At 40.3% G+C, this 72,089-nt stretch overlaps 1 protein-coding gene across 1 annotated transcript; it reads right to left on the reverse strand.

Annotated features, from left to right (window-relative positions):
• Positions 1-32,630: 32,630 nt before the first annotated feature.
• LOC107820287 (NADP-dependent malic enzyme) lies at positions 32,631-37,549 on the reverse strand. Its single transcript, XM_016646548.2, has 19 exons — positions 37,110-37,549; positions 36,331-36,451; positions 36,160-36,234; positions 35,889-36,040; positions 35,700-35,805; positions 35,516-35,581; positions 35,342-35,437; positions 35,154-35,225; positions 34,972-35,055; positions 34,799-34,897; positions 34,342-34,389; positions 34,194-34,247; positions 33,859-33,957; positions 33,682-33,771; positions 33,513-33,590; positions 33,337-33,411; positions 33,172-33,262; positions 32,897-33,025; positions 32,631-32,809 (listed from the first exon to the last, which is right to left on the reverse strand). Exons 1-19 carry the CDS (start codon positions 37,259-37,261, stop codon positions 32,721-32,723), a joined length of 1,776 nt encoding a protein of 591 aa, XP_016502034.1. The 5' UTR covers positions 37,262-37,549; the 3' UTR covers positions 32,631-32,720.
• Positions 37,550-72,089: the final 34,540 nt, after the last annotated feature.

Below are 72,089 nucleotides of genomic sequence, written 5' to 3' on the forward strand. Positions count from 1 at the left end.
CGGGGTCTTATGGCCTCGGGTTTTTAAGTGTCTGGCGACTAGAGACAGTCTCCGAGTACTCAAGGTACCCTTGATATTGGTGACGCTGGGCGATTTCCGCATTGTCTTACCTGAAGGTTTTGTGATTTCGAAGTTCCGACCTGAAGATCGTCTGAGCATTGAATTGCTGGTGTCAATCCCTGGATGTTCGGGACGTTTCCGACGAAAGAATTGTTACCTTACTTTGCGAAGGTGTATTTGACAAAAGGTATCCTTTGATTTCTTGGTACAATAGTACACGTATTTACCGATGGGAGCCTAACTATATGGACACAATTCGTTCGACCGTTTGGCCCGGTACATTGCTTTCCTATAGGAACCCCATTTGGCATTCCAAGACCTTTTCAAGCGGGTAGCTTTCTGGGGGAATGCCCCTCACTGTTCAAAAGTTGTCTGCAAGAGAAGTTTTGAGCATTTGCGGAGTTTTCCTTAGGCAGCTCGTAGATGTTTCCTCGTTAAAAACCTTGCCGGTAAAACTCTTCTTTTGGGAAAAAAACTCAGTCGAAGGAAAGAGTGCAACGGATGCGTTTTTAGAGCCTCATGGTCTTCAGGTAGTGTTAGCTTTATGACAATTCCGGTCGAGTGCCTGCATAAGGGTTAGTTCTAAATTTGAAACAAAAAGGGAGGTGGTCGTACCTTGAAGTGGGATATGCTGGCAATGCCTCAGGATTGATTTGTTACAACAGCCTGAGGCGAGGATGCAGTATAGATTTTTACTTCATTTTGTCAAGTTCGATCGAGGGTGAGGCCCGATTCGCCCTTTGGTTTACTCGGGGGCGGAGGTACGAACGTTGGTACCACGTCGTGCATTTCGAACATTTCCCTCACCACATGTTGTTCCCCGTAGACGGTTTTAATTCCGTCCTTTGTTGGGAATTTTATCATCTGGTGAAGGGTGGATGGCACTGCTCTCATGTAGTGTATCCACGGCCGCCCGAATAAGGCGTTATACCTCATGTCTCCTTCGATGACATGGAATTTGGTGTCTTAGGTCGTGCCGGCCACGGTAACCGGGAGGGTGATTTCTCCTTCTGTTGTTTCGCTTGCCATGTTAAATCTGTTAAGGACCCGAGTGGCGGGCACGATTTGGTTGAGCAATCCGAGCTGCTCTATTACTCTCGACCTGACAATATTGGCCGAGCTACCTGGATCCACGAGTACACGTTTTATTTGAAAAGAATTTATAAGGAAGGAGATTACCAGTACGTCGTTATGGGGTTGAGATTGGGTCTCGGGTCCTCTTCGCTGAACGTGAGGGTGTCTTCGGGGATGTATACCTAAGTCTGCTTTTCTCTGGTGATGGATATTTTTGTTCTTCTCATTACGGGCTCCTACAGGGCATCGGCGCCCCCCATGATCATGTGGATGACATGTTGCAGCTTGTTTGTCTCATTCTTCTTGGTTGCCTCCATTTCTCGGAGCTGGTTTTTGGCTCGATCTCTAAGGAATTCCTAGAGATGTCCTTTGTTAAGCAGCTGAGCTACCTCTTCTCGTAGCTGATGACAATCCTCGGTCATGTAGTCGTGCGTGTTGTGAAACTCGCATACTAAGTTGTAATTCCTTTGGGAAGGATCTGACTGTATAGGTTTGGGCCACTTGGTGTCTCTAATTTTACTGATAGCGAACATGATGTCTGAGACATCGACATTGAAGTAGCATTCTGACAGGTGGGGAGAACATGTTGGCACTACGTTTCGATCGAACTTGGTCCTGTTGATGAGCCCTCGAGGGTCCTTCCCTCGATCCATTCTCCGATCATTGCGGGGTAGGTTGCGCCTCAGAGCGGTCCTCCTATCTAGAGGTATGGCTGATACCTTTCTTTGTTTGGTTTCAGTTCCTTTGCCAGGAGCCTGCTTGGGTATACTGAGCCCGAAGGGGCTCCCAACTGGTCATCCTCGACCCTGATCTTCGACTGGTACCTGTTGTGGACGTCTGACCAAGTCACGGATGGATACTCGATCGGGTTCTATTTCAGCTGTTGTGAAGCCACCGAGCTTCATTCATTCAGGCCTTGGGTGAAGGTCTGCACTGCCTAGTCATCGGAGACCGGCGGCAGCTCCATCCGTTGCATCTGAAAGCGAGACAAATTCCTGCAGCATCTTGTTTTCTCTTTGCTTGATTTTGAAAACAGCGGACATTCTTGTCGCTACCTTGATGGCTCAGGCCTGTGCCTTTATGAAGGAGTCTGCTTACATGGTGAATGAATCTATGGAATTAGGATCCAAGTTGTGATACCACATCATGGCCCCCTTCGAGAGTGTTTCCCCAAATTTTTTCAGCAATACGGACTCGATCTCGTCATTCTTTATATCGTTGCCTTTTACCGCGCATGTGTAGGTAGTAATGCGTTCATTAGTGTCGGTGGTCCCATTGTACTTAGGGAGTTCTGGCATCCTTAACTTCTTTGGAATAGGCTTCGGGGCCACTTCCTCTAGGAATGGCCTTGGTATGAACTTCTTCGAATCCATGCCCTTGAGGACCCGGGGCGCACTCGAGATCTGGTCGACCCTAGAGTTGTAGGTGTCGACCTTCTTATCGTTGTCTGCTATAAATTTCTCACCCGATTCGATCTTTTTGGTGAGGTCCTCAAGAATCTTTACTATGGCCGGGTCGGCTACCGATCAGTTATTGCTTGATCTCTCGGTTACTTGTTCGGCGGGGGGGACTGTTTCCGGCATTGCTCTACTGGGAGTCTTCGGTTGGCTTTGTAACTGAGCGATGGCCAACTGTTGTGCTTGCAACATTTCAAAAATAACATGAAGACCAACTTTTTGTTCTTCCCGGGCTGGGGTTCTTTGGGCTTTCTATCGGTCGTTGTCGTATGCTTCTGTCGGTGTGTGAGGTTTCGTCAACCTGCTGTGCGTCACGTGAATCTGCGTCCGCTAGAATTGGTCTGGACGCGTTATTGGGATTCTATGGTGGCGCGCCGACAACCGGAACAGCCACGCCGTTTTCCCCGTGGTTTTCGAGGTTGTCGTTCTCGACTCTATTTACCGAGCCAGACATTTTGACCTGATATAAAAGATCTCGAGCAAGAAAAAACGTGAAAGATAACTTATGTTTGTTTAGTGAAACTAGCAAGAAAATAATCACAAATATTTTTAGCCCCAGGGAGGGCGCCAATCTGTTTACCGTGAAAATGGTAACAACAATTAAATTTGTAAAATGGGATTCTAAAAATAAGTTATCTATTTTTATGCTAGTTGTTAGAGTAGTTGATGCTAAGAATACGAAGTTTATCGAAGAGATACAAGCTAAAACGGGGCAGTGATCAAACCGAGGGGCTTGCTGCCCGAGCTTTGGATGGGTCGATGAAGGCCTCAGGGTCGATATCTGGCCCGAGTTCGAGCTATCAGGGATAGTTAGGAATGGGATAACAGTTTGAATATAACTAAAGAGGGCTCTTTACGGCCAATATCAAGCAATAAATGAAGCACAAGTATGAAAGCAATAAATTTTAAGGGTGGCCTCGAGCAAGTAAGAGAGAAAAGAGAGAGAGATATTATTGATCTTGTGTGAGATAGTTGGAGCTCTGCCTTACAAGGTGTTAACGACTCTCCTTTTATAAGAGGGGGGAGTCCAAACTTAGTACAAGATACGTTGAGTGATAAAGGAAACGGGATGGGACAGATAACTAGCTTTATGACGTATGCGTGGGCCAATGTTAGGCTACCCAAATAGACTTAATCGACTCCGAATGCATTCTTCGGAGGCTTCCCGTGTTCGTCGGGGTTTTGGTCGATGTTATCCTTAGCTGGGTATCGACGAGGCGACCTATTGAAGCAATTTGTCAACGAGAAATTGGTCCTCCAATTTCATCGTGCACACTCACTTAGTCAAAAATCTCTCAAAGCCACTCGGGCACAGTAAAATATGATGTTCAGCCCAAAATATCATTTAAGATGTCAAAACAGAGTAAATATGGCATGACTGAGAACAAATATGAAGTCAAAACAATGAGGAACAGTAGTAAAAATCCCCTAAGGGTCCAAAACAGTTGGCATGAAGCCCAAATATGGTATTCAGCCCAAAACATGGTAATAATTTTCAAAATACAATGATATCAGACAACTTTCAATCAAATACGCGGTTTAACAGTCATACAGGATGGACTAAGTCAATATCCCCAATGGTGCACGACTCCACACTCATCATCTAGCATGTGTGTTACCTCAAAGTAGCATAATGATGTGAAATCCGGGGTTTAATACCCTCAGGACAGACATTTACAATTATTACTTACCTCTATCCAGTTCAAACTCTAGCCCGCGATGTCTTTGCGTCTCGAATCGGCTTTCGGATGCTTCAACTCTAACCAAAAACAGATTTATACAATCAAAATAGGCTAAGGGAATAAAGCCCACTCGAAAATAACCAATTTACATCAAAAATCCCAAAATTGACCATACCCGACCTCGAGCCCACGTCTCTGAGTCCTACAAAATTTACATCAATGGAATCCTTATTCCCCCACGAGTTCATTCATATTAAAAGTACAAAAATTCGACAACAAATAACCCATCAACCCATTAATCAAAGATCTCCAATCTCAAGCCCTAGTTTCTTCAATATTTACCCATAAATTTCAATGAATTTCAAGCCTAATCAATGAAATAACACCATAAGAACGAGTTTTATGTTCATAAATCATACCTCAATGAATTGTCCTTGGATTGCCTCTTTAAAATCCCCCAACAAGCTTCAAAATTGATTTAAAAATGGTGAAGAAAGGCTGAAAATCGTGAAGGAGGGCTCATATACTTTCTGGCCCATGCTTCTTGCACCTGCAGTCCCTATACCGCCCTTGCGATACCGCATCTACGGCCAAAGCACCACATCTGTGGTTTTCTCTTAAAATCTCAATTCCGCACCTGCGTTCAAACACCCGCACCTGTGATACCGTAGATGCGCTCAAATAGTCGTTTCCGCGGTTCTATCTCCCCATGGACATTTCCGGATCTATGACCCACTAGGCACTTTTGCGAGCCCGCACTTGCGGTCCCCAAGCCACAAGTGCGGTTATGACATACTTTAGCAGCTTCAGCTGCAACTCTCCAAATCCAACTTTCCGTCAACCATCCGAAATCACCCCGAGGCCCCTGAGACCTCAACCAAAAGCACAAACAAGTCTCATTCCACTATCCAAACTTGTACCAATCTTCGAAACACCTAAAACAACATCGAGTCAACCAAATAACATCGGATTCAAGCCTAAGGTTCCAAAAACTTCCGAATTCCACTTTTGATCAAAACGTTCAACAAACCTCATCCGAATGACCTGAAATTTTGCACACACATCATAAATGACACAACAAACCTACTCCAACTTCCGGAATTCTATTCCGACCCCAGTATCGAAATCTCACCTACCAACCAGAAAATGCCAAAATTCCAATTTCGTCAATTCAAGACTAAATCTACTCTGGACCTCCAAAACACATTCCGATCACGCTCCTAAGTCCCAAATCACCTAACGGAGCTAACCAAATCATAAAAATTCCAATCCGATATCATATAATAACAAGCCAAAACTTGGTTAAACCTTTCAAATTTTAAGCTTCGAACTGAGAACTGTTCTTCCAAATTCATTTCGATTACCTTGAAAACCAAAGCCGACGATTTACATAAGTCATAATACATCACACGGGGCTAGTCATGCCCGAGAACTAGCGAGCAAAGTGCAAAAGCTCAAAATGATTGGTCAGGTCGTTACATCAAGGGAGTTGCGAAGTATTATTTATGTTGCACGAGGTGCTCCTTTAAGCTAAAAATCTTAGGACCCCTCCCCCCTCTATATGTTTGCTATACACTTAGTTATTAAATATAGACCAATTAAGTTGTACCTTATAACCTCTAAAGACTTTTATTGATTCGTTTAAATATTGTCTGATTTCTTTGCATGTGTTCATAAATAGAACCTGTATATTCCGTATTTTCCTTCACTTATACGATCATTTAGGATAGTTATGATTTATAATCTACATAAGTATAAATTTCGGTAGGGACCCATAGTTGTGGACCTCGAAGAGTACCAAATACCTTCTCTTCGAGGTAATTTGAACCCTTACCCGATTTTTGGTGATACAGACTAGTCATATTAGAGTTATTTATGAATAGATTCCCTAATGCACCTTAAAAATCGTTAGGTGCAGTGGAGAAGCCACATGGTCGCAAGGGTGGTCAACTTACCACCCTTCGTCGAAAAATTGTACTGTGTATATAGGTAAAATATTATGTTTTAGAGGTATATAACATATATTGAACTCCCTTTGTCCGAAATATTTTTCACTTCTTTTAAATTTGAATAGCCTTGGGAAAATTCCTAGCTTCACCATTGGTTAGGTGGCAACTTTTCTCTTTTAATACCCATTTAAAAAGTTGTCACATGTCGAAACTCGCTTTCACGAAAAAATGGGGTGCGACATCTACGATTTGTAGTTGAACTCAAAAGTGGGAAAGGTAGATTGTATATAAGATTGAGTAGAGTAAGTTCTTGAATCTGGGCATCGGAGAATAGATTCGCGATTAGGATAGACATATTCTAGTTGCCTTACTTAGTTATTCTTACAGGAAATATACATGTGTTCTTGTAAATTTAATTCTATAGACATATAGTCTTACGTTGGCTTGAATAGGAGAGAGAAGAGTTGAAAGAAATTTGTGAGCATAATAAACCCTTCTAATCAACATATTAGATAACTCAAGTGATTACATCAACCGAAAGAATGCAATAGGAGAGACGTTAATCCCATAACCCTGGATTATCCCCATCTCATTGAATTCTTTCTAAGTGTTTGTTTTCTCTACCTGTGATCATATTTTCTTATTTGCTTATTAGTTTCGTAGTAATATAGTTAATAAAAATTCACAATCATTTTCTTCACAACCACTTAAGCAATAAATTTATAAATAGTTTAGATTGGACAATAGTTGATCAAAAATCCTCATGGGAACGATACTTTCTCATCACTTTATTTCTTGTAGATCGCGTATACTTGCATGCACGTTTGACTGTAGCAAGTTTTGTGTGCCATTGCCGGGAATTTAGAAATTAGCTACTTGTTAGAAATAAGCTTTTATTTGTTTTTTTTCGAGATTTTGATTTGTTGTGGTGTTTATAACTTTACAGGTGTTCACACTGAATGCTAAGAAGAAGTAATAGTTTGAATGTTCTTCCGCCTTTTGATTCTGAACCCGAAAGACTCTTCCATAGGTTAAGGAGGGAGGTGGAAGCAAAAGCAAGAACTGCCGAGTTGGGCATTGTAGTCCAACCACAACCAATCGATATGGCAGAGAATGCAGATAGACCAGTGATTGAGGTTTCAATGTCTAGTCTCGTGACATGACTCAGGTTATCGTGAAGCCTGATATAACTGGGCACTTCGAGTTAAAGCAGTACATGGTACAACTCATTCAATCCACATGGCTATTTGTGGGTTTATCGAGTGAAGATCCCTAAAGGCATATACAAATTTTTTGGAGATTACAGATACATACAACTATCCGAACGTCCCTAAGGACTATGTCAGACTGATCTTGTTTCCTTTTTCTCTGTTGGGGGAAGCAAAGGAATGGTTAAACAAAGAGCTCACAAACTTGATCCACACTTGGGATGATCTAGCACGAAAATTCCTAATCAAGTTTTTTCCCACTAATAGGACAAAATCGTTTAGGAACCAAATTCTTGGGTTTCAACAATGAGATGCTGAGACTCTTCGCCAAGCTTGGGAAAGAAACAAGATATTACTCTAAGATTGTCCACAAAATGATTCTAGACTCAACTTGTTGAGGAAGTTGCATGCAAAAGCCATGTAGTAAGATTCAGACTCTGCTTGTAACGACTTGACCTGTTGTTTTGCTTTTTAGAACCCCATTGCCCTAAATAAGACTCCCCATATGTGCTTTTACTATTTTATGACTTGCGCGGATGGTTAATTCGTGATTTGGAAGAGTTCGGGTTGAAATTGGAACACTTGGTTCCTTCAGTTGGCCTTAAAAGGGCTAAATTTGACTTTGGTCAATATTTTGAGTAAACGGCCTCGGAATTGGAATTTGATGGTTCCAATAAGTTCGTATGATAATTTCGAACTTGGGTGTATGTTCAGATCGGGTTTTGGATGACCCGAGAGCATTTCGGCGCCTAATAGTGAAAGTTGGTTCTTTGAAGGTTTTGAAGTTCTTTAAGTTTGGTTTGGAGCAGGTTTTGGTGATATTGAGGTCCTAGTGGGATTCCGGCACCGGGAATAGTTCCGTAATATCATTTAAGACTTGCTTGCAAAATTTAGTATCATTCTGAGTAGTTTAAGTATGCTTCGGAACATTGGGAGTAAATTGAAGAACTTAAAGTTCATATTTTTTATTCAATTGGTTTTGGAGTGATTCTTAGTTTTGATGTTGTTTTGGGAGTTCCAAAAGTTCGAGCGAGTCCGTTTTATCATTCAAAACTTGTTGGTATGTTTGGGCGGGGCCTCGGGGGGCCCAGGTGTTAATCGGACGAGGCTCGGACAACGTTGGAACTTGTGAGCAATAGCTAAAGCCCCCAGTTGCTGGTGTAATCACACATGCGCTTCTCCAGCTGCAGGTGCAAGCCAAGAGCCAAAAAAGTATAAAAGCCAATACTTCCCAGGATCCGCAGGAGCGAGGAATTTAGCTCACCAACAAACACGCATGTGCAATGGTTTTGACCGCAGAAGTGGCAATGTCCGCAGGCACGAAAGAAATGGTCGCAGCAATGGTTGCGTAGGAGCGATCCTTGCTCTGCAAGTGTGATGGGCCAGTGGCATGGCTTTTTCCGCAGAAGCGGACTTTTGACCGCAGAAGCGGAAGTCCCTCTGTAGGTGTGGAAATTGCAGATGGCAGAACCTTCATTTAATGTGGGACTTAGTCATTTTTGGCTCATTGATTCCATTATTGGGCGATTCTTGGAGCTCTTAGAGAGGGGATTTCATCTAAAACTTTGAGGTAAGTAATTTCTACCCATTTTAAGATAAATACATAGCATATGGGTAGATTATAACATGTAAATTAATGAAAATTATAGGTTTAGGTAAAAACCTAGAGTTTTGATAAAAATAAGATTTAACAACGAAATTTATTATGGAAGTTTATCGAAAATCATATATTTGAATTCATGAGGTTATGGGTAATAACTTTCTTCAAAAATTTCCGAAATCCAGGCACGTGGGCCCGGGGTTGAATTTAGGGATTCTTCAAATAAGCTTGAGAAATCACTTTGATTGTTAGGATATGAACTTTTGAACATGTATTGATTATTTTTTATATAATATCTGACTAGTTTCAAGTCGTTTGGCATCAAATTGAGGGTTTGAGCACAATCTTGGACTGAAAAGTAGGCTTTGAGGCAAGGTAAGTCTCTTTTCTAACCTTGTAAGAGGGAATTAACATCATAGGTGAATTAATTAATATGTGCTCCTATTATTGGGGGCTACATATGCATGAGGTGACGAGAGTCCTTACGTAGCTATTAATTATGCTATTGTCCGGGTAGTCTAGGACCCATATCATTCTATACTTACAATGTTTGCACCCAACTTGTTAACTTAATTGCTTAAGTCATTTGAAATCTGATAGAAGAATTGTAAAAGGTTAAATTTCACTTACTTGAAGTTGTGAATGGGACACTTGTCTCTTATTGAGAATTTGTGTTTCTTTAAAATATTTTCTATTTGTGAAACGGGCCAAACGCCTTGGTAGCAGATAGATGCATCTATGGTCATGTCGTTCGACCCTCGACAGTGCATAGTTTAAATATTATTATGTTGGATCGGGCCGTACGACCTCAGCGTAATTTGCGTGTGATAAATTTTTTGAACCAATTATGATTGATATTTTTCATTGACTTGAAATATAAATTTTTAAATGATGGAAAGTAAACTTGAGATATACTCTTAGTGGAAGAAGTGTTTATTATCTTTGTTATTGAGTTTATAGCTATATTTATGTAATCCATGCTTATCTATTATTTTGACATTTTAGTGTTAGCTCACAGTAAGTGTCAAAGTCAACCCCTCATTATTACTTCTTCGAGGTTAGACTGGATAATTACTGGGTACATGTTGTTTATGTACGCATGCTACACTAATGCATTTAATGTGCAGAATCTGAGGCAGGTGCATATGGATATCAGTCCGGCACACATACTTATTCCCTGATACGAGACTACACGGTGAGCTGTCTTCCGAGCCATTCTACAGCAACCAAAGTCTTTCTTTTATTTATTGTTCTATTTATTTCATTTCAGATAGTAGATTAGTAATCTTTTGTATATTTTACTAGTAGTCCATACACTTGTGACAACAAGTCTTGGCACACACACTAGTAGACTTGTGGTTTTGGTTTATTTCTATGGTTATGAATGCACTCAGCTACTTTTGTCTTATATATTCTAAATCTATTATTTATTAAATCTTTTAAATTAAGGAATGTTTAATTACTTGAAAATCTATTAAAAAGGGAAATCATGTGGTTAGTTCACTGTTGGCTTGCCTAGCGGCAGCGCTAGGCGTCATCACGGCCTATAATAGAATTGGGTCGTTACAACATGGTATTAGAGAACTAGGTTCACATCAGTTTCACAAGTTATGGGTGGGCCTAATAGAGTCTTGCGGATCGGTGCAGAGACGTCTATACTTATCTTCGAGAGGCTATAGGACGTTAGGAAACTACTCCTTTTTCATATCCTACCGTGCAATTGATGGTGTACTAAGTTTCTTCTCTTATTGTCTCAGAGATGGTGAGAATGCTGTTACACTCCATATTTTCATACGTAAGAGTACATCTTAAGTCGATTGATGTAAGCTCATAAATGTGATCATCTTTGAAAGTACATAAAGTAAGTTAATCATGTTACCTTGGAGGTTACAAATATTTAAGATCATGAATACCAAGTACCAAGAGGGTTTGAAGGTTTAGAAGCTAAACAAATTAAAGAAAATAAGTTTCACCGAAAGCCGACAAGTTGGGAATGTTAAAACATGTATTTTTGGGGTGAGAATAGGGTGTTTAAAATTATAAGGAGATTATGTTATGAGTTATTTTAGTTGTATGATAGATGTGTGTTATGATTTGAAGACAAGCGAATTGGGGAACAAAAATTGAAAAAGGTTATCACAAGTTACATTCATAAATGTGTTGAAACTGAGGTCAAATGTAGCTGAGCTTTTCTCCCAATATAATTTAAAGTAGGGGATGATTTACCAACCAAATGGAAGATGTATGGGTCTAGTTTCTAACTCATTAAACCATTTGTCGATACGAAGTCGGATTAGAGTGATATTCGTATTTTTGCGAGACTGCACAGGCTGGCAGGTGACAAGTAGGTGATCACCTACTTGCCAAAAGGAGAGGCCTCAATTAAGTCGGCCAAGAGGATTTTTAAGGGATAATTAACTCATTTATTTCACTCATATTTTAGACCATTAAAACCAGAGTTAACCCCTGCAACTTCTACCCAAAAATCCCACACAAACCCTAGGTTATTTTGGATGTTACGATGTGATTCTTATGCCGAAAACCCCGGACAGCTTGCTAGTTTCTCTTTCTCCTTCATGTAGTTGTGTTGGGGGACTGATTTTTGATGGAGAAGGACTAGGTTTCGTGGTTTTACTCATTCCAAGGTAATTTTATTCTTCTCCTTCCATTAATTATGCTTGTACGAATTGTAATTCGACCGTAAAGACTAGACCTAGCGAGTTTCGAATAAGTGTTATGTTGTTTGTTGTTGCATAACTTTTGGCTGGTTGTGAAAATATTTTTAAGTTTAATTGATGGCTAGTTTATAGGATAAGAGTCTTAATTATGTACTGTTGGTTGTGTTGCTCAATTTAAAAGAAAAGACAGGTCGAAACATGTTTTAGTAAACCGAAAAATCAGTTATGAGTTGTTGAACTTGTGGGACTGTTTTGTGGGCTATTTCATGTTGCTGTTGGGTTGTCTATTTTTCTACTATTATTATGGAGTTTTGGAGGAGAAAGAGTGTGGAGAAACACCACATAATGGCAGGGTGGTTGGTTGGCCGTTCGTTGTTACATATTTTAGGTTGTTGGACACTACTTTGGTAGTCGTTTTATGTATGAAGTGATTAGGGTGTGTGAGCCATTTTGTGGTATATTGTGATGGAGATAGGATTGGAACATGATGCATACATGTTGTTATTGTTTTTTTCTTGCTGTTGTTGGTATATGGTATTGGAGGAGGGCCTTGTTATAGGGGAGATGCTGCCAAAATTTACGTAAACAAGCTACTAGCTTAAGTTGCGGACTTAGCCTTTACTCAACACTGATTTTGAATCTTCTTATACGGTGGTAGATTAAATTGAGTTGTTTGAAGAATTTCTTGGAAGGAATTAAGAACTCAACGGAGTTAAGGTATGTTAAGGCTAAACCTTTCTTTCATTTGGCATGATCCAATAATTACATGTGTTGGATAACGAGACATAAAGAGAAGTGCATATTCCTGAATTTATGTACATTTTCCTAGTCTCATAAGTTACAGCATTCTCCCTTATAGGGACTTTATATTCAGTTTAGTTTTGTCTTATGTCAGCCCAAAGAGCCGAGAGTCTATATATATATACAGTATTATAGTATTATCACTACCATAGATCTATAATCGATGGGCAAGCTCCTATTGGGCAACCTCTGATCAGATGGTGAGTTATATACCGAGCCAACTGTGGACAAGCACCTATGAGCGAGCCTAGAATGGCCGAGATACAGAGCCTAGTGTGGTCGAGTGCCTATGAGCGAGCCTACTATAGCAAAGCAGTTATACATACCGAGCCTTTTAAGGTCGGACATCTATTTTACTTACTATATTGAGAGAGTTGAGTTAGTACCAGCAGGTAAGCATATCTTCAGATTATCTTTAACTCCCAATTACTTACAGTTACTATATTATCAGTTTAGTTTCAGCTTTGAGTTATTATGTTGCCTTACATACTCGGTACATTATTTCGTACTAACGTCCCTTTTGCCGAGGACACTGCATTTCATGACTGCAGGTCCTCATTGACAGTTGGACAGACCCTCCTAGTAGATATAGTCAAACATCAGCCTGGTTAGTAAGCTCCACTTCCTCGGAGTTACAAGGTATAGACCATGGAGTCCATTTTACATATACAAATTTGATGGGTAGGTCAATGCCTTGTCCCGACCATGGTAAAGTTTAGTTATTTCTAGAGTCTTGTAAACGAGTCCTGTATAGTTTGTATATCGGTTAAGGTTCATGGCGGCCTTGTCAGCCTCTACAGTTATATATATATATATATATATATGTTTGTGTGTGTATGAGAGAGAGCCTTTGGATATGTTTACCCCTCATATAAGAGAGACGATATTTTCATATGATTCAGAATATGGCCTCATCATCCTAATTTGAGGGTTACCCCTCCAGAGTTTACAGTTACAGAGTGGTACGCTCGGGCGAAGTATGGCACCTAGTGTTGGTCACACCTCGTCTAATTCGGGGTGTGACAAATGCGCACACGCATTCATTCCAGACCCGGGAGGGGCTGCTCCCTCTATTGCTAGAGGTTGAGGCTGAGGGAGAGAACCAGCTCTAGGTAGGGGACGAGGACATCCCAGAGTTTCCTAGTTGCACCACCACCGGATCCAGTAGAGGATCCCATTATTGAGGAGTAGGGCGAAGTGCCCACAACAGAGCCAGCCCCGACGGATTTCATGTCACCACCAGGCTTTCAGGAGGTCATGGGTTGTATGGCGCGGTTCATGGATACTATGACCCATGCTGGTTTATTTCCAGCAGAACCAGCCACATGTTGTTGATGCATATCAGACCCCGTGTGCACAACCCTTGGGTAGGGCCCAGCCATTAACAGCAGTCGTACCTGAGCCCTGACTAGTTGTTGTCGGCGACCGCATAAGTTATTGGACAGATAGACTAGGCTACACCCTCCTATCTATGGGGGTGAGCGACATGAGGATCCCTTGGACTTCATTGATCGGTGCAGGGACAAACTGCACAATATGAGAATATTGAAGTCCCATAGGGTGGATTTCACTACTTTCCAGCTTGAGGGCAGGGTCCGTATGTGGTGGCAGTCTCATCTTCTTGGCAGACCAGTAGGTTCTCCTTCCATGACTTGGGATCAGTTTACACACTTTTTCTTGGATAGGTATAGTCCACCCTCCTAGGGGGAAGAGTTGCATTTCAGTTTGGGCAGCTCCAACAGGGTCAGATGTCAGTGACCGACTATGAGGTGAAGTTCTCTAAGTTGTCTCGGCATGCACTTATGATACTTCCTACAGACGTAGAGAGAGTGCAGAGGTTTTTTGCTAGGTTGCACTTAGGTATTCAGGTCACTATGGCATGGGAGGTTGAGATGGGGACATCTTATCAGCTAGTAGTAAAGATAGCTCGGAGGATTGAGGGTTACCATTACAGAGGTAGAGAGCAGATGCAGCGGGACAAGTGGATCCGTTATTATGAAGAGTTTAGAGGTGCCCCGGCTGGGGGCAGAGGTCAGATTGAGAGGGGTTAGCCTAGTAGGCCCACATATCCAGCATCGCTACCTCCTCTAGGTAATCCAATGCGACACTAATTCAGCGCCATAACAGAGAGCTCTCACCATCCACTAGCTGTTTAGGGTTCTTCTAGTGGGTACTCAGGCTATCAGGTTCTTCGATCACCTATTTCATTACCATACCAGAGAGTTCTTACCGCCCACCAGCCATTCATGGTTCTTCCAGTGGGTACTCAGGCCATTAGGATCAGACTTCAGGAGAGGAGATCACCATACTGAGAGGTTGTTTTGAGTGCGGAGATTTCAGTCATGTGCAGAGATTCTGCCCCAGGCTTCGAGGCAAGGCAGTGCAGTAGGGCCAACAGCCCATGATTATAGCACCAGTTGTCCGGCCGCCCAGAGGCGGAGGATAGGCAGGTAGGGACCATCCTAAAGGTGTAGGCCAGGCAAGTGGAGGCTAGCCAGCCATAGCCAAATCAGGTGGGGCTAGCCAGCCGATGCCCCAGCTAGGTTCTATGCTTTTCTGGCCAGACTAGATACAGTGGCCTCAAAGTCATGATCAAAGGTATTATTTTTGTTTATGGTAGGGATGTTTCAGTACTATTTGATCCAGGATATACCTATTCATATGTGTCATCTTTGTTTGCTTATTTCATGGTTATTTCTTGTGAGTTCTTGGATACTCCTATTTATGTGTCCACTCTTGTGGGCGATTCTATTGTTATGGATCAAATCTACCGGTCATGTGTGGTCACATTCTGTGGATACAAGACTAGAGCAGATCTTCTGTTGCTTGATATGACCGACTTTGACGTCATCCTATGCATGGACTAGCTATCCCCATACCACGTCATCCTTTATTTCCATGCCAAGACTGTTACCTTAGTGATGCCAGAGTTGCCTAGATTGGAGTGGAAGGGTTCATTTGTTAGTGCGTCTAGTCAGGTTATCTCTTTCCTAAAGTCTTGACATATTGTCGATAAGGGTTGTTTGGCTTATCTAGCTTATGTTCGGGATACTACCATAGAGACTCCGGCGATTGATTCAATACCAATGGTCTGGGATTTCTCCGATGTGTTTCCTTCTGACCTTATAGGCATGCCATCAGATCGTGATATCGATTTCTATATTGACTTAGCTCCAGGAACCCAGCTTATATCTATCCCACCGTACCGTATGGCTCCAAAAGAGTTGACGGAATAGCTTGAGGAGTTGCTAGCAAAGGGGTTCATCAGACCAAGTGTATCACCTTGGGGTGCACTATATTATTTGTGAAGAAAAATGATGGGACTATGCGGATGTGCATTGTTTACCGCCAGTTGAACAAAGTTACCATAAAGAACAAGTACTTGTTTCCACGTATTGATGATTTGTTTGACCAGTTGTAAGGCACTAGGTTGTTCTCTAAGATCGACTTGAGATCGGGGTACCATCAGTTGAAGATTCAAGACTCGGATGTTCTGAAGACTACTTTCCGTACTAGATATGGCCATTATGAGTTTCTGGTGATGTCCTTCGGCTTGACTAATGCCCCAGTGACGTTTATGGATTTGATGAACAAGGTGTTCAGGCCATATATTAATTTTTCATTGTCTTCATTGATGACATTTTGATCTACTCGCGCATCATATAGGAGCACGAGCAGCACTTGAGAGTGGTGCTTCAGACATTGGGGGAACATAAGCTATATGCTAAGTTCTCCAAGTGTGAGTTTTGGCTAGATTCTATAGCATTCTTAGGGCATGTTGTATCAGACGAGGGTATTAAAGTGGATCCCAAGAAGATTAAGGCATTTCTGAGTTGGCCTTGTCCCACTTCGGCGACGTAGATAAGGAGCTTCTTGGGGTTAGCGGGTTATTATCGCTAATTTGTGGAGGACTTCTCATCTATTTCAGCACTTATGACTATATTGACCTAGAAGGGTGCTCCATTTAGTTGTTCTGATGATTGTGAGGCGAGCTTTCAGAAGCTCAAGTCAGCTTTGACTACAACACCAGTTCTAGTGTTGCCTTCCGGTTTGGGGATGTTTACTGTGTATTGTGATGATTCACGTGTCGGTTTGGGATGTGTATTGATGCATGATGGGTGAGTTATTTCGTATGCTTCATGTTAATTGAAGATCCATGAGAAGAATTACCCTGTTCACAATTTAGAGTTAGTCGTGATTGTTCATGCTCTTAAGATATGGAGGCATTATCTTTATGGGGTGTCCTGTGAGCTTTACACTGATCATTGCAGATTGCAGCATTTGTTCAAGTAAAGGGATCTCAACTTGAGGCATTGCAGATGGCCTGAGTTACTGAAGGTTTATGATATCACCATTCTTTACCATTTGGGTAAGGTGAATGTAGTTGCGGATGCCTTGAGCAGAAAGGCAGAGAGTATGGGTAGCTTGGCATTCATTTTAGTAGAGGAGAGGCCACTAGCTTTGGACATTCAGTCCTTGGCTAACAGACTTGTGGGGTTGGATATTTTAGAGCCCAACTGAGTTCTTGGATGCGTCGTTGCCCGGTCTTTACTATTGGAGCAGATTAAGGCTCGACAATCTGATGATCTGTATTTGATGGTTCTCTGAGAAATAGTGCTATAGGGTGGTGCCAAGGAGGTTTCTATCAGTGAGGATGGTGTTCTGCGATTCCAGGGTCGTCTATGTGTTCCTAATGTTGATGGTTTGAGGGAAAGGATTATAGAAAAGGCACACAGTTCTCGAAATTCCATTCACCCAGGTGCTATGAAGATGTATCGTGACCTGAGACAACATTATTGGTGGTGGCAGATGAAGAAAGACATAGTTGAGTATGTATCTTGGTGCCTAAATATCTAGCAGGTTAAGTATAAGCACCAGAGGCCAAGTGGCCTACTCCAGTAGATGACTATGTTGGAGTGAAAATGGGAGCGCATACTATGGACTTCGTAGTTGGGTTGACGTGGACCTTGTAGAAGTTTGATGTAGTTTTGGTCATTGTTGACAGTTTGACTAAGTCGACACACTTCATTCCAGTGGTGACTATGTATACTTCAGAGAGGTTGGCCCAGATTAATATTCAGGAGATAGTTCGGTTGCATGGTGTGCCTGTTTCCATCATATCAAATAGAGCCCTCAGTTTACTTCGCATTTCTAGAGAGTAGTACAGAGGGAGTTGGGGACCCGTGTAGAGCTCAACACAGCATTTCACACACAGACCGACGAGCAGTCGGAGCGAACAGTTCAGATCTTGGAGGACATTCTTAGATCATATGTGATTGACTTTGGAGGACAGTGGGATCGATTCTTGCCCTTGACTGAGTTTGCTTGCAACAATAGTTATCAGTACAGCATTGAGATGACTCCATTTGAGGTCTTATATGGTCAGTGATATCATTCTCCCATCGGGTGGTTTGAGCCTGGCGAGGCTAGGTTATATGGTACTGACTTGGTGAAGGATGCCTTGGAAAAGGTAAAGTTGATTCAGGAGCGATTTTGCACAGCACAATCCAGATAGAAGAGTTACGTGGATCAAAATGCACGTGATTTATCATTTATGTTGGGCGAGAAGGTTATCTTGAAAGTCTCACTAATGAAGGGGATCATGAGGTTCGGGAAGAAGGGAAAGTTGAGCCCAAGGTTTATAGGCTCATTTGAGGTGTTGAGACGAGTTGGGGAGGTTGCTTATGAGCTTGATTTATCTCTTAGTCTATCGGACGTTCATCTGATTTTCCACGTTTCTATACTCTGGAGGTATCATGCCGACTTGTCACATGTGTTAGACTTCAGCATGATTCAATTGGATGATAGTCTGGGTTATGAGGAGGAGCCAATTACCATTGTTGATAGGCAAGTTCGCCAGTTGAGATCCAAGAGGATTTCCGCGGTAAAGGTTTAGTAGAGGGGCCAACAAGTCGAGGAGGTGACTTGGGAGTGCGAGGTGACATGCAGAGAGATATCCACACTTATTCAGCACTCCAGGTATGATTCTAAACCTGTTCAAGGACGAACGTTTGTTTAAGAGGTGGAGAATGTAACAACCCGACCGGTCGTTTTGCTTTTTAGAAACCCGCTCCCCTAAATAAGACTCCCCATATGTGCTTTTACAGTTTTATGACTTGTAGGGATGGTTAGTTCGGGATTTGGAAGAGTTCAAGTTGAAATCAGAACACTTGGTTCCTTAAGTTGGCCTTAAAAGGCTAAGTTTGACTTCGGTCAATATTTTGAGTAAACAACCTCGGATTCGGGATTTGGCAGTTCCAATAGGTTTGTATGATGATTTCGGACTTGTGCATATGTTTGGATTGGATTTTGGATGACGCGAGAGAGTTTCAGTGCATAATAGTGAAAGTTGGTTCTTTGAAGGTTTTGAAGTTCTTTAAATTTGGTTTGGAGTAGGTTTTGGTGATACAAGGTCCAAATGGGATTCTGAGACCGGGAATAGCTGTGTAATGTCATTTAAGACTTTCTCGCAAAATGTTGGTGTCATTCCAAGTAGTTTAAGTATGTTTCGGTGCATTGGGAGTAAATTGAAGAACTTAAAGTTCATATTTTTGATTCAATTGGTTTGGAGGTTGATTCTTAGTTTTGATGTTGTTTTGGGCATTCGAAGAGGTCGAGCGAGTCCTCTTTATGATTCTAAACTTGTTGGTATGTTCGGGCGTAGCCTTGGGGGCCCCAAGTGTTAATCAGATGAGGCTCCAACCAATTTGGAACTTGAGAGCAACAGTTGAAGCCCCCAGCTGCTGGTGTAATCGCATATGCGCTTGGCCAGCCGTAGGTGCGAGCTCGCAAATGCGAGCCAAGAGCCACAAAAACGGACAAGCCAAGGCTGCCCAGGATCCGCAGGAGTGAGGAATCTAGCGCACCTGCAAACACGCAGGTGCGATGACTGTGACCGTATAAGCGGCAGTGTCCGCAGGCGCGAAAGAAACAGTTGCAGCAGTGGTTGCACTGGAGCGACCCCATCTCCATAGGTGCGATGGGCTAGTGACCTGGCTTGTTCCGCAGAAGCAAACTTTTGACCACAGAAGCGGAAGTCTCTTTGTGGGTGCAGAAATCGCAGAAGGTAGAACCTTCATTTAATGCGGGACTTAGTCATTTTTGGCTCATTTATTCCATTGTTGAGAGATTCTTGGAACTCTTTGTAACGGCCCATTCTCCCCTCCGTGAGAGGTCACGACGGCACCTAGTCTCTACGACTAAGTAAGCCTAATATTTGCAGAATAACAACAAAAATTAAAATATAATCTAAACCACTAACAGTAATATTAATGAAATAATTGATAGAAATGTCGCTTGGCATATTCAATAACAACTCTCAAAAATACATACAATGTTTTCCCAAGACCCGGAACATCATAAGTCACAAGCTTCTAAGAATTTACTAATTGTTCTATACATCAGTGTTTAGAAGTAGTAGAGGAAGAACTACATAATAAGATAGATGGGGACTCCTAGGTCTGCGGACACAGTAGATGTACCTTGAAGTCTCCGTAACAGTAGTAGGTGCACAACTAATAGCGAGGCTGGAATGATATACCTGGATTTGGACACGAAAAATATGCAGAAGAGTAGCATGAGTATACCACAATATTACCCAGTAAGTGTCAAGCCTAACCTCGGTCGAGTAGTGACGAGGTCAGATCAGGCCCACTGGTAAATAATAAATAAGGTAGGAGATATATAGTATAATATTAGACTTGAATTTAACGAAAGAAACGCAACAAATAATATTACAACACACAGGTTAAACAGCGGGAAAACTCACGAGATACCATCTCGTAGTTCCAAAATAAATATGCAGGGAGAACTCCTAAGGTACCGCCTCGTAGGCTCAAAAGTAAATGTGCAGGGAGAACTCCCGAGGTACCGCCTTGTAGTCTCAAACTAAACATCTAAGGGGATCTCCCAGGGATACTGTTTTGTAGTCCCAACGTAAATATGCAGCTCAAACAAAATGAAGATAAGAGTTACAGCAAGAAAACCAACAATTTAGAGTAAGTATAAGTCGTGCAAAGAAGCAAATATTCACTAAGCATGCTGCAAAGAGTTCAGATAAGCAATTAAGACACGTAGACATACTATTCTAGGCTGACAGGATAACTACACATGTTAGTATACTCAAATAAGATAAAAACTGGTTATTATTCAATAAAAAATCAGGGTTTTTAAAAAATAGCTCGTGTATGAACTTATCACCTCGCGTACACAACACTCACATAACATAACAACACCAAATCCTCAGGGGATTTTCCCCACACAATGTTAGGCAAGCCACTTACATCGAACCAATCTTAAATCAACCAGTAACAATGCCTTTCCCACGAATATCGGACTACAATTGGCCCAAATCTAGCCAAAAGCAATTACATATCCTAAATATAACTATAAGAAACTAATCTTACTAATGAGATCAAGGCTTAAGCAAGAAATTAGAAAATCACCCCAAAAAGCCTCTCCGGGCCCACGTCTCAGAATTGGGTAAAAGTCAAAAAATATGAACACTCATTCACTCACGAGTTCACTCGTACCAAAATTATTCAAATCCGATATCAAAATCTCAAACAAAACCCAAAATCTTAGTTGAAGAACTTAATCCCATTTTTCCAAAATTTTCAACCCAAATCCGAAATTAAAATGTAGAATTAATGATAGATTAGTGGGATATAACAAAAATTAAGTGAAGAATCGTTACCCAATTGATGCCTTTAAAAATCCCTCAAAATCTCGTCCAATTCTGAGCTCCCAAACTCAAGTTTTGATAAAAATGGCTAACTCTCATTTTTGAAAGTTTATATTCTGCCCAGGTGCTCACACTACGCGATCGTGGAACATCTCATGCGATCGCGTAGAACAAAATTCCATCCATCCACAAAACATGCTACGTGAATGCAACACCTCACACGTGATCGCGAACCACTGGCTACTCACACCTACGCATTCACGTCCGTCCTCACTCAACCGCAAAGAACAACCCTTGAACTCCACTGTTGCTTCACTTCCTCTGCGCGAACGCGGCCTAGCCCATGCGTTCTCGATGCACAGCCTGACCAGCCTATGCAATCACGTCCCCTAACTCGCGAACGCATGGGGTAAAATTGTCCACAAACTAGCTTACGCGATCGCGTCTCCTCTTACGCGATCGCATAAGAGAAAACAACAATGGAACACCGTAAATTGTCCAATCTTTCAAGTCCAGAAACTAGTCCGTTAACCACCCGGAATCCACCCGAAGCCCCCAAGACTTCAACCAAACATGACAACAAGCTCTAAATCACTATATGAACTTAGTCGAGCCTTCCAATCATATCAATCAATGCTAAAAATAGGAATCACCATCCAATTCAAAATTAATGAACTTGAAACTTCAAATTTCTACAACTGGATGCCGAAACCTATCAAACCACGTCCGATTAACCTTAAATTTTGTAAACAATCCATATTCAATATTACAGACCTACTCCAACTTCCAAAATCGGAATCTAACCCCCATATCAAAAAGTCCACTACCGGTCAAAATCTCCAAAAATTCGACTTTCGCCATTTCAAGCCTAAATCAGCTACAGACCTCCAAAACACAATCTAGACATGCCACTACGTCCAAATCACCCAACGGAGCTAACGGAACTAACGAAGCTCCATTCCAGAGTCACTTTCACACAATTCTAACTACGATCAAAATCCTAAGACTTAAGCTTCCGTTTAGGGACTAAGTGTCCCAAAATACTCCGAAACCAAAAACAATACTTCTCGGCAAGTCACTTAAGCAGAAAAATACACGGGGAAAGCAGTTAGTAAGGGATCGGGGCTATAACTTTTAAAACGACTGGCTAGGTCGTTACATCCTCCCCCTTTTAAAACAATCGTTCGTCCTCGAATGAGTATAGAGACATACTTGAAGTGGTAAAAAGATGAGGATAACGGCTACACATTATCCTGCTCGGTCTCCGAAGTTGCCTCCTCGACCAGCTAACCCCTTCACTGAACCTTCACTGATGCAATGTTCTTTGACCTCAGCTTCCGAACCTGCCTATCCAAAATAGCCACCGGCTCCTCAACATAAGATAGATCCTTGTCAAACTAGACCGAGCTAAAATCAAACACATCAGACAGATCATTATGATGCTTCCGAAGCATAAAAACGTGAAATACCGGATGAACTCCTGCTAGGCTGGTGGGTAAAGCAAGCTCATAAGCAACCTCCCTAACTCGCCGCAACACCTCAAAGGGACCAATAAATCTTGGGCTCATCTTTCCCTTCTTTGCGAACCTCATAACGCCCTTCATAGGTGAAACCCCGAGCAAGACCCGCTCTCCAAACATGAATGCAACATCGCGAACCTTCTGGTCTGCATAACTCTTCTGTCTGGACTGGGCTGTAGGAAGTCTATCATGAATCACCTTAACCTTCTCCAAAGCATCCTGAACCAAGTCTGTGCCCAATAATCTAGCCTCATCCGCTCGAACCAACCCACTGGAGATCGACACCGCCTGCCATACAGAGCCTCATAAGGTGCCATCTGAATGTTGGACTAATAACTGTTGTTGTAGGCAAACTCCACAAGTGGTAAGAATTGATCCTAAAAACTTCCAAACTCTATCACATACGCACAGAACATATCCTCTAGAATCTGAATAGTGTGCTTGGACCGTCTGTCCATCTGAGGGTGAAATGTTGTGCTCAGATCCACTCGAGTACCCAACTCATGTTGTATGGCCCTTCAGCAATGTGATGTGAACTGCGTACCCCGATAAGAGATGATAGATACCGACATGCCATGAAGTCGGACAATCTCTCAGATATAGACTCGAGCCAGTTACTTGGAAAAATAAGTAGTCATCACAAGAATGAAATAAGCTAACTTGGTCATCCTATCCACAATTACCCAAACTACATCAAACTTCTTCTGAGTCCGTGGAAGCCCAGTACCGAAATCTATAGTGATCTGCTCCTATTTCCACTATGGAATCTCTAACTTCTGAAGCAACCCACTGAGTCGTTGATGCTCATACTTCACCTGCTGGAAATTTTGACACTGACCTACATATTCCACTATGTCCTTCTTCATTCTCCTCTACCAATAATGCTTTCTCAAGTCTTGATACATCTTCGTGGTGCTCGGATGAATGGAGTACCGCAAACTATGAGCCTCCTAGAGAATCAACTCACGCAATCCATCTAAATTGGGCACACATAGCCTGCCCTGTATCCTCAATGCACCATCATATCCAACAATGACCTCCTTAGCATCACCATGCTAAACCATGTCCTTAAGGACAAGTAGATGGGGGTCATCATACTGACGCTCCCTGATATGATCAAAAGAGAAGACTAAGAGACCACGCAAGTCAAAACTCGACTCCGCTCAAAAATATCCAATCTAACAAACTAGTTGGCCAAGGCCTAAACATCCAATGCCAGTGGTTGCTCTGCTGCTGGTGAATATGCTAAGCTCGCTAAACTCTCCGCCCGGTGACTCAAGGCATCGGCTTCCATATTGGCCTTGCATTGGTGGTACAAGATGGTAATATCATAGTCTTTAAGCAACTCCAACTACCTCTGTTGACGCAAGTTAAGATCCTTCTGTTGAACAGACGCTGCAAAATCTAGTGATCAGTGTAGATCTCACAAGGGACACCGTACAAATAATCCCGCCAACTCTTTAAGGCATGAAAAATAGCTACTAACTCAAGGTCGTTGATAGGATAGTTCTTTTCATGAACCTTCAATTGTCTGGATGCATAGGCAATCACTCTACGGTCCTGCATCAACACTGCACCGAGACCAACCTGCGACGCATCACAATATACAGTATAAGACCCCGAACCTGAAGGCAATACCAATACTGTGGTTGTAGTCAAATCTGTCTTGAGCTTCTAAAAGCTCTCCTCACACTCCTCTATCCATCTGAACGGAGCACCCTTCTGGGTCAGCCTGGTCCTAGGTGCTGCAATAGATGAGAAACCCTTTACAAATCGACAGTAGTACCCCGCCAACCCAACAAACTCCGGATCTCCATAGTTGAGGACGGTCTGGGGAAACTCTACACTGCTTACACTTTCTTCGGATCCACCTTGATCCCATCACTCAATACTACATGATCCAAGAATGCCACCAAGTCTGGACAAATCTCACACATCGAAAATTTTGCATATAGTTTCTTTTCTCTCAAGGTCTGGAGCACAGTACTCAAGTTCTGCTCATGATCTTCCCGAGTCCTGGAGTACACTAGAATGTCATCAATAAACACAATGACAAAAGAGTCAAGATAGTGTCGGAACACACACATCAAGTGCATAAAATCTGTTGGGGCATTGGTCAGCCCAAATGACATCATAAGGAATTCATAGTGACCATATCGAATACTGAAGGCTGTCTTCAGGATGTCTGGCTCCCAAATCTTCAACTGATGATAGCCTGATGCAAGTCAATCTTGGAGAACACCGTGGCACCCTGTAAGTGATCAAATAGGTCATCAATATGAGGCAACGGATACCAGTTCTTCACTGTAACTCTGTTCAACTAGAAATAATTAATACATATACGCATAGAACCATCCTTCTTTTTCATAAATAAGATCAGAGCACCTCAAGGTGACTCACTGGGCCAGATGAAGCCCTTATCAAGCAACTCCTGTAACTGCTCCTTCAACTCAGGAGGAGCCATACGATATGGAGGAATAGAAATGGGCTGAGTGTCCGGCAACAAATCAATGCCAAAGTCGATATCTCTGTCAAGCGGCATGCCCAAAAGATCAGCTGGAAACACATCAGGGAAATCCCTCACTTCTAAAACTAACTCAACTGTAGGGGTATCAATACTGACATCTCTCACATAAGCTAGATACGTGCCAAACCCCTTCTCAACCATTTTTTGAGCTTTAAGAATGAAATAACTCTACTGGTATTGTAATCTAAGGTACCCTTCCACTCTAGCTATAGTAAGACTTGCATAGCTAGCATCACGGTCTTGGCATGATAATCAACAATTGCATAATGGGGCGACAACCAGTCCATGCCCAAGATAACATCAAAGTCTACCATGATAAGCAATAATAAATCGGTTCGGGTCTCAAAACCACTAAGAGCAATCAAACACGACCAATACACGTGGTCCACAACAAGAGAATCTCCCATAGAAGTAGACACATAAATAGGGGAACTCAAAGAATCCCGAGATACACCCAAATACGGGGAAAAATAAGAGGACACATAGGAATAAGTGGATCTTGGAATGAATAGAACCGACGCATCTCTATGACAGACTCGAACAATACCTGTAATGACAGAATCAGAAGCAACTGCCTCTGTATGAGCAGGAAGAGCATAGTATCTAGCCTCACCTCCCCCTCTAGGGCGACCTCTACCTCCCCGACCTCCACCTCGAGCTGGCTGAGCAGGTGGAGTGGTAGTTGGTGCTGTAACCATAGCTTGAGGATCTAGTGGAGCACGTGGTGGCTGAGAGATCTATGAAGGTGCACCCCTCTTAATCTGGGGCAATCCATCACCATATAGCGAGTGTCGCCACACTCAAAACAAGATCTGGTAGGGCATGGCTGCTATGGCTAGCTCGGGCTAGGTCTGCTGGACTGACTTCCCAAAACACACTATGCAGGAGGCACACTTGATACTGGCGATGCATAATAAGGCTCCTGGGGCCTAGGATTAGCCAGAATACTATTGGTGGCTAGAAGAGCTGAATGAACGGAGCGACTGACATAGCCCCTACCATGTCGAACTGTAGCTGGGGCATGAGCACCCGAATAAGAATCGGTCTTTCGAGACCTCTTGGCCTCTCTCTCTTCCCTATCCCGAGCAATCATGCCCTTAACTCTCCTAGCAATACTCACAACCTGCTGATACGAGATATCCATCTCTAACTCCCAGGCCATGATAGTCCTGGTGCTGGGATGGAGCCCCTCGATAAGCCGACGGACCCTCTCTCGAACTGTAGAAACCAAGGTCGGTGCATGTCTAGTCAAATCACTAAAACAAACTGCATACTCTGACACATTCATATCACCCTGGTGCAACTACCTAAACACGGCGCGCCATGCATCTCTAAGGATCTAGGGAACATACTACCTCAAAAACATATTCGAGAACTAAGTCCATGTAACTGAAGCTGCCTTAGTCGGACTGTCCAACTCATAAGCACGCCACCACTGATAAGTTGTTCCTCTAAGCTGGAATATAGCAAAAGAAACTTCACTCAACTCTGTTACACCCATGGTGCGAAGGATACAGTGACACTCCTCTTGAAAACCCTGAGCATCATCTGTTGCCAATCCACTAAAGGTAGAAGGGTGGTACTTCTTGTACCTCTCCAGTCTGAGATGCTCTGCCTAAAAAGTTGTTGCACTAGCCTCGGGAGTTTGGACTATCGGCTGTATCGGTATAATCTCTAGAGCCTCGTCGACCGGAACCCGCGGCTCTAGGGTATGGGGGAGGGAGTCTGTGCTCCTCCCCCGGCCTAAGATGTGGCAAGAGCAAATGGAATCAATCCATCCTGAGCTAAGGTGCTGAACATGCTCAGAAACTGGGCTAAAGTCTCCTGGAGGGCTGGTGCAGCAATAGGTACCTCAGGTGCCTGCCCTCATGCTGGAGCTACTGGGGGCTCCTCTGTAGCAGCTCGTGCAGGTGCTCTAGTTGCACCGTGTGGATGTCCTCGACCTCTACCCCCCCCCCCCCTAGAAGCTCTAGCAGGGGGCACGGGTGTCTGGTCATCAGATTCGCCTGTATGTGTCCTCACCATCTATGAGAGAATAGAATACAGAAGTTTAGAATTTCTGAAGTCAACAAATCTTCGCACGTCAAGGAATCAAAAGAAGTGTAACTTTCCTAACAATTCCATAGCCTCCCGAATATAAGTACAGACGACTCTGTACCGATCCACGAGAATCTAAATAACCGGCTTATGAATCACGACATTTATGAACCTAGAGCTCGGATACCAACTTGTCACAAACCACTCTCCTCTCCGTGAGAGGTCGCGATGGTACCTAGTCTCTATGACTAGGTAAGCCTAATATTTGCGAAATAACAACAAAAATGAAAACATAATATAAACCATTAACAGTAACAGTAATGAAAATGATTGATAGAAATGTCGCTCGGCATATTCAATAACAACTCTCAAAAATACATACAGTATTTTCCCAAGAACCAGAACATCATAACTCACAAGTTTCTAAGAAATTACTAATTGTTCTATACATCAGTGTTTAGAAGTAGTAGAGGAAGAACTACACAAAAAGATAGAGGGGGACTCCTAAGTCTACGGACGCGGTAGATATACCTTGAAGTCTCCGTAACAGCAGCATGTGCACAACTAATAGCGAGGTTGGAATGATGTACCTGGATCTGCACATGAAAACTTGTGCAAAAAAGTAGCATGAGTACACCACAATGGTACCCAATAAGTGTCAAGCCTAACCTCGGTCGAGTAATGACAAGGTCAGGTCAGGCCCACGAGTAAAAAATAAATAAGACAGGTGATATACAATATAATATTAGACTAGAATTTAATGAAAGGAATGCAACAAATAATAGTACAACACACGGGTTAAACAGTAGTGAAACTCCCTAGATACCATCTCGTAGTTTGAAATAAATATGCAAGGAGAACTCCCGAGGTACTGCCTCGTAGTCTCAAAAGTAATTAATGTGCAGGGAGAATTCCCGAGGTACCGCCTCATAGTCTCAAAAGTAAACATGCAGGGAGATCTCTCGGGATACCGTCTCATAGTCCCAAAGTAAATACCCAGCTCAAACAAAATGATGATAACAGTTACAGCAAGAAACCTACAATTTAGACTAAGTATAAGTAGAGCAAAGAAGAAGAAATCCAATAAACATGTTGTAAATAGTTTAGATAAGCAATTAAGACACGTGAGCTATTCTAGGCTGACGGGATAACTACACATGCTAGTATACTCAAATAAGATATAAACAAGTTATTACTCAGTAAAAAAAGCAGGTTCTTTAACAAATAACATGTGTACGCACTCGTCACCTCGCATACACTGCGCTCACATATCATGACAACACCAAATCCTAAGGGGATTTCTCCTACATAAGGTTAGGCAAGACATTTAGCTCGAACCAAGCTCAAATCAACCCGTAACAATGCCTTTCCCACGAATATCTGACTTCGAATGGACCAAATATAGCCAAAAGTAATTACATATCATAAATATAACTAGAAGAAACTAATCTAACTAATAAAATCAAGGCTTAATCAAAAAATTAGAAAATCGCCCCAAAAAGCCTCCCCGGGCCCATGTCTCAGAATCGGGTAAAAGTTACAAAATATGAACACTTATTCACTCACGAGTTCACTCGTACCAAAATTATCCAAATCTGATATCAAAAATCCAAACAAAACCCAAAATCTTAGTTGAAGAACTTCTTCCCATTTTTCCCAAATTTTCAACCCAAATCTGAAATTAAAAGGCGGAACTAATGATAGATTAGTGGGATATAACCAAAATCAAGTGAAGAATCGTTACCCAATTGATGCCTCTAAAAATTTCTCAAAATCTCGTCCAATTCCGAGCTCCCAAACTCAAGTTTTGATAAAAATGGCTAACCCTCGTTTTTGAAAGTTTATATTCTGCCAGGTGCTCACACTACGCGATCACGGAACATCTCATGCGATCGCGTAGAACAAAATTCCATCCGTCCACAAAACTTGCTACACGAACGCGACACCTTACACGATCGCGAACCACTGGCTTCTCACACCTACACGATCACGTCCGTCCTCACGTGACCGCAAAGAACAACGCTTGAACTCCACTGCTTCTTCACTTCCTCTGTGCGAACGCGGCCTAGCCCACGCGTTTTCAATGCGCAGCCTGACCAACCTCTGCGATCACGTCCCTTAACTCGCAAACGCATGGGGTAAAATGCCATTGTCCACAAACTAGCTTACGCGATCGCTTCTCCTCTTACGTGATCGCGTCTCCTCTTACGCGATCGCATAAGAGAAAACCACAACTGAACATCAACAAATTCTGCAATCTTTCAAATCCAAAAACTAGTCCATTAACCACTCGGAATCCACCCGAGGCCCCCAGGACATCAACCAAACATGCCAACAAGTCCTAAAACATCATACGAACTTAGTTGAGCCTTCCAATCACATCAAACAATGCTAAAAACACAAATCACGCTCCAATTCAAAGTTAATGAACTTGAAACTTCAAATTTCGACAACCGATCCCGAAACCTATCAAACTACGTCCAATTGACCTCAAATTTTGTACACATGTCATATTCTATGATTATGATTGCACTCAGATGCTTTCGTCTTATCTATTCTAAATCTATTATTTCTTAAATCTTTTAAATTAAGGAAAGTTTAATTACTTGAAAATCTATTTAAAAGAAAAATCACGTGGTTAGTTCACTGTTGGCTTGCCTAGCGTAGGCACTGGGCGCCATCACAGACTTTAATAGAATTGGGTCGTGACACTACTGAACAATTTCACCGCAAACAATCATAACTGATAAGGTGAGGGTGAAAGAAGAAGGATGATAAAACAGAAAGCAACAAGTGCACTTGAACTGGATGAGATGTTAGTCATGCGAGCAGAAATTTCTAAACTAACCAACCAAATGGCTAAGATGGCAATGGATCAAGGGCATCAGATGCAGTAAGTTCAGAGGATGGTCGTATGTTGTAAAATTTGTGGATTAGGTCACACGACTGACCAATGTCCGGTAAATCCAGAATCAATTTATTATGTGGACCAATAGAATAGAGGTCCAATAAACCAAAATACACAATACGAGAACACCTATAATCTCAACTGGAGGAATCACCTGAATTTCTAATGGGGTGGAAATCAGGACACTCAAAACCAATACAGACCTCAAGGGAGCTACAATCAGCCTCAAAGGCCACCACAATAGAAAGTAGAAGAAAGCACCAATGATATATTGAAAAAGTTGTTAATTGACAACTAGCAACTTCGAACAGACAACCAGTGAGTTCTTCAAATTTTGTTAACTATGCACAAAGAGAAATTCACTCTAATGTTCAAACATACAAAAAATTCACATGCAAATCTCTTAAAAAAAATATATATGATGTGCATATCTTCAAAAGGTATGAATAGATTATGTTTAAATATTATTGGTATTTATAATATATTATGTGCAGATCTTTAAATAAAAAATGTATGATGCATATATCTTCAAAAAATATGAATAGATCTTTTAAATATCTTTTGGCATTTGTCCTATAAAAAATATATCATGTGTATATCTTATGAATAAAAACAAAATGATATCTATAAATAGTAAACACTGCATCCACTTGCAATAAAATGTCTTAGTTTAGTTATCTAAAGTTAACTTCACTTGTTCAATCACGCGATGATATTTTTCCATAGTGAAACTTTATTAGTTTTTTTAAGCTAACATCCATATAGGAAAAAAAGAATACTCTAGACTGTGGATTCAACATTAGGAAAGTGTTCACTGCTATCATAACAAAATGAAATATTTTTATTATAGGTTGTGCATTAGAGTCATAAAATATTTGGTTAAAATCTTTATAATTACTATTAGCGATAACCTTAGAGAATCTACATCGATGTTATAGAGGAATAATTTTACAAAGAGCGTACTGCCATAAAGATAGTTGTTGTTATTATTATAGGTGGAAAACTGTTATAGAGAGGTAAAATATAACATAAAAGATCGATTTTTAAAGAAACTAGACTTTTATAGTGAATGACTGTTATAAAAGGATATTATAGGAGTCCATTACTTAAATGGTCATTCAACTATTCAAAATTATCTTGTAAAGTCATTTTTCTTTCGTTTGTAACAGAAAGTCACTTAACTATGCCTATATCACTCAGAAGGTCACTCAACCAGATTTCTCAGACTTTTGATTGTCAAATACCTATTTTACCCTCCATATTAACAATTTCTATCTTCTTCTTTTTTACTTTTTAAATATTATGATTTTTCTCTTTTTAATCAACATTATGGACTTACCTTAGAACAAATAAATTTTATTTAAAAATAAAAAACAAAAAATTATTTTTCTAGCATATATAATATTGGAATAATAATATAATTGAGCATAATTATGAAGAATATATAATGTATATTACCAAAATACCTTCATTTCAAATAATTATTTTCTTTAGTACGTGCATGGAATATATATTTTAAAAAATTTATTTTCTTTCGTTCTCAATTGTGCAAATAAATTTCTGAGTATTTATTGTTATATCAAAATTATTATTACGAACTAATTGTTCCAATTAACTTTCTACTATGCTCAATATTTTATTATTCCAACATTATATATGCTTAAATACTATTTTTATTTTTTAATTTATAAGTAAAATTTATTTATTCTAAGGTTAGTCCATATTATAGATTAAAAAAAGAGAAAAATATAATATTAAAAGGCTAAAAAATAAAAAGAAGATTAAGGTTGATAGTTTAGAGGGTAAAATAGGTATTTTGCGATTAAAAGTCTGAGAAATCTAGCTGAATGACCTTTTGAATGTGATAAGCATAGTTAAATGATTTTGTTGTTACGGAAGAAAGAAAATGAGTTTAATAGATAATATTTAACATTTGAGGTTGTGCAAAAGCACTTTGGAATAGATCACTTTACCGCATTGTTGGATCTTGGAACCAATTTTAATAGCATGGATATGCATTTTATTTCGTGTGCAGCTAAAATAATTAATACCGAGACCAGATCTGACGGGCGGGTATATGTGATGATTTACATATATACGTTACTGGGATCTTGAGATCGTAGCCAACTTCGTGCACAATGTCAAAGCCAGGACAAGGTCGACCATACAATATCTCGCACACGGTTCACTCCAATGGATATATCCAAGGCTTAGTTAGCAGTTAGCATCATCCTCAAGGGAAAAGACCCAACGAAACTTATCTCATTTAAGCATATTAAAAAATGAAAGGTACAATCTTTTTTTCTTTTCAGAATCCTAGATACATCGATATAGTGCATTAGCATGTAATGAACTGACATTAAAACCCGTATGATTATTATAGCACTTTGGATTATTAAACAAAACTACTTCGGCAGCATGCCAAACACACCTAATTACAAATATATGACACAACAAAAGCTTACAAGAAAGGAAGGTACAAATGGACTATTAAGTCTCTGGTGCATACAAGATCACCGCCTGTGAAATGATCAATTCACCTGTAGCTTCGGTAATTAGGAGTATACATGCAACTCTCAGCATACTTCACCAAATTTGCAGGTCGAGGGAGACGTGTTGCCACACCTGGGGTACAATTGATCCAATTCATAAACCAAATTGTTTAATGTTATGTTAAACAAAACAAGAAAAAAGGAAAAGAAATATACTCACCAAGTTCATACGCTTTAGTAGCAACACTAGCAGCTATGTGAGCTGAGATCTTTCTGATATCAGCAAAAGGAGGGTATATCATCCCCTTGGCAAAATGTTCCTCAGTTACTTGAGCAGCCAAAGCTTCCGCTGTTTCATAGAAATTATGAATTAGTTCTTAAACATGCTGTTTGCCTCATAGTAGTGCTGAATGTTATGGCACCGAATTGAGAAGATATGAAGACTTCAGCTAAAGAACCCCCGACAGAAAATCATCACTTTGTTGTTGTACTTACAAGCTGCTAAAAGCATGTCATCATGCACACGGATTGTACCAGACATGACCAACCCAAAACCAAATCCAGGGAATATGTAACAGTTGTTTGCCTGTAGCGCAAGGAGAGAATAAAATCAGGAACCATTCCATTTTGAACTGACTATAACATATGCATAAACAAAACCTGGCCAGGAATGTTGAGTTTGCCATTGTATTCAAAAGAAGGGAATGGACTTCCACTGGCAAAAACAGCGCGACCCTTTCAAAAAAGAAATTGACAAGCCAGTCAGCGCCATGAATGTAGCTAAATCGAGCACAACTATAACTGGATACAAATTTCCTCTCATTGATACTTCGTACCTCACTCCAAGTATAAGCTTCTTCAGCTGTACATTCAGCTTGTGAGGTTGGGTTTGAGAGAGCCATAATAAGAGGTCTCTGGAAATTATTTATTGTTCTGTTAGCTCAAGAAATAAAAAATAAAAAAATATTGCTGGGTGAAAAGAGATGAAGCAGGTAAATGGATTACCTCATTTGTGGAGGCCATGGCCTCAATAACTTCCTTTGTAAATGTTCTTCCAACTCCAGATGTCCCAATTAAGACGGTTGGCTTAATGGTCTAAATAAGTTTTGAAGCGATGAGAGTTAATAAATCATAGAAAACGAGTTTTCAAGATGGAAATCCACAGTGGGGATGTCATCATACCTTAACAGCATCTAGCAGATTGTTAACAGGTTCGTGTTCATGAGCCCAAGGCTTCTTGAAAGATTGAAGTGTTTCCTTGCGACCACTAACAATAAGACCCTGTACATGATCACTCAGCTAGCCGGATTATGTACATAGAAGAACCGATTTCCACATCTATGACAAATAAAATATAAGATGAAAACAGAAGAGGGACCCTGTACATGATCACTCAGCTAGCCGGATTATGTACATAGAAGAACCGATTTCCACATCTATGACAAATAAAATATAAGATGAAAACAGAAGAGGGACTGGCTCTTCAGAGACTGATTGTAGATCGAATATTTTTCTACCTTTGAATCCACAAGCCAGATCTTTTTTCGTGTCTCCTCCACGGGACATTTTGTCTGCAGGCAACAATATAGAAATTTATTACGGGCAATTTATTGAACTTGAGCAAATCTTCGTTCTACAGTCTGTACAAATAACCCAATCTGGTACCTTCTTTGAAATTTCAAGTGCTATGAGTTCTGCAATACCAGTCCCAGCCTGCAATCATGAAGAGATTAAAATGACTGCAAATTAATGTAGCTGCCATTTGGCTTTGAGATCCTTTTTAATAGTTCACGATACATGCATTGCAACTTTGACAGTTAAACAAGCAGAACCAGAATCCAATTATGATGACACCCGCATCTTAATTTCCTTTGTGTAAAGTTGATAAGAAAAGGAGTTGAGAAAGATTTAAAGATTATCATCTAAAACATAAACAACTTTAATCTAAAAGGAGCCTGAAGCATTGAACAAGAGGGGTGTAGCGGAAAGCTGTTCCCCTTTAAATCATCATGGAACCTGTTAGTTGAAAACTTTTTTTACACCATTTAGTTTGTAAATCTTGTTCAGCAAAAACAACCCAAGTAGAAGGCACGACAAATTTATTAAAAAGATAGAAACTAACTTCTCCTGCTCCGAGGAACAAGAATGTATGATCAGCTAATGAGCCTCCAAGTAGCTTAAGGGATGCAATAAGCCCTGCAAGCACCACAGAAGCTGTCCCCTGCAATAGTAGGATCAATGATCAGAAATGAACATAACAACTTCATGAGAATAGCCATGCGACATATAGCATACCTGTATATCATCATTGAAGACCAAATGAGTGGTACCATATTTAGCCAACAGCTCAAAAGCGTTGTGGTTTGCAAAATCCTCAAACTGAGGATAAAATTATAAACTTCAGGTTCAGGCTTTACATGGCAAAAAGGTGATGAACCATTCATGATGCGGTGTTGGATAAGTTTCGAATTATTTACCTGTACGAGAATTTTTTCACCATAATTTTGCTTTACAGCTGACATGAACTCATGTAGGAAGTCATAGTATTCCTGAAAGGAGGGGAAAGATTGTAGCAAAAGCTGCTTCAGTAAATATTCAGAGTTCTATGTACTTGATAATCTACAAAGGCTAACGGCTGACAATCTGGAGTGGTGCTCAAGTTCACCTGCCCAGTTGCTCTCTTTTGTCTGAGACCAATGTAGAATTCATCTTTCAGTAACTGCTCATTATTTGTCCCAACGTCAATGGTTATTGGCAAGCACTGCACATTCAAGCAAATTGATTGACTGCAAATGTTCATGGATAAGATGGCACAGAATCAAGGATATGATAATATTACCGCTGAAGGTCTGACTCCTCCAAGTGCAGTATACAGAGCCAACTTCCCAACTGGTATCCCCATTCCCTGTGACGTTTTATAATGAATGTCATATGAGGATTGCATAGTGGGAAGGAAAAAGAAAAGGCAGGGGGGAGGAGGTAGTTGGGGAAACAAAAGGACTTAAATAAAATGAGGGTATCACCTGGCAGCCGAGGTCCCCAAGTCCCAAAATTCTTTCTCCATCAGTCACAACAATAACCTGTATTGATCTTTCAGGCCAGTTCTTCAATACCTCAAGGATCCTTCCCCTGCAAACAAATTATTCATATTTCAGTTGAATTTACTTTCATGTGGAAGCAGTAAAAACAACTTTAACCCGCAAATTCCATACTTTTCTTTCAAGCTGATGTATAAACCCTGAGGACGCTTAAAGATGCTTCCATACTTTTGGCACGCCTCACCAACAGTTGGAGTGTAGACAATTGGAAGTAACTCTTCTACATTATCGATAAGAAGCTTGTAAAACAACCTTTCATTTCTTTCCTGCAAATTACAACCAGAAAAATAGAGGGAACAGTAAGCAAGAAGGTATTGGCCATACAACTATGTTTCCTTTCCTGGTTTCAGATGAAAATCAGAACAACACACATTTCAAATGATACCTCTAATTCCATCATGGCAACATATTTGTGCAGAGGGACATCATACTGGCGAAGAGACTGCATAATTTTTTTCTCCTAATTGACATAACACAAGACATTATTAAAGTCCCTAGATCACACGCACACGGACACATATATCACAAAATTTGAGACTTTAGTAACTTTATCTACCTGAAGCTCCTGTGTGGAAATCACAGGAGGCAGAAGGCCTCGCAAGTAATGAGCATCTCTTTCTCTCTCAGTGAAGGCAAGCCCTTTGTTGTAACGTGGGTCCCTCAACAAGTTGTAGCCACTGGTATTACAAGTCAAACGGGTAAACACACATTCAGATTTACAGCGGCACTTTAACGATCAGTAAACACAACCCTTCACATAATTCAGAAAATAGCCTTCCTGCATATTGCAAGTCTTACTGATTCAAGAACATCTTGTCACCAGTTAATCTGGAGTAAATCTTACTTCATCCAGCTATAAATGCATCAAAATTGCGGAAAGATTCATGGATGTTAAGATGTTAATTGAATATGAAAAGGAGCTAAAGTACATATCTAAAAGATACTTTGCTTGACAGCATAATTATATCTATCTACATATTCAGAAAACCCACTAAGCACAAAAAATATAACTTAACGTCAGCAAATTTTCAAGTAAAATATAGTCTTTCTAACATTAGAATCAAACATATAAACAGGACAAGTAGCAATCCAGCACAAATGATCAACAGAGAGGACAAACTTGCATCATTATCGAAGATCAGTAGCGTCTGAAAAACTAAAACAGAAATGAATTACCATAAAATAGGAGTAATAAATTAATAGTGAGTCAAATTAAAGCCAGTGACTGAACATTCCGGAGTTGCCTCAAAAAAAAAAAGTGAAACAACAAAAGAATGATGAAACTCGAACTGGAAAGTATCAGAGAGAGTTCAGTCAAAATGTTAGAGTGAGTACCTAGAAACGGCGATAGTCCAGGGAGTGATAAGCTGGTCCTCGGTGGCGCAATCCTCACCGTAGACATCCTCGACACCACCCGCCGGTGTTGCTCTCGGTGACAGGTCAAGCACCGATTCTCCTCCCCTCTGCTCCTTCAACGCGCTCTCCATGATTTTCTGTTTTACTTTTCTTCTTTCACAATTCACACAAATAGTAATACACTCGCACCTTCTGCAACGCTTTCAGCTAGTGCCGCCTATATACGCACAACTACCGCTGTGTGAAAGTGAAACAGTATATCCTTCTAGAAGACTAATTCTTACTTTTAGCAATAGTCAAATGTCAAATTGCAATTAGCTTGACCCTACCTTCTATATTGAACCGTATATATGTGGAACTTTTGACCATTGACGACTCGAACGTATCTTTTTCAACATTCAACATAATTTGGAATAATATGTTAAATAGTTATTGTTACATACTAGTATATACTCTCTCTTCCAGACTTGCATGGTCTAATTTTCTAATTGTCTGTTTGAATTCAAATTAAATAAAATAGAATTTTATCTTTTCAAATAACTGTGTCATATAATGTGAAACAAAACATAGTAGTATATATCTATATACGGGTGTGTCTTTAATTACGGCTGCGTTGATTGCCCGCAAGGTTGACTAAGCTGGTTGGATGGCTGGTTTTCCCTTCTCACTGGCAGCCTCCCGGTCAGAGCTTGTTGCATCGGACTTATCGAGTACAATTTATATTTTTTATATGATTTGTGAATTATTATAAAGTGCGCATGTTACCTAATGCGCACCAAAGAATAGCAACTTTGGGTTTTCTAAGAATTTTCAAAATAATATTTTTGCTCATACCATTTTAACTCTTTTTTCAAATGAAATTCACGTACGAAGAAAATATTTTAGGTATTTCCTTTTCTCATGTTTTCGGGTGTGTTAGGTATGAAGGAAATATTTTTTTTAAAGATATTTTTCAAAATATTTTATGTTTGATTAGGTTAAATATTTTGGAAAATATTTTTCTGCTGCACACATTTTCCTCCAATTACTTCACCACTAAAACGAAGAAAAAATATTTTTCAAAATTCTTTTTCAACTTTCCCCATCCTACTCCCTACCACCACCCTCTAACCCCCACTACCCCAACCCCCCAAAACCCTTAACCCAACCCCAACCCCAACCCTAACCCCTTACACCCCGACGTCAATCTCTTCTGTGCAACATTGTCCGCTTCTGAGGAACAGTGCTCACCCCTTGCATGTGCACAAGTGTTGTTACGCAACGCCTTCCTGATGTTCTTTAGAAGGGCAACGTAAGGCTAAACAACCGATGTCAGTGCGGTTGCTGTCCGCCAATGAGGTCCCCTCCGCATGCTAGACTAGATTGTCAGTGTCGTACGGGAAAACCAATGTCACGAGCAATTGCGGAAGCTGAGAGAGAATTGGGTTTTGAATGATGATGATGATTTTATTGATGACTGAAATGTTGATTACAAAAGATGTGGTGTCGAGGGGGAGAGACACCAGTACAGAAAATTGCTTGGTTGAAAATGTTTGATTGTTTGGTCCCCCTTAATAATGCTTAAAAAAAATAAACCAACATTACATGACTAGTCCTAATAAAGTTGTAGAAGCACACTGAATGAAAATTATGTAAACTAGCCTATAATTACAATGAAAAGGACTTAGTTTATTACAATGTAGAACTAAGTCCGATGGCAGCAACTTTGTCTTGCGGGTCAGGGTCTGCGCGCGCGACACTTGCTGTGTTGGCATGAGGCTGGGCGCTGGTGCTTGGCATCAGGGTCTGTGCGCGAGGCGCTGCTGGAATGGGCCTGCAGCTGGGCGCTGGCAAGGCATCAGGATCTGCGCGGGCGGCATTGTCAGGGCGCGCGGCGCTGTTGTCATTGGCCAGCCCTTGGGCGCTGGCGAGAGGCATCGGTGGGGTGATAGAGGCGCATGCGCGCTTGTCACTTAGCGCAGCCAAGACCACGGGGCCGACCATGGCGCTAGGCATTATGAGGCTTGCTAGGCCGCCATGGGGCGCGGCCAAGGGGTCATGGGGCGTGTCTGGAAAGCAACCCATGACATTCTCTCCCACCTGAGTTGGCGTCGTCCTCGGAGCCTTATGATGATGATGATGATGATGATGATGATTCTGGTGGTTGTTGGATGGGAGGTCTGCGCCCCTCTGTTCTGTGAGCTTGTTGTTGTAGCGACACAATAATTTCATGCGGCTGACATGGAAGACTGGATGGATCTTCCACCAGGATGGAGTTTTCACCTGGTATGTGGACTTCCCAATGTATTTTTCAATGGGCAGGGGCCCGATGTATTTTTGTTGCAGGCGAGGGTCATGGGTCCTCTCTGTAAACAAGTACCGCTTTGGGATGCATAGCATTACTTTGTCCCCTGTTTGATGTTGGGCAAAGCAAAGATTTTGTTCGGTGAATCTTTTTGCCCGCTCTTGGGCTTTGACGAGATAGCTCCGCATTATCCCCATGTTGCGCTCCCATTCGCTCGAGAAGTTGGCATCTCGAGGAGATTTCGGCATGGTTGATGCATTCACCGTTTACGGGAGAAGCGGTTGTTGTCCGGTAACAATTTCAAAAGGGCTTTTGTTTGTATGACGGCTCTTTTGAGAATTGAAACACAGTTGAGCAGCATCCAGGAGCTTCACCCAATGCTTCTGTGATCCGGTTGCAAAGTTGCAGAGATATTTCTCCAGCATGTCATCGAACTGGTCTATCTGGCCATCCGATGGTGGATGGATGTCTGAGTTGTGACTCAATGTTGACCCAAAGCACCTGAAGAGATGGGTCCAAAAGTTGCTAGTGAAGCGTGAGTCGCACCTACTAACAATGTCTTTGGGCAGGCCCCAATGTTTGACAATGTGCGAGAAGAAAAGTCGAGCTGTATCTTCTGCTGAGATGTTCTGCGGGGCTGCTATGAAGGTTGCATAGTTTGAAAACTGATCTATGACAACCATGATGGATGCAAGATTACCGACTTGGGACAATCCCGTGATGAATCTGAGGGAAACACTTTCCCATAGTCTCTGTGGGACATGTAATGGCTGCAAGGGTCCCGTCTATGATGAGTGATCTGACTTGTCCTTGTGGCATAGCTGAAAAGTCTTCACACACTAAGGAGCGTCACTAGTCTTTTGAGGCCGATGACATGATGGCTGATTGTTGTTCGAAGGGTAGCGGGAACCAGGGGTTCATGTCTGTTGACTACCTTCTCCAACTGCATGGCCGAGATGTTTTCAGTGGCCATCTTTATGGGAAAGCATGGTATGGTGCAGGGCTTGGCCCCGTTTCCTCCCATCATCAGGAGCATGTTGGCATATGGCACCGGTATGGTGTTGGTTTGCCTCATGAACTCCAAACCCACTATGATGTCGAAGTCATCTATGATTGCGATGCGCAGGTCGATGCTTCCTTTGTATGGGCCAAGCTTCACTGGGACATTTGTAGTTGTTCCACCCAATGTCTAGGGTGGTGAGTTGATAGCCTTGACGCGGCCTTTGCTCTTTTGCACAACAAGACCCAGGCGCTCTACTTGAGTTGACGACAAGTAGTTGTGGGTGGCACCCGTGTCTATCAATGCATGAAGGGGATTGTCGTTCACTTTCAATTCGACGAACATTAGGGTCCTCGCTTGTTTAGGAGGTCTCTCGTCCATCTTTTCCTTCCCTTTATTGGTGATTGGGACTGAGATTTTCTTAGGAGGACATGCACTAGTCCTCGCTAAGGCATGCGGGATAGAGCCAACAATTGCATTGAAGGCGCCTACCTGGTCTTCTTCTGATGTGTCTGATGCGTCTGACTCATCCTCGACGATCTGATGAGCATTGACCTTTATGTTTGGGCATTCATTGTTCCAATGTGCCCCGCCGCAATGACGGCATTCTGAGGGGGGCTTTCTCCCCTGATTGTTGTTGATGGATACAGCACGGTTGCTGCTGGAGGGAGGAGTCTTAGTTTTGGATGCACTCCGATCTCCCCACTTTTGCTTGGGCCACCATTGCTGGGATGGATCGTCGCAGACTTTGTCAAATATCGTATTGTTTGTCGTTCTGAGTTCCCAAATGATAATCGCCAAGGCATTCTGCAGCTTGAATGGCCTTGGGCAGAGTGTCTACCCGTTGTCTCTGTAGTTCCATACGGGCATGAGGTTTCAAACCTTCTATGAATGCGAAGAGTTTGTCTTTGTCCCCTATGTCGCGTATGTTTAGCATGAGTGCGGAGAATTCGCACACGTACTCCTGCACTGATTTGGTGTGGTGGAGTTCCCGTAGCTTTCTCCTTGCATTGTATTCCACATTTTCGGGGAAGAACTGCAGGCGTATGGCTACCTTTAATTCATCCCATGTCTGGAGAGTATCTTCACTGGCCTTGATGGCTTCGTATTTGACCCGCCACCAAAGTTTGGCATCGCCCTGAAGATATATGGCAGCAGTCGCTACCTTTTTGGATTCTTCCAAATGGCCCACGGCATCGAAGTATTGTTCGATGTCGAAGATGAAGTTTTCCACTTTTTTAGCATCCCGGAATCCGTCGTATGGCTTTGGCTCCGGTATCTTAAGCTTTTGTGGAATGGGGGTGAGGTTTGCTGCACCCCAGATGTGGTTGTCGCCTCCTCGAAGTAGGCTCTGTAGGGCAGCATTGACAACATTGAGCTTGTCTGTCAAGTCGTCTATGGTTTGCTGCATGGCAGTTAGTCTGTCTGCCCCTTGTTGCCGATGGGCTAAATCGTCGGCATGCTCCTGTTGGAGGTCCTCAAATTTGCCATGAATATTGGCAGTTTCGATGGCTGCCGTTTGTCGGTCATCGTCAGAGTCACAATTGATGTTTGCAATGTCATTTTCTGCCTGCCGCATTCGGCGGTCCAGGTCATCCAACCTTTGCACTAGGTTGTTGTTTTGATCAGGCACCGTATCCACGATGGGTCATAATCGGTCAACCGTCTCTTCTAGGGATGCTAGACGCTCCCTATATTCACCATGGTCAGAAATGGTGATTATGGCAAATGTGTTCCCTCGTCTGATGTCGAGCCTAGGCTCTGATACCAACTGTTACGCAACACCTTCCTGATGTTCTTTGGAAGGGCAACGTAAGGCTAAGCAACCGATGTCAGTGCAGTTGTTGTACGCCAATGAGGTCCCCTCCGCACGCTAGACTAGATTGTCAGTGTCGTGCGGGAAAACCAATGTCACGAGCAATTGCGGAAGCTGAGAGAGAATTGGGATTTGAATGATGATGATGATTTTATTGATAATTGAAATGCTGATTACAAAAGATGCGGTGTCGAGGGGGGGAGACACCAGTACAAAAAATTGCTTGGTTGAAAATGTTTGATTGTTTGGTCCCCCTTAATAATGCTTAAAAAAATAAACCAACATTACATGACTAGTCCTAATAAAGCTGTAGAAGCACACTGAATGAAAATGATGTAAACTAGCCTATAATTACAACGAAAAGGACTTAGTTTATTACAAGGTAGAACTAAGTCCGATGGCAACAACTTTGTCTTGCGGGTCAGGGTCTGCGCGCGCGTTGCTGTGGGCGCGCGCGACACTTGCTGTGTTGGCCTGAGGCTGGGCGCTGGTGCTTGGCATCAGGGTCTGTGCGCGAGGCGCTGCTGGAATGGGCCTGCAGCTGGGCGCTGGCAAGGCATCAGGATCTGCACGCGCGACATTGTCAGGGCGCGCGACGCTGTTGTCATTGGCCAGCCCTTGGGCGCTGGCGAGAGGCATCGGTGGGGCGACAGAGGCGCATGCGCGCTTGTCACTTGGCGCAGCCAAGACCACGGGGCCGACCATGGCGCTAGGCATTGTGAGGCTTGCTAGGCCGCCATGGGGCGCGACCAAGGGGTCATGGGGCGTGTCTGGAAAGCAGCCCATGACAGTAAGCATGAATCAATGACTCAATTTATACAAAAGGAGGGGCTGCCACGTTCCCTCTTGGGATAATTGATTAAATTTTTGTCCGCTTATTAGTTAAATGGGTAATGTTCTATTACCCGCATAATTTAAAAATTGCCCCGAATTACTTAAAATATTACTTACTATATACAACAAAATAATCTGGGATCAATTTGAATCACATCTGAACCCCCTAGACGCCGTCCAAACTTCCAACTTAGCCGAACATGTCTGCATCATACCTGAACATTACGGATTCCAACCAAACTTCATACACAAGTTCTAAATTACTGAATGAACCTATTCCAAGTACCAAAATAACAATTCGAGTCCAATATCATCGTCAACTCCTGATCAAACCTATAAACCCTCCAAACCTTCTAATTGCCAACTTTCGACAAATAGAACCAAAACATCCTAGGAATCTCCAAATTCAAGTCCAGACATACGCCTAAGTTCAAAAGGTCCATACGAACCTATTGAAACCATCAAATTACCATTCCGATGTCGTCTATTCAAAAGTCAAATGTTGGTCAACTCTTACAACTTAAGCTTCCAACAATGGAACTAAATGTTCGAATTCACTCACAAACATTCTCGAAACCAAACTAACCATCCCCGCAAGTCACAAAATAACAAACACGCATATAGAAAGCATCAAATAGGGGAACAAGACTCAAATACACAAAACAAGCCAGCGGGTTGTTACATAGTCTTTTGACTATACTATAAATAGGGGCTGATTTGTAGTCCAAATTATGATGCACGTGAACCATGGTCTCGCCATTTACTAGAATTGATCTAATATTATCTACTAGCTCCCATCCTCTAAAAAAGTTAACTGATGCACTTGATTAAATGCTGATTTATTTATCCAAAGAAATAGGATCAATTCTCACTTGATACTTTTTTTTTCTTCTTTCGTTAGTGATGGTACATCCATATTCTAATAATCTCAGGTCTGCCTCTGACTATAACTACATAATTGTTGCATTTGCTTTTAAAAATAAAATCAATTTAGATCATATCATAGTGTATGAATTGAAGGGTCAAAGAAGGACAGAACGAATACCATGTGTTATCCAAAAACTACGCGCATGGCATAAAGGCTGAAGGACGAGAGAATAGGCATTACGAAAGAATGACGATACAAGTAGAAAACAAATGGAAAAATTTCACATAACAATAATTGGGCTCCCTACTTTTCAACTTTATAACCCATATTTCAATTTATATCTAACTAGCCCACAAATAATAGGCTAATACCCAACATTCAACTCCAATAAATTCTCGAAATTACTATTTAATTTTTAAAAAAGATTGCTCAAGCTTTTAAGTTAATTTTTGAATCAGTAACTGTGACTCAAATATTATTTCAACAAACCAAATCTATTTGAGTGGTGAAAATTAGATTTTTAACAAGCTAAAATATGTGGGTTTAAATTTTGAATTTGATTTTGTGAGAAATTTAGAGTGGGGTGTTATTTAGACTTGTTAGAAATAATATAAGGAGGTTGTATATAAATTTTGAAGTCATTTAATGGAGATTTGGACTGGTTTTGAACAAGAATTGTAACTGAAAATCATGGAAGAAGTTCGTTTATAGATGCTTGTATAAAGGTGTATAAAAGTGTATAATAGTGTAAAAGGTGTGTATATACACTATTATACAAGATTATACAAAAAAACTGACTTCGTTTTCTACCTTACGTTTTTTTCTAAAATTTAACTCAAATCTTGCTCAAATCTACTCCAAATCACTTTAAATTTAAATTTTGAACTCCTTTTGATATTTTCAATCAATTGGAACAACACCCAATCCAAACAACTAAAAAACTCAAAAATCCTATTTTCGAAAGCAAAACTTTGAATGACCTTCAATGGTGGACTTCTACTTTTTAATTTTCTACCATTGTAAACATGGGGAGAAGCAGAAAATACACGGCCCCTTGAAGCATATGTAGAAGATGTAAGAAGAAGAGAGAGTGAAAACAATGATTGTGAGATTTAACTTCATAGCTTTTAGAAGCAATGGTTATAAGAACACAGATTTTGAATTTGCTAATGATTTCAAAATATGTACAATATGGGTTAGGTAGGGTAAAACTTAAAAACATAGACCATTTTTTTGTTATGGTGTGAAGTCATGTGTATTTTCTTGTAATTCTTTCAAAACAAAAAACGCTGAAGTGCATAAAGGTTCAAAATCAAAACTGAAGTCTTGATTGTTATAAATATATTATATTATGGATGTTCATTTAGTACTCCGTTGTAAATAAGCTTCCTGAAGAAGCTTATCCATATGGGACTCCACCGTAAATATGTTTATCTATTTAGTACTCTATTAGAAATAAGCTTCCTGAAGAAGCTTATCACTTCGGTACCCGGTTATGGATAAATATTACCCCCAGTAGAAGATTATTCATACCGGGTATAATAAACTTATCCTTTCAGTACCCAGTTATGGATAAATATTACCCCCGGTAGAAGATTATCCATACCGGGTATAATAAGCTTATCCTTTTAGTACCCAGTTATGGATAAACATTATCCCCGGTAGAAGATTATCCATATCGGGTATAATAAGCTTATCCTTTTAGTACCCAGTTATGGATAAACATTACCCCCGGTAGAAGATTATCCATACCGGGTATAATAAGCTTATCCTTTCAGTACCCAGTTATGGATAAACATTGCTCTCAGTAGAAGATTATCCATAGCAGCTTCCTTTCTTCTATAAATAGAAGAGATTTCAGTTCATTATGTACATCAGTTTGAATTCGAATAATATATCAGTTTCTCTCTATAGTTGTCTTTACTTTACAGTCTTTATTTTATAATACGTTATCAGCACGAGACTCTGACATCTCGAGCAAATACCTTGAAAGTATTAGAGGTAAGAACTTTCTTTTCCTAAATAATGTCAAATCTTTCTAAACTTGAATTTGTAGCCCTGGATATATCGGGCAAAAGCTACATGACTTGGGTGCTTGATGCTGAAATTCATCTTGATGCGATGGGTCTGGCAGACACCATCAAGGATATAAATTAGGCATCAAACCAAGACCGTGCCAAAGCAATGATATTCCTACGCCATCACCTTGATGAGGGCCTGAAAATGGAATATCTCACTATTAAAGATCTAGTCATACTGTGGAATAATTTGAAAGATAGATATGACCACCTGAAGATGGTCGTTCTTCCACAGGCACGTTATGATTGGACTCATCTAAGGCTACAAGATTTTAAATCTATCAGTGAGTATAATTCTGCTATGTTCAGAATTATTTTCCAATTGAAATTATGTGGTGATAATATTACTGATCATGATATGTTGGAGAAAACTTTCACCACTTTTCATGCCTCGAATATGCTCCTGCAACAGCAATATCGAGAGATGGGATTTAAAAAGTATTCTGAACTTATCTCACATCTTCTTATAGCAGAGCAACATAATGGGTTATTAATGAAAAATCATGAAAGTCGACCTATTGATTCTTGTTCATTCCTTGAAATGAATGAGACGAACTTCCACCAAGCTAAATGTGGAAGAGGTCGTGGCCCCAGTCGTGGTCATGGCCGTGGTCGCGGAAGAAACCCCAATCATGGTAATAATAATGCACCAAAGAAGCCTCCTAACCACCAGCAGTGGAAAAGGAAGGAACAAAAGCATGAAGCAGTGCAAGCGCCAAATGCAGAAAATGCATGTTATAGATGTGGAGGAAAAGGGCACTGGTCACGTACTTGTCGTACGCCAAAGCACCTGGTTGAGCTTTATCAAGCCTCCCTGAAGAAGACAGAGAAAAATGTTCAAGCAAATTTTATTTCTGAAGATAATTTAGACTTCATGCATTTGGATGTAGCTGATTACTTTGCACTCCCAGAAGGAGAAATAAGTCATGTAATCGGTAGTGAATCTGTAGAAATGTAAATATTTTAATTTTTGTTGTTTGTAATAGATAGTATGGTTATGTAATTGTTGTACATAAATAAATGTTATGCTTTGATAATGATGTTTACTATAATATATTTTATTTATGTTATTTTGAAGAATATGGATAATCCTCAAATTATGTTTGGATCAAAGACAAATCATGAAGATATTTGTGTTATTGATAGTGGAACAACTCATGCCATATTCAACGATCAGAAATACTTTTCTTATTTGCATAAGGAAAAAGTAAATGTTTCAACAATTTTTGGTAATATAAGTTTGATTGAAGGCTCCGAAAGAGCCATAATATTTCTGTCTAAGGGAACAAAACTTATTATAGACAATGCATTGTTCTCCTCCAAGTCCCGAAGAAACTTGTTGAGTTTTATAGATATCCGCCGAAATGGGTATCATGTTGAGACAATAGATGAAATAAATAGGGAATATCTTTGTATTACAAAGAATATTTCTGGCCAGAAATGCATTGTAGAAAAGTAACCAACTTTATCTTCTGGCTTATACTATTCAAAAATTAGTACAATTGAAGCACACTCTATCGTAAACTAGAAGTTTACGGATTCAAATACTTTTGTGCTTTGGCATGACCGTTTGGGCCATCCCGGATCAATAATGATGAGACAAATTACTAAAAATTCGAGTGAGCATCCATTAAAGAACCTGAAGATTCTTACAAATGACGAATTTTCTTGTGATGCTTGTTATCAAGGAAAAATGATCACTAGACCATCACCAATGAAGGTTGGTATTGCATCCCCTACCTTTTTAGAGCGTATACATGGGGATGTATGTGGACCTATTCACCCACCAAGTGGGTTGTTTAGATATTTTATGGTCCTAATAGATGCATCTTCAAGATGGTCTCATGTGTGCCTACTATCAAACTGTAACCTGCCGTTTGCAAAGCTATTAGCCCAAATAATTCGATTAAGGGCACAATTCCCAGATTATCCTATAAAGGCCATTCACCTTGATAATGCTGGAGAATTCTCATCTCAAGCTTTTGATGATTATTGTCTATCAGTTGGGATAAAAGTTGAACATCCTGTAGCTTATGTTCATACTCAAAATGGCCTTGCAGAGTCATTTATTAAACGCCTGCAATTGATAGCAAGACCACTACTTATGAAAATAAAATTGCCCACTACTGTTTGGGGCCATGCTATCTTGCATGCAACATCACTTATCCGTCTCAGACCGACACATTATAATAAATATTCTCCATCACAATTAGTTTTTGGTCATGAACCAAATATTTCCCATCTACGAATTTTTGAATGTGCTGTATATGTGCCAGTAGCACCACCACAACGTAGTAAGATGGGACCACAGAGAAGGATAGGAATATATGTTGGGTTTGAATCACCCTCTATTATTCGCTATCTTGAACCATTGACAGGAGATTTATTTACTGCTCGATTTGCAGATTGTCGGTTTGATGAAACAAATTTCCCACAATTAGGGGGAGAGAAAAAGGAAATCAAAAGAGAAATTGTGTGGAAAGTTTCATCATTATCTCACTTTGATCCCCGTACCCCTATATGTAATCAGGAGGTCCAGAATATCATCCATTTACAGAATATAGCAAATCAAATGCCAGACGCATTTACTGATTTGAAAAGGATAACTAAGTCACATATCCCAGCAGAGAATGTGCCTATCCGAATTGATGTCCCAGTAGGACCATCTACTAGCATGAGAGCTAGTGAACCTAAAGCACGCCTGAAGCGTGGTAGGCCTTTGGGTTCTAAGGATCGAAATCCTCGAAAAAGAAAATCGACAAATGATCAAAACGATACTATGAAGGGATCTCCTGAAGAGACCCAAAATCTGATTAGTTCTGAGATTCCTGAAGAAATCAATAAACCCGAGGCTCATGTGAGTAAGGAACTTTTAATAAGTTCGATCGGTGATGGGATTAATTTAAATCGATTTGAAATAGTGGTGGATAATATTTTTGCATATAATGTTGCACTTAATATTATGCAAGATAGTAAGGTCTTGAACCTCGATCTGTCGAAGAATGTCGACAAAGATCTGATTGGCCAAAATGGCAAGAGGCAATTCAATCGGAATTGAAGTCACTTGCTAAAAGAGAGGTCTTTGGACCAGTAGTCCAAACACCTACTGGTATAAAACCAGTTGGTCATAAATGTGTTTTTGTGCGAAAAAGGAATGATAAAAATGAAGTTGAAAGATACAAAACTCGCCTTTGTTGCACAAGGATTCTCACAACGACCTGGAGTCGATTTTGATGAAACATATTCACCTGTTATGGATGCCATAACATTTCGATATCTCATCAGTTTAGCACTACATGAAAAGCTTGAAATACATCTAATGGATGTAGTTACAGCTTATCTGTACGGTTCACTTGATAATGAAATTTATATGGAAATCCCTGAAGGATTTAAAATGCCTGAAGCAAAATCTCAGGAAATGTATTCAATCAGATTACAAAGATCTTTGTACGGTTTAAAACAATCTGGGCGCATGTGGTATAATCGCCTTAGTGAATATTTGCTGAAAGAAGGTTACATAAATGATGTTATTTGTCCATGTATTTTTATAAAGAAAATGACATCAGAATTTGTTATACTTGCTGTTTATGTTGATGACATAAATCTTGTTGGAACTCCAGAAGAGCTCCAAAAGGTAATTGAATATCTTAAGAAAGAATTTGAGATGAAAGATCTTGGAAAGACAAAACTTTGTCTTGGTCTGCAAATTGAACATTTAGCAGACGGGATCTTTATCCATCAATCTGTCTATACAGAAAGGGTCTTAAAACACTTTTACATGGACAAAGCGCACCCATTGAGTACACCAATGGTTGTTCGATCACTTGAAGTGAATAAGGATTTGTTCCGACTTCCAGAAGAGGACGAGAAACTCCTTGGTCCCGAAGTACCCTATCTTAGTGCAATTGGTGCACTAATGTATCTTGCTAATGCTAGAAGGCCTGACATAGCATTTTCTGTTAATTTACTAGCAAGATATAGTTCTTCTCCTACACGGAGACATTGGAACGGAATTAAACATATATTGCGATATTTAAAGGGAACTCTTGATATGGGTTTGTTTTATGCTAACAAAGATAGTGCAGATCTTGTCGGTTATGCAGATGCAAGTTATTTATCTGATCCCCATAAAGCTCGATCTCAAACCGGCTACGTATTTACATATGGAGGTACTGTCATATAATTGCGCTCCACAAAGCAATCTATTGTTGCTACTTCTTCAAATCACACTGAGATAATAGCTATTCATGAAGCAAGTAGGGAATGCGTATGGTTGAGATCAACAATTTATTTTATTCGAGAAAAATGTGGTTTGGAATGTAAGAAAAGACCCACAATTTTATACGAAGACAATGTTGCATGCATAGCCCAATTGAAGGGAGGATTTATAAAAGGAGATAGAACGAAGCACATTTCACCAAAATTATTCTACACACACGATCTTCAGAAAAGTGGTGACATTGATGTGCAACAAATCCGTTCAAGTGATAATCCAACAGATTTATTCACTAAATCTTTGCCAACTTCAACTTTTGAGAAGATGGTATACAAGATTGGAATGCAGAGACTCAAATATTTGAAACAAGGTTTTCATCAGGGGGAGTAAAATACACGATGCACTCTTTTTCCCTTACTAAGGTTTTTTCCATGGGGTTTTCCTTATAAGGTTTTTAATGAGGCACCTAGCAATGCGTCTTACTAAATATGTGTACTCTTTTTCCTTCACTGGGATTTTTTCCCACGTGGTTTTTCCTAGTAAGGTTTTAATGAGGCACATTATCTTTTAATGAACATCCAAGGGGGAGTGTTATAAATATATTATATTATGGATGTTCATTTAGTACTCCGTTGTAAATAAGCTTCCTGAAGAAGCTTATCCATATGGGACTCCACCGTAAATGTGTTTATCTATTTAGTACTCTATTGGAAATAAGCTTCCTGAAGAAGTTTATCACTTCGGTACCCGGTAATGGATAAACATTACCTCCAGTAGAAGATTATCCATACCGGGTATAATAAGCTTATCCTTTCAATACCCAGTTATGGATAAACATTACCTCCGGTAGAAGATTATCCACACCGGGTATAATAAGCTTATCCTTTCAGTACCCAGTTATGGATAAACATTATCTCCGGTAGAAGATTATTCATACCGGGTATAATAAGCTTATCCTTTCAGTACCCAGTTATGGATAAATATTACCCCCGGTAGAAGATTATCCATACCAGGTATAATAAACTTATCCTTTCAGTATCCAGTTATGGATAAACATTGCTCTCAGTAGAAGATTATCCATATCTGGTATAGTAGCAGCTTACACAACAACTTCCTTTCTTCTATAAATAGAAGAGATTTCAGTTCATTATGTACATCAGTTTGAATTCGAATAATATATCAGTTTCTCTCTATAATTATCTTTACTTTACAGTCTTTATTTTATAACATAGATCAATTTTTTTTTTTTTGAAAAATTCTGACCGTCTAAAGAAAAATTTAACCCTATGTATTAAATTAGAGTTTATCAATAGTTTTATTGTGTACGAGACTAAATTATTACGTGGCCGTTACAATTTATATGAGACTCACACATCTTTTGCCAAGTGACCACTTCCAGTAAAAGTTGGCCTAAGTCCTGTTACTCTCTCCTCTTCGGAATTTCTCTTGCCTCAAAAGCAATCCTATGCGAGCCAAAGACCTCTCCCCCCGCTATGATTCTCTCTCTCATTCTTCAAATTATTTCTTAATTATCTTTCTCTATTGTTCTTATCATCTATCAGTGCTTCTGCTACACAAAAAGGAGAATCTTAATTTTTCTAATTATATATGCTTCTCTGCATATATATCTAAGGACGATCTAATTTTTTGATTTATTTGATTGTACTGATCCAAGATATATGTTTTTCATTATGAATTAATTGATCTAGAATGAATGTGAAATCGAAACAAATAAATGAAGGATAAAGATGTGTTTATGGCTGCTTTTGTTGCTGGGGGTTTCATGGAAATAGTATCAAGGTTAATCATTCTTTGTAAAGGTTAATAGTGTTTGTTCCTTTTTGTTTCCATAAAAGTATTTGATGAAATTGAGTGTCTTTACAAAATGAAGAAACTGCGTGGGAGAAGAGAACGAGAAAACAAATTAGTTTTAAAGTGTTTGAAGGAAGAGATAGGAGAGAAATATTGAGTTCTGGTGAATGGAAACATAGAGGCAATTGGTAAGGAAAATGAATAGGGAGATGCAATAGTAAAAAAACCGGAGTTGCAGCAGAAAGAAAAAGGAAGATATGGCAAAGTAATAGGAGGTAGGTCCCACAACCCCAAATGTCAAGCCTCATACAACTATGACATGGCATATCTCCCACCTAACAAAACTTTTCGAGAAGTTTTATTTCAGTGTCTGCTGCAACTTACACTCGTACTAGACTTCTTTTTATCTCACAAATTTATAAATCTTAATCTTACACTTTTGGGTTCACAAAAATTTATGTCTATAAAATTGTGAGACAGAAAAATTACATCATACAACTAATGTCAGTTGTAGGAGATACAAAATAAAAAATTTCAAACTTTTCATTTTGTTCTTATTATAGTAAGGGATTATTTTGTTCGCGAACAAGATTATCCTGAGATATTAATCCTAGAATTATAATACTAGGATTAATAATTTTCTGTATTATTTAGTGCTATATGCTTCGTTTGGTACATTAGATTAAAAATAGGATATGCAATGTATAGTCCAAAATATATGTTTTGTTTAAAGCTGGATAAATTTTTGTTTCCAATTTTAACCTTGAATGTTCCACTGGCATAGTAAAAATGCCATAGCAACAAGAAAATATTGTTAGTAATTTCACCATTCCGTTCTCAGCATTATCAGCAGAGCGACATAATCACTATTGTTCACCTGCTCTTATGCTAGTTTCTTCTCTATTAGTCAGTAAATGAGAGAATTAGCATGCATCTATGCTAATTTACAGAGAGTATTTTTCATTAGATTCTTTGAAATAAAGAACATTGTCCTGATTAAGGAGGCAAAGCTCCAGCCTTAAACTAAAAATAATATGTACAAGAAATTTACAGAAGCAACAATATCTGTGAAATTCAAGTAAGGAACGTAATAACCAACAAATAATTACCAGTTGCCACTAGAATCCCAACCAATGGCGTGTTGAACGTTTTGATCATTTCGCGAAAAAAGTTAGGCAAAAATCCTAATTCAGCCATGCCAAAAATAATAAAATTGCGCTACTCAATTGAGCTTCATATAGTCCAAATGACCAAAAAAACAGCACCAAGCCACCAATTTGGTCATTTCATAACTTTATCCAGGATAATTAATCATGATATTAATTATTCCACCTAGGAGATGGGTAACTACTATTTAATTATTTAAGAGATTTTTACTTGCTTATCCCTTTTTAAAGATTATTCTCATAAATAATAGTTTATTACAAACACAAAAGATTTTTTTACTTTTTTAGCATAATGAAAAGATTATGCTTCTGTTTCCATCCTTGCATGAATATATAAAAATACATGTGATGCACATAAAATATATATATTATATAATGAATATACATACATATGATGCACATAATGTATATTAATATTATACACAATATATAGTACTATATTATAAACATTTTATAATACTAATATTTTTAGAGTTTTGTAGAGTTTTTGAAAGACATGTTTATTTTTTTCCTACTATTATATATACAAGTGTATTTTTACATTGAAGGATGTAACATTTTAACTTAAATAACAAGTATGTTTAATTTATATACTTTGATTCGTAATTATATACACATTATAAATATAACTAAACTATTCTTATACAATTTATATAGACAAATATTACAGCCATATATGCAAGTGTCCATTGTGATGTACAGTGCCAAAGGCAACAAGGGGATCTAATCCCTTTTATTGGATATTTATCGATAAAATATAGAAATAGTTAATGGGGTTGATGGGCGAGATAGCGGATACGTTTCTGCTAATTTTATACATTGTTTTACTACCATCTTTGTTTATTAAGTAACCCTGCCGGGCTGGTATAATTACTTCTTAAATATTGTCCACTTGTAAAACTTTCTCATAATTTAATCCCAATTTGTGGTATAATATTATAGTGGATTTAATTAATAGCTCAAATTAAATATGGGATAAATTTAATCCCAAATTCTATACCACCTTATTTGTTTCTCTCCAATAATTTCAGAAATTCCAAATCAGTATTTTGAAATTTTAGTTGCCTATTGATTAATAATCCTATCTTGCCTGGCGGCTTAAAGCTGGGCAGACAAGACGAGGAAGACTGCCCACAAAGTCCTTTTCTCATAATGATATATTGGCTTGTAGTGCTGGGACGTGGCCCGCATTTTCTCGAATCAGCTCAGGATATTCGTCTATTATATTTACAAAATAAAAAATAAAAAAAAACAATTTAAAGGATGAGATTTGTGAAAGTGGTGTCTGGTAAGGGAATAAAAGTATGTTTATAATTGATATATAAACGCGTGGACCTTGAATTATGCGCCAAATAGCAGCCTGTCAGCTCGCCTTTGATGACTTTTCTTTCCACTTGATGACACCTTTCCTTTTTCTAATAAACAAATTACAAGTGTACCACTAGCTACTTCTTGACAAAGACATCGAAGTGGAGTTTTACTACAAGTACAAAAATATAGAAAGGAAATGAGAAGTGATAGAAATTTAGGGTCCATCAAACGGTAATTCTCTATCAGTTTTCACATCACACGTAAAGAAATTAGTAAATGACATAGTAAAATTTTACGTGGAAATCTCCCGGTTTACGGAATTAAAAACCACGATCTACATTCGTAGAATTTTAACTTCACTAACCGAGTAACTTCATATTACAACCTATTGTAATATAGGAATTAACACTCTAATCCCTCACTCGCTTATAATAACTCTATTACAAGTCTCTTAGTAATAACTCTATTACAAAGCTCACAACTCGACTAACTCTAGTCAAGACACAAACACAAGGTTTATGGTTTTACAAAAGGTTTCTTACATAATACTTCTAGCTAAGATAAGTAGGAATTACAAGTAAATCAATTTAACAAAAGTACAATATAACTAAGGACATGTAATAACTCAGTGCAGGAAACTGGTCCTTCGTTATGATGTTCTATGTTCTTGAAGCCCTGAATGTCACTTGCAAGTTGGCAACACACTTAGAGAGAAAACTTGATGAATGCTGGAATGTGCAAGTGTGTTATTTTTCCTTTGCTTAATGTTAATATCATTCAAGTGACATCACTTGGATGATACAAGCATATTTAATACAAGGGCATTCCCTATAAAGTGACTGCTGCACTAATTGCATTGTTGCATGTGTACAGAGCAATAGTTGCAGCGACTTTACAACTGTGAGGAGTTGACTGGTACAGTCAGCAAGGGAACTGATGTCCATCTATTCTATCTGTTGTTTCTTTGACTCTGAGTGTTAGAATATGTCTCAGACTTGAGACCTGTTAATCTTGAGCACTATGAGGATGTGGAACAAGTTCCCTATCTGGTTCTTATCAATAAGTTTTTTAGATCATCAAAACTTAACAGGCCACATAACCTATCAATTTCTCTCATTTTGATAATGACAAACTTGTAATTGAAATTCTCCCTAAGAACTAGAGTACCATAAATATTTCCTGTATTCCCCCTGAGCATGTTCCCCCTCAATTAATTTTTCCCCTTTTGACATCATAAAAAGATCAGTAACAAGTAATAAGCAAAAAGAAGTCTAACATGATTAACTCATGCCACACGTGTGCACACAGACATGACTAAGAACAGAGCATAAGAGCAAGGCATGCATATAAAAAGGACGGGATATTCATTAATTTGGAAATAAATAGGGAGCAGAATTAGCAGTACCATTTGTTACATAACCATCCACAAAATGAAACAACAGAAAAAGTACCAGCCACTAAACACATCAAAACAAAAGGACCAAAACAGAGGATATACAACTTGATCTGGATACTGGGAAGGGAACGATTTGAAGAAGCACTGGAAGGGGAAGGCAGAGATGAAGAGGCAAGGGTTCTAAGGAGGATATCCATTCGAGCATTTGCGGACACTTGCTCATTGAGTAACCTTTCCTTCAGGTCCTCGACCTATTTCCTGAGATCAGTATTTTTCTTGGTCAGATGGGCAACCTCTGTGCCTTGTGTGCTGCTGGAACCAGGTACCTCATGGGCCAAACTAAGTTGACCTTCAAGAATAGCATTTTATGCCTTCAACTTCCTTATCTCTTCATTGGAACTATTTTGAGCTTCAATCAGTTTAGAGATAGTGGAATTGTTGTCAACCCCTCCTTTCTTATCGATGAACTCACACTCTTCTAAGGTAGTCTTGGAGAAAGTCTGCTTGCGAGTACCCACTGTAGCTTTTCTAAAAGGAACTTTGAAGAAGTTTAATACCTTAGTGAGTAAGAACCCATAGGGCAACCCATGATTACTATCCTTAAAATCTTCCACTTTCTTTATGTGCTTAATTATAATACCCGGCAGATTTATAGTGGAGTAGGCATCCGGTGCTTCCATGAGAAACAGGTCTGCTCATGACGTAATGAAACACCTTTTTGCGCATGGGAGAAAAACCTTTTTCACCATCTCAAACAACGGTTGGTACACTAGAAGGAGGGCATTCTTGTGTACCCGTTCCCCTGCTGTACTGCATCATCCTTCAAAATGGCATTTCTGAAGTTTGGAGAACAAGTCCTCTCAATGGATGAAATGCCGCCGGTAGGCACTCCTAGAATTGTTCCCAACACAATCTCATCCATCACAAAGTCAAAATCATACACCTTCAGGCATATGTTGTCATCTTCAACTGTGAACATGTCTGCATAGGAACTGCACACCTCTGCCTCATACACTTAAGGGTTCTTATTGGTGAACAAGTGTGTCCATTGTTGAAATTCACAGATATCAACCAGTTGGCACATCCCTGTCATGTCAAGAATATCAGGAGCAAATGTTCTACCCCACAACACCTTCTGGTTTCTCGGGTTTTCTCTTCCTTCATCCTTGGCTATACCCCACCTTGGCCTTCTTAGAGGAACCTAGTTCCTCATTGACACCAACCTTCCTTTTCACAAATTTTCTCACACTTTTCCCTTTCTTTATAGATATCTCAGGCAATTTCTTACACCTTTTCACCAGACTTTTCAAACACTTGCTCACCAAACACCTCAACCACCTTCTCACCAGACTTTTCTACTTCAACATTGCTAGTTTCCATCATTATCACAGATGCCTCCTTCATAGGTCTTGGAACTATAGGTTTCTTAGAGGACTTACGAATTAAGGAACCAGGTTCCTCATTCACCTCGTCATCAACATCAACAACAAGTGCTAGAGGCAATACCTCTTCATTCAGCAACTTTCCACTCTTCACCAACCTCTTTTCTTCTTTTCTTCTTTGTTTTTCTTCAGAACTAATTCAAGAGCTTCTTTCTTTTGCAGCCTAGTAGTAGGTCATTTAGGAGTGGGCTTGTTGGGAGTTGCCATACTACGCCTAGTAGCAATAAAACTAGCAAAAAAGATATTTTCATAATCTTCCTTATTTTCTTTATTATCTTTCTGACATTCTCTTCCTCAGAAAGAGATCTCATCTCAGGAACAACAATGGTTAATGGCTCAACATCGAAATAAGAAGAGGGAGCGGGATCAGTACTCATATGGGGTTCTTTTGAAGAATAAGGGGTTTTATCCCACGTAGGAGTAGAGGGATCCTCTTGGGTTGAGAGATCAGGTCCCTCATGTGGTTCCCCAATTGTACTTTCAGGTGCCAGATTTTCAAGAGGCATCCGTTCCCTACTCTCTATCTGTAGACTATCACATTTCCCCTAAGAGCCAATGGTTTCAGTAACACCTTCATAACCACTAACTAAACTTCCCTCAATAGCTATTAACAACAAATTCTCTATGGCCTATTGTTCATTCAACCCTAAAGTAGATTCAGAAGACGCAGGAGGAATATTACCTGCAGGGTCGGCAACATTCAAATTGAGGCTTAGGGTAATTGGCGCTGATTCTTTATTACTACAAACCACACTCTATTGTGCCTCAGAGTTTTCTACAACTTGTAGACTGGAGACTTCCTAATTTTTTTCTCCCTCTACTATTTCTCCCTCAGCCATTTTTTCCAGCAAGGCAGAAGGAGAGGTCACAGCCACAAACCTCTTTGGGTTCGAAGTTTTGTGACTCCAATGAGAACCAGAACTCGATTGGGTTGGAGAAGAAGCAGTGTGTAGTTGGGAATCTTGTGTAGGGCTTGGACCGGGTGGCCTAGGGGACTTAGACTCTGTCACCTATTCTTCGCGAGATAAAGACATAGTGGGGATGACACTAGAAACATTTGAGGCTTCTAGATTCTCAAACATGGTGCAGATTTGCAGTGAGAGTTTAAGGACAAAGAAGTATTTTCTTGTTGAGAGTAAAAGGGAAATTTTGGCTTTTGATGTGATCAATGATGAAAGAGACAACGTTTGGGTTTATTTAAAGAGGGTGAGGGACCAGTTAGGAATGTGTATTGATTTTCTCGGTAGACGGGTAGTTTAGTAACGGGTACGATATTTGGGTTCTAAGGAAGGGAGAAAGAGAAACTGGTATTTTAATGATATGGCACTTTCTCAGCCATTATAAAGTTGTGCATGGGAGTACAAAGGAACTACTAACCTGTGTTAAGGGAACCAGGTTCCAAATTTTTTATAAATGTGAGCCTCATTCTTTTACCAAAATGCAATACCATTAGCTTCTCATTTACTCGGTAATTGACATGCACGTCTACCTGTAACGGTATAGAAATGAGTTAGAACTTGCCCGAAAATACTTTTTAGCTATTTTACCTGTTCATTTCTTTCATAGAGAATTGTTGAGGGACAAGGTGCTCAACATGATTTTATTAACCCCAATGCCAATCGATTCTTTTCAAAATTCTCTCTACTCAGTGCTTTTGTGAAAATATCTATATTTTGTGCTGCAAAATTTCATGTAGATAAGCTCTTTTTCAACATTATCTTTGAGAAAATGATGTCTCACATCAATGTGCTTTGTTCTCTTATGCTGAACTAGGTTCTTTGCCATGTTGAGAGCACTGGTGTTATCACACAATAATGGCACACTATTAGAAATACACCAAAGTCCTCTAACTGCTGCTTGATCCATAACAATTGAGCACAGTAAGAGGCAACTGACACATACTTAGGTTCTGTAGTTGAAAGAGCCACTGAATTTTGTTTCCTCGTGCCCCATGAAATTAGACACGATCCTTGAAAGTGTGCCATGCTAGAAGTGCTTTTTCTATCCACCAGATAATCAGCATAATCAGCGTTAGCATACCCGATCAGGTCAAAATTGTCTCCTGAGTGATAGTAGAGAATCAGGTCCTACGTTCCTTTGAGATACGTTAGGATTCTCTTGGCAGCCTTCAGATGAGATTCCTTTGGATTAGATTGAAACCTGGCACATAGTCCTGCACTAAATACGATATATAGTCTACTTGTTGTGAGATACAAGAGGGACCCAATGATACCTCTGTACATGCTCCCGTTCACAGGAGAACTAGGTTCATCCATGTCCCGACGAGTGGCAATAGCAATAGGAGTATCAATGATTTTTGAGCTTTCCATCTCAAATCTCTTTAGAAGCTCTTTGATGTACTTCTGTTGACTTATCATTGTGCCCTTAGGAGTTTGCTTAACTTGCAGAGCCAAGAAGAAATTTAATTCCCCATTCATGCTCATTTCAAACTCACCTCCAATGAGCATTGCAAACTCTTCACACAGAGAATCATTTGTTGCACCAAAGATGATGTCGTCAACATCATAATGAGAAGGTTCCTCCCCCGTTTCTTCCTAAATAGGGTGTTGTCAATTTTTCCTCTTGTAAAGCCATTTTCTAGGAGAAATTTGGACAACCTTTCATACCGTGCACGAGGAGCCTGCTTCAACACATATAAAGCCCTTGTCAAATTTAAGTACATCCTCAGGATGCTCATGATATTCGAAGCCAGGTGGTTGCTTGACAAAGACTTTTTCTTTCAGAAATCCATTTAGAAATGCACTTTTGCCATCCATTTGGAACAATTTAAATTTCATATGAGATGCAAAGGCAATGAGAATTTTAATGGCTTCCATTCAAGCAACTAGAGCAAAAATTTCATCATAGTCAATCCTTTCTTATTGATTGTAGCCTTCAACTACTAGCCTTGCCTTGATCCTTGTTGTATTTCCAAACTCATCAAGTTTGTTCTGAATACCTACCTGGTTCCTATAACTGTTCTGTCAGCAGGTTGAGGAACCAGGTGCCATACGTTGTTCCTCTCAAATTGATGGCGTTCATCTTGCATACCAGTAATCCAGTCAACATCTTTCAATGCTTCCTTGATATTTTTGGGCTCAATTTGAGAAAGAAAGGCTACGAAGGAAAGTGAGCTTCTTTACTTTGATCTGGTTTGAATCCTTGAGTCAAGAGGAGTGATCACATTTTGAAGAGGGTTTGAAATTTTGTGCTTTCATTTAGATACCTGAATCTCATTGTGAGAGGATCGAGGTTCTTCTGAATATAATCCATTTTTGACATGAGTCCCACTTCTCAGCTCAACATTTGGGGTTCCTTGCACAACATCAACAACTCTATTCTCAGTTTCAGTTGTTGTGAGTGAGGGACCAGGTTTCTCTCCATCAGTTGGAGATACAGCTGCACCATCTTCATTTGATTCCTTGACGTGACTCATTATATCAGTCTTTCCATTTGCCATATCAATGACTTCACCAAGAACCGTTGACTACTCTTCGTTTTGATCAATCTTATTATGTGAATCTTTCCCACATAGGTGGTGTGATTCATCAAATATCACATGTATGCTTTCCTCAACATATTGCATTCTTTTATTGTAGACTTTGTAGGCTTTGCTTTGTGATGAATAGCCCATAAAGATTCCTTCATCACTTTTGGCATCAAAATTTTCAAGTGCTCCCTTGCCATTGATGAGGACAAAGCATTTGTAGCCAAATGTCCTTAAATGTGTTAACTTGGGTTTCCTTCCGTTCAGTAGTTCATACGGGGTTTTGTTCTGGAAGGACTTGATCATGCACCCGTTCACCAAATAGCATGCGGTTTTAACTGCTTCTGCCCAGAAACTTTTTGCAATGCCACTGTCAATCAACTTTGTCCTTGCCATGTCTTCAAGAGTCCTATTTTTCCTCTCCACAATACCATTTTGTTGAGGTGTTCTTGGAGCTAACAAATTGTGACATTCCATTTTTAGCACAAAATTCATCGAATTTTGCATTGTCGAACTTTGTGTCGTGATTCGATCTTTTACATACAACATTATGGTTCATATACACTTGGATCTTCTTCAGAAATGCAGCAAACACTGGAAAGTTTCATTCTTGGTTCTGAGGAACAAGGTTTATGTGAATCTGGAATAGTCGTCCACTATAACAAAAATGTACTTCTTTCCTCCTCTACTTGGCACCCTCATAGGTCCACACAGATCCATATGGAGGAGATCAAGTGGCCTTGTGGTACTAACTTCCTTTTTGGGTTTGAATGAGGATCTGACTTGCTTTCCTTTTGTACAGGCATCACACACTTTGTGAACTTTGAAGCGACTTAGGTAGGCCACGAACCAGGCCCTTCTTGACCAATTTGTTCAGCAACGTAAAACTTGCATGACCCAATCTTCTGTACCTTAATTCAGCATCATCATTAACAACACTTAGACAAGTGAGATCCTATTTTGCAAGGGCTCAAAATCAGCAACAAAAATGTTTTTGTATCTTTTTGCCACTAGGACCACTTCACACGTCACAAGATTTGTGCATGTGCAGATTTTTGACACAAATTACTCTTTGTTTCCTTTGTCGTAGATTTGGAAAACACTCAGTAGGCTATATTTCAAGCCGTTCACATAATACACATTTTCAATTGAGTAAGTGAATGTCTTCACAATTCTTCCTACACCCAAAATATATCCCTTTTTGCCATTGCCAAAGGACACACTTCCTCCTTGTAGGGCTTTGAGTGAAAGAAAATCCTCGATGCTTCCAGTCATGTGCTTGGAGCAGCCACTATCCATATACCATTTTTGGCTTCTTCCTTTCACCGCTTCCTGCACAGGAAAATCAAGGATTAGACTTAAGAACCCAAACAAGTTTTTGTCTCTTATAGTGAGGAAAGGGGCGAATTAAACTTCTTTTTGTTCAGGTAGGAAAAATACGTTTTCTAATAGAGGGACCAAGTTCCTTAGCAGTAGTTACCTTTTCAACAAAAACTTTGTTTTTTTGTTGGGATTGAATTCTAGCTTTACAGTTTTCTTTAAAGTGTTCGATGTTTCCATAGTGAGTGCAAAGCCAGTTATCAGGGACAGTAACATACTTGCTATGTAGATTGTAGGGAGTCTTTTCCTTTTTGAACCCGACTCCCTTCCTGTTCCCACAATTACTTGTATACATGGCAGTAATTGCATCAAAGGACCAGGTCCACTTTAGAGATTTTTCTAGGTTATTTTTAACTCTACCTAGATCTTCTTAAAGTTGTTTCTTTCTTTCAAGTTCAGCACATAGACTAGATTTCACAGACTTGAGTTATTTTCAAGCTTAAGGTGTGCCTCACTTGCAACTTTCTTTTCCTTTTGACTATTCCCAGAGCTATTTCCCTTTTTAGTTCCTCAATTGTTTCTTTTAGATCCACGACTACCACCAACGTGTGATGCAAATCAAGAAGCTATATTGGCCTTTTGTTATTTAGCTCGCCAAAAACAAGTTCTTATATGTCCGCAGATAGGTGTGTGGACGTGTCTTCAAGTTCAAAAGGCCCAAGATTGATTTCAAGAAGCCAATGCCCTTTTCTTCTTAAAATGGGATTTAGTTTATTCCTTCTAGAATAAGGATTTTCCTTTAGTAGGATTCTAGTTTCTTTTCCTTATAGAATAGGGATTTTACTTTCCTTGTCTAGTTATTGTATTTCCTTATTAGAATAGGAATTGTAGTCATCAAAGAAGAGACTCTAGGCCTATATAAAGGGTTCTCTTGCCTTGTAGAATGCAATTTATGTTTTTAAGGTTTGCCTAGCTTTACAATAGAGTGTTTTCTCTATTTTGTCTTCTTTATCCTTGTTTTTGGTTCCAAGAAAGGTGATGATAGTCTTTATCTTGTTTTCAATTGCGTGTGGTATTTCTTTATCATGTTAATTGATTCTAAGTGGTGACTTTAGGAACTTGTTTAGTTCTTGATCTTTCAAGAACACGTTTCTTGATCTAAATTCGTTCTTTTGATATCATAGAATCCTATCTATCATTAAATTGGTGCAACATCGTAATTTTACTTGTTTTGAACGAGTAAATAGTCTTTCTTATAGTTCAGATCATCATCTTTCACCTCATTTTTGAATCATTAGATTCCAAGTCCTAAAACTTGAGATACGTTGTTACTTGAAACCATCCTACAAACTATGTTTTCGATTCAAAATCTTGATCTTGGTCGGTTGGTTCTTTGTTAACTCAAAGAATCATATCAATTTGGTATCAGAGCAGCAAGTGGTGAACCTAATATGCAAGCAAGAAAATGTCGTTGGGTTCAAGAAGGTGAAGGAAGAACATCCGATCATGACATGGAGATGGAAGAGATGAGAAGGACAATTGAACAACTACAGAGGCAACTCCAACAGTACGAAAGGCAAGAACGACGTAGAAGGCCTAAGGAAGACGATGAAGGGGACTATGATATTAACCCCTTTCATATGGCTGATGGAGATGACTCTAGTGAAAATTCGGATCCTTCTATGAGACGATGAAGGGGACTCTGATATTAACCCCTTTCATATGGATGATGGAGATGACTCTAGTGAAAATTTGGATCCTTCTAGGAGACAACGAGATAATGAATCTGATCGCCCAAGGAGAAGGAGGAACCATACTCAGGAGAAAAGGGATGATGTGAAGGTTGATGTTCCTGATTTTGATGGAAAAGCACAAGGGGATGCGTTTATGGAGTGGTTATTGACCGTTGAACGAATCATTGAGTTCAAGGATTATTTTGAGGAGAAAAAGGTTAAGATCGCTTCCATCAAGTTTAAAGGATATGCTTCACTTTGGTGGGACAATTTGAAGCGAGAAAGAGAAAGAGAATGTCATGGTAAGATTCGAACTTGGGAGAAGATGAAGAGAGAACTTCGAAGACGTTTTATTCCTGATACATACAAACAAGAGAATTATCTTAAATTTCATAAATTTCGCCAAGGAGACCAGACCGTAGAAGACTGTACTCGAGAGTTTGAATACCTCATGATTAAGTGTGATACTCGGGACCCTGAGGAACAGACTATATCAAGATATATTGGTGGCTTAAGGCGTGCCATCTCCGATGTTATTCACCTACAAACTTATTGGACATTCAATGATGTACGAAAGCTTGCCATCAACATCGAGCAACAAAAAAAGGAGCCAAAGAAATTATACTCCAAGAAGAATTACCCCAACCAAGAGAGTACTAGTAGTGGTAGTGGTGGAAATTCCAAGGCCATTTATAGAGGTAATTCTTCTAATTCATCTTCAAAGGGTGATGGAAAGAAACCTCAGGGGGATATGACTAGGAGAAGATGTTTTAATTGCCAAGGTTTTGGTCATGTGCAAGCGGATTATCCCAACCGAAAGGCTGTTATGTTATTTGATGAAGAAGATGATTCCAATCATGAAGACAACCAGCTAATTGAGGAAGATGAGGATGCCTATATAGAACCTGATGAAGGTGATATGCTTGTTATTCAGAGGATCTTACATGCTGAACATAAAGATGAGAACCATCGCAACGACATGCCCTTTTCCACACGAGGTGTACATCACATGGCAAGGTATGTTCAGTGATTATCGATGGTGGAAGTTGCACTAATGCTGTTTCGGAAGAGATGGTGACTAAATTGGGTTTGGAAACTGAGGTACACCCCAAACCTTACAAAGTTGGGTGGATGCAATATGGCGGAGGTACGAAAGTCACTATAAGATGCTTGGTCTCTTTTTCTATTGGTAAGATCTATAAAGACCAAATTTGGTGTGATGTGGTAAAGATGGATGCTTGCCATTTATTACTTGGAAGACCATGGCAATATGATAAGCGTGCTTTTCATGATGGATACCGTAACACCTATTCATTCATAATTGATGGACGTAAGATCATTTTGACACCTTTGCACCCAAAAAAACTTTCAAAGAAGGCAAAGACTGTGTCTGATACGCTAATGACCAGATCATAGATTATTGGCCACATCAATAAAGGAGAGTCGTTGTACATAGAAGTAGCCATGGAAGACTCACAAGATGAGGAGCATGAGTTAGATACATGAGCCAAGAAGTTACTTGCTAAGTTTGAGGATGTGATCTCAGAAGATGTTCCATTAGAACTTCCACCCATGCATGATATTCAACATCAAATTGACCTTATACCTTGAGCATCATTGCCAAACAAAGTAGCTTATAGGATGAATCCTACATAACAAGCTGAACTCCAAAGGCAAGTCGAAGAGCTATTGGAGACGGGGTTTAATAAGGGAGAGCCTTAGTCCCTGTGTCATGTCTGCTTTGCTTGTTCCTAAGAAAAATGGCACTTGGAGGATGTGTGTTGACAGTCGAGCAATCAACAAAATCACTATCAAATATCGCTTCCCAATCCCAAGGTTAGATGATCTATTTGACCAATTACATGGTTTTAAGATCTTTTCAAAAATTGATTTGAAGAGTGGGTACCACCCGATTCGTATGGGAGAAGGTGATGAATGGAAGACTACCTTCAAGACTAGCCAAGGCTTGTATGAATGGTTGGTAATGCCTTTTGGTTTGTCGAATGCTCCTAGTACATTTATGAGGCTTATGACCCATGTGTTTAGTTCATTGGGAAGTTTGTTGTTGTCTACTTTGATGATATCCTAATTTATAGCAAAGAGGAAGTTGAACATTATGAGGTTCATTGATGGCATCACACATCAGCTGCGATTGCTTATGACTCGAGAGAGGGTATCTAGTGCTACTTTTGATGAGGTGGTCGACATTGCTCGGTGGATAGAAATGGTCCGCAATTAGGAGCGGGGAGAGAGGGAGGCCAAGAGGCCTCGTAGACCGGGTGGTTTTAGTGGTGTTCCCTCTAGAGGACAGTTCTACCACGGCAGGGGTCATCCTTATAGGTATGCTCAAATGGCTCGTCCAGTTAACCATGGTGCATTATCCGACCATGGTTCATACAGTGCTTATTAGGGTCAGTCATCTCTCAGTGCCCTTCTAGCTCAGAGTTCGTCCCGTGCTCCTTCAGTTCAGGTCTCATCGGCACCGGGTTCTTCCAGCGTGTATTTTGGTGCTCAAGGCTCCCTTCAGTCCCCTCTGCTATTCGCAGGGAGGTGTTATTTCGAGTGTGTAGATATGGGTCACATCAAGAGGCATTGTCCCCGCCTTTTAGGAGGTCTAGCTCAGCAGAGGAGTCTGCCTACAGCTTCAGCACCCATTACTTCACTACATGCCTAGCCGGCTCGGGGTGGAGCTTAGTCAACTAGGAGTCGCCCTAGAGGGAGAGGCCGATCAGGTGGTGGTCAGGCCCGATTCTATGCTATTCCTATTAGATCATATATTGTTGCTTCATATGCAGTGATCATACGTATTGTCTCAGTTTGCCACAAGGATTCCTCTATATTATTTGACCCTGGTTCCACTTATTCGTATGTCTCATCATATTTTTCTTATTATCTGGATATGCCCCGTGAATCCTTAGTTTAACCTATTCATGTCTCTACGTCGAGCGATACTATTATTGTGGACCATGTATATCAGTCGTGTGTTGTGACTATTGGGAGTCTAGAGACTAGAGTTGATCTCTTGTTGCTTAGTATGGTTGATTTCGACGTGATCTTGGGTATGGATTGGTTGTCTCCATGTCATGCTGTTCTCGATTGTCATGCTAAGATTGTGACATTGGTGATGCCGGGGTTGCCACGGATTGAGTGGTGAGGTTCTCTAGACTATGTTCCCAGTAAAATGATTTCATACTTGAAGACCCAATGGATTGTTGGCCTTGATAAGGGGTTTATTAGGCCTAGTGTATCACCTTGGGGCGCACCAGCATTGTTTGTGAAGAAGAAGGATGGTACTATGAGAATGTGCATTGATTATATGCAGTTGAATAAAGTCACAATCAAGAACAAGTATCCTTTGCCGCATATTGATGATCTGTTTGACTGCTTTAGGGAGCAAGGGTGTTCTCCAAGATTGATTTGAGCTCTGGGTATCACTAGTTGAAGATTCGGGGCTTGGATATTCTAAAGACAACATTTAGGACCCGTTATGGTCACTATGAGTTCCTTGTGATGTCTTTGGGCTGACAAATGCCCTAGCAGCATTCATGCATCTGATGAACAGTGTGTTTCATCCTTGTCTCGACTCGCTTGTTATAGTGTTCATTAATGATATCCTAGTGTACTCTTATAGCCAAGAAGAGCATGCCCAGCATTTGAGGATTGTGTTGCAACAGTTAAGGGAGGAGAAGCTTTATGCCAAGTTCTCCAAGTATGAGTTTTGGATCAGTTCACTTGCATTCTTGGGGCACGTGGTGTCCAGTGAGGGTATTCATGTGGATTCGAAGAAGATAGAGGCGGTTTAGAGTTGGCCCAAACCATCCTCAGCTACAGAGATTCGGAGCTTTCTCGGCTTGGCCGGTTATTATCTTCGTTTCATGGAGACTCGTATATTGTATCGCCCTTGACCAAATTCACCCAAAAGGGTGCACCTTTCAGGTGGTCGGATGAGTGTGAGGAGAGCTTTTAGAAGCTCAAAATTGCCTTGACCACAACTCCAGCTCTAGTTTTGCCATCAGCTTTAGGTTCTTACTCAATATATTGTGATGCTTCTCGGATTGGTATTGGTTGTGTCTTGATGCAGGAGGCTAGAGTGATTGCTTATGCTTCGTTCCAGTTGAAGCCTCATGAGAAGAACTACCTTGTTCATGATTTGGAGTTAGGTGCCATCGTTCATGCATTGAAGATTTGGAGGCATTATCTCTTTGGTGTGTCTTGTGAGGTGTTTACGGATCATCGGATCCTCCAACACTTATTCAAATAGAAGGATCTAAATTTGAGGCATTGGAGATGGTTGGAGTTGCGAAATGACTATGATATCACCATTCTGTATCACATCGGGAAGGCCAATGTAGTGGCCGATGCCTTAAGTAGAAAGGTGGTGAATATGGGTAGTCTTGCATTCCTTCCCATGGTGAGAGACCTCTTGCAGTGGATGTTCAAGCCTTGGCCAACCGATTCGAGAGATTGGATATTTCGAAGCCCAGCCGAGTTCTAGCTTGTCTAGTTTCTCGATCTTCCTTATTTGATCGTGTCAGATAGCGCCAGTATGATGATCCTCATTTGCTTGTCCTCAAGGACAGGGTTCAGCACAGTGATGCCATACATGTGACTATTGGGGATGATGGGGTATTAAGGGTGCAGGGTTGTATTTGTGTGCCCAATGTGGATGGGTTATGTGAGTTGGTTCTTGAAAAAGCCCACAGTTCGTGGTATTCCATTCATCTAGGTGCCGTGAAGATGTACCAGGAATTGAGGCAGCACTACTGGTGGAGGAGAATGAAGAAGGATATAGTGGGGTTTGTATATCAGTGCCTTATCTATTAGAAGGTGAAGTATAAGCATTAGAGACCTTGGTGGATTGCTTCAGAGGTTAGATATTCCACAGTAGAAGTGGGAGCGGATCACCATAGATTTTGTAGTTGGGCTCCCATGTACTTCGAGGAAGTTCGATGCTATTTGGGTGATTGTGGATCAACTGACCAAGTCCGCGCACTTCATTCTAGTTGGTACTTCCTATTCTTCGAAGCAGTTAGCTGAGATTTACATACGTGAGATTGTGCGCCTTCACGGTGTGCCAATGTCCATCATTTCAGATCGAGACACGTAGTTTACATTACAGTTCTGGAGAGCAATACAGCGAGAGTTGGGCACTCAGGTTGAGTTGAGCACAACATTTCACCCTCAGACAGACGGACAATCCGAGCGCACTATTCCAATATTGGAGGACATGCTACGCGCTTGTGTCATTGATTTTAGGGGGTTCATGGGACAAGTTTCTGCTGCTTGCAGTATTTGCCTATAATAACAGTTACCAATCAAGCATTCAGATAGCTCGGTATGCGGCTCTGTTTGGGAGGCGGTGTAGATCTCCGGTGTGTTGGTTTGAGCTTGAAGAGGGTATGCTATTGGGTACTAACTTGGTTCAGGATGCATTGGAAAATGTTAAATTGATTCAGGAAGGTCGTGATGTTGCTTACATGGTTGGGGAAAAGGCTCTGCTGAAGGTTTCACTCCTGAAGGGTGTAATGAGATTCGGGAAGAAGCGCAAGTTGAGCCCTCGGTTCATTAGGCCGTTTGAGGTACTTTAGAGTATTAGGGAGGTGGCTTACAAGTTTGCCTTGCCACCTAGTTTGTCAAGTGTTCATCCAGTATTTCATGTTTCTATGCTCCGAAAGTATGTCGGCGATCCGTCTTATGTTTTGGATTTCAGCACGGTTCAGTTGGATGGTGATTTGAATTATGATTTGGAGTCGGTGGCCATTTTGGATCGGCAGGTTCGAAAGCTGATGTCAAAGGATATATCTTCAGTGAAGGTGTAATGGAGAGGTAGGCCCATTGAGGAGGCTACTTGGGAGACCGAGGGGCAGATGTGGAGTAGATACCCACACCTATTTGGGACTCCAATTATGTTTCTAGACCCGTTCGAGGACGAACGTTTGTTTAAGAGGAGGAAGATGTAACGACCCGGCCGATTGTTTTGAGTGTTGTAGACATGTTCCCATATTTACTGCTCCTTTTGTGCTTTATAATTGTTATATGACTTACCAGGTTAGTTGGTTCGGGTTCGGAGATATTTCGGAGTGAATGGAGACACTTAGTCTCACAATTGAAAGCTTAAGTTGGAAAAGTTGATTGGATGTTGACTTATGAGTAAACAACCCCAGATTCGAGTTTTGATGGTTCTGTTAGCTCTGTTGAGTAATTATCGACTTAGGAGCGTGTCCGGATTGTGATTTGGGGGTCCGTAGTAGAATTAGGTTTGAAATGATGAAAGTTTGGAAAGTTTGAATGGGGGCGGACTTTTTGATATCAGGGTCGAATGGGATTTCCAAAAGTTCAGTAGGTTCGTGGTGTCATTTGTGACTTGTGTGCAAAATTTAAGGTCAATCAGATGTGATTTGATAGGTTTTGACATCGTTTGTAGAATTTGGAAATTTCAAAGTTCATTAGGCTTCAATTGGGGTGTGATTTGAGTTTTTGATATTGTTTGAGGTGATATGAAGGCTCGACTAAGTTCGTATCGTATTTTAGGAATTGTTGGTATGTTTGGTTGAGGTCCCGGGGGCCTCGGGTTGATTTTGGGTAGTTAACGGACTTAGAATGGAATTTGAGACGCTGCTAAATTTGACTTTCTGCTGGTGGGATTGCACCTGTGAGGGTATTGGCCGCAGGTGCGGAATTGATGGAAGCCAGTAAAGGTTGTCGGTGCAATGGGCTTTCCGCACCTGCGATTGCGCAGATGCGAGCTAGGGGTCGCAGAAGCGGAGGCAGTTGGGATTAGTTGTTTTCGCAAAAAGCACTTCTTTTTCCGAAAAAGCGGACATGTAGGTGCGAGCCCGGGCTCTACAAGTGCGGGAATGCTTAGGCAGAACCTATATGCGAAGGTTCTGAAATTTTCACCATTTCTAACACTTTGAGTTCGGATTTTGGAGATTTTTAGAGGGTTTTTGAAGAGGTTCTTGAGTTAAGTGCCTTGTGTTCATTTTTATTCAATATATTTGGTTCCCCATTGATTTTTCCATCTAGTTGGTGTGTTTTTAAGGTGAAATTTGGGGGTTTGAGGCTAGGAATTTGGAGAGTTGATTTTGGGGATTTGAGTGGGATTTTATTATCGGATTTGAATAAATTTGGTATGGTTAGATTCGTGGGTGAATGTGCTTTCGGATTGTCACGACCCAAAATCAACCGTCGTGATGGCACCTATCGTGGAACTAGGCCAGTCTCAACTCAACCGCCACACAGAGTTAAATAACATTAAAAATCATGACGGAAGTAGTTAACATTTAAAAAATCCTTTTGAAAAATGATAAATCCTAAAATGTGATACAATCCAGCCCAAAAATTGGGGTGTCACTGAGTACATGAGCGTCTATTCATAATACAATCCACTACAATGTCTAAAAGAATAACTGAAAATACAACTGATAATAAAGGAAGAGAGTCAAGGCCTGCGAATGCTGTGCAGCTACCTTGATAATCTCCTAACTTTGGGGCCTCACCGCCGTCGTGAACAGAGTCGCATGGATCAGCACACGAGGTACAGGGAGTAACGTAAGTACACCAACTAACTAAATAAAAGTCCAAACTTTGGACTGAAAGGTAGTGATGAACTCAATCGCAACAAATATAATAGAAGTAAATGTGCAGAAACGTAGACATGCTTTCAAGTTAAATAGATAGCTCAACGCAATAAAGTAAATGCAGATCTGAACAGTGTAAGGTACATAACTCAACTATCTCTACATGCCAATACACATACTGTATGAAATACACCATGTGCTCCCACTCTCAAGCGCTCAACCACTCGGTACTGTATATGGCCACCCGGCCCAGGGAAGATATATCCCGGAACATATACAACACATACTATAAGTCACCCAGCACCGAGGAAAAGGGAAATCCGACCTTGTATAGAAGATTCATCTCCATGTATCAAGTACTTCGGACAAGATCCATGTCCAGGGAAAATCCATCCCTCAATAATACCATCCACGCTCACTGGGGGTATATTACAGGCTCTGGAGGGGCTCCTACAGCCCAAGAGCTATCACAAATCAATATAACCGCTGCGTCGTGCAACCCGATCCCATAACTGTCACTCATAATAAAGCTCTCGGCCTTACTCATTCATCAATATCTCCAGTCTTACCCACGGGCTCACAATATCAAGAAAACTAACCTAGAACAACGATATGA

The sequence above is a fragment of the Nicotiana tabacum genome, chromosome 1 (assembly GCF_000715075.1).
Source record: "Nicotiana tabacum cultivar K326 chromosome 1, ASM71507v2, whole genome shotgun sequence".
Classification (NCBI taxonomy): domain Eukaryota; kingdom Viridiplantae; phylum Streptophyta; class Magnoliopsida; order Solanales; family Solanaceae; genus Nicotiana; species Nicotiana tabacum.

Coding starts and splice junctions, on each gene's coding strand:
- LOC107820287 (XM_016646548.2), bottom strand. CDS start 37,261: ATGGAGAGCGCGTTGAAGGAGCAGAGGGGAGGAGAATCGGTGCTTGAC. Junction 33,591..33,681: donor CCATGGCCTCCACAAATGAG/GTAATCCATTTA, acceptor AATAATTTCCAG/AGACCTCTTATTATGGCTCT. Junction 33,412..33,512: donor AAGCTTATACTTGGAGTGAG/GTACGAAGTATC, acceptor CTTTTTTGAAAG/GGTCGCGCTGTTTTTGCCAG.